Source organism: Dipodomys merriami, unplaced genomic scaffold (genome assembly GCF_024711535.1).
Source record: "Dipodomys merriami isolate MVZ:Mamm:240054 unplaced genomic scaffold, mDipMer1.0.p SCAF_25, whole genome shotgun sequence".
Taxonomy (NCBI): Eukaryota; Metazoa; Chordata; class Mammalia; order Rodentia; family Heteromyidae; genus Dipodomys; species Dipodomys merriami.
The window spans coordinates 19,653,381-19,723,869 of NW_027203937.1; the positions used below are offsets into that span (position 1 = coordinate 19,653,381).

At 35.7% G+C, this 70,489-nt stretch overlaps 8 protein-coding genes across 8 annotated transcripts in view; all 8 read right to left on the reverse strand.

Annotated features, from left to right (window-relative positions):
• Positions 1-1,148: 1,148 nt before the first annotated feature.
• LOC138836218 (olfactory receptor 51V1-like) lies at positions 1,149-2,090 on the reverse strand. The gene has a single exon (XM_070034713.1). It carries the CDS (start codon positions 2,088-2,090, stop codon positions 1,149-1,151), a length of 942 nt encoding a protein of 313 aa, XP_069890814.1.
• A 3,900-nt stretch (positions 2,091-5,990) lies between these two features.
• Positions 5,991-6,974, reverse strand: LOC138836587 (olfactory receptor 52P1-like). Its single transcript, XM_070035363.1, has one exon. The coding sequence runs from the start codon at positions 6,972-6,974 to the stop codon at positions 5,991-5,993; it is 984 nt and encodes a 327-aa protein (XP_069891464.1).
• A 13,326-nt stretch (positions 6,975-20,300) lies between these two features.
• On the reverse strand, positions 20,301-21,248 carry LOC138836588 (olfactory receptor 52P1-like). Its single transcript, XM_070035364.1, has one exon. It carries the CDS (start codon positions 21,246-21,248, stop codon positions 20,301-20,303), a length of 948 nt encoding a protein of 315 aa, XP_069891465.1.
• Positions 21,249-33,216: 11,968 nt separating this feature from the next.
• Positions 33,217-34,170, reverse strand: LOC138836220 (olfactory receptor 51G2-like). Its single transcript, XM_070034714.1, has one exon. The coding sequence runs from the start codon at positions 34,168-34,170 to the stop codon at positions 33,217-33,219; it is 954 nt and encodes a 317-aa protein (XP_069890815.1).
• A 7,971-nt stretch (positions 34,171-42,141) lies between these two features.
• Positions 42,142-43,092, reverse strand: LOC138836589 (olfactory receptor 52A5-like). Its single transcript, XM_070035365.1, has one exon. The coding sequence runs from the start codon at positions 43,090-43,092 to the stop codon at positions 42,142-42,144; it is 951 nt and encodes a 316-aa protein (XP_069891466.1).
• Positions 43,093-50,685: 7,593 nt separating this feature from the next.
• Positions 50,686-51,630, reverse strand: LOC138836221 (olfactory receptor 52Z1P-like). The gene has a single exon (XM_070034715.1). It carries the CDS (start codon positions 51,532-51,534, stop codon positions 50,686-50,688), a length of 849 nt encoding a protein of 282 aa, XP_069890816.1. The 5' UTR covers positions 51,535-51,630.
• An 11,532-nt stretch (positions 51,631-63,162) lies between these two features.
• On the reverse strand, positions 63,163-64,113 carry LOC138836222 (olfactory receptor 52A5-like). Its single transcript, XM_070034716.1, has one exon. It carries the CDS (start codon positions 64,111-64,113, stop codon positions 63,163-63,165), a length of 951 nt encoding a protein of 316 aa, XP_069890817.1.
• Positions 64,114-70,101: 5,988 nt separating this feature from the next.
• LOC138836460 (hemoglobin subunit delta-like) overlaps positions 70,102-70,489 on the reverse strand; it is a 1,401-nt gene continuing 1,013 nt past the window's right edge. Inside the window, exon 3 of the mRNA XM_070035164.1 lies at positions 70,102-70,372. Within this exon, the coding sequence (XP_069891265.1) occupies positions 70,244-70,372 (129 nt within the window). The 3' untranslated portion in view covers positions 70,102-70,243. The remainder of the gene's footprint in view (positions 70,373-70,489) is intronic.

The window sequence follows — 70,489 nt, forward strand, 5'->3', positions numbered from 1 at the left end:
ATCAGACTGTGTATACTTCTAATGAGGTTAGGGTTCAAAGATAACTCAAAAAGCCTACCTTAAAATATTAAGTTTATAAATGTGATTGAGGAAATAGCATTTGAAATAATTGGAATATACGTTCAATATTATCAACCATGATTTACTTTGGTTGCAATTCTGCTTTTACTTATTATATTAATATTTGACAATGGCCAACTAAATATTTCAAGGCATTCTATTGGTAGCAGGAAGAAGGAAAGTAGGAATGAGCTGACAAGTAACCCAAAATTACAAAGTAGATAGCATGTCCAAACTCCATCATGGAATTCCTAGCAACAGTGCGGCATACATATCATTTCACCTATAATCATGTAAAAATCCGTTTTTACAATAGAAAATATTTTAGATTCTTGATACAGAGATTAAATTATTAATGCATTTGCATTATTTATCCATAGCAACAATGTAAGTACTTTCCACGGATTTAAATGAGATAGGACAAAAAAGCAAATAATGATAAATGATATTCTAATGGTAAATATACAGGTATTATTTGAATAAAGAAATAAATCAGAAAAACTTATTTCTTTATTCCTTAGCAGTTGTTAGCGCTTTGTATTTCCAACTCACTCATTATTGGTAGAATTGTGAAACACTGTTCAATAGGCAATAGCATCAAGATTTCTTTTGTCATTTGTTTCCTTCCATTTCAAATAGTCTAGTCTCTCCATGATACTCACCGAGTTAAACAGAAGAGAAAGAGTATTGGGGAAAATAAATACTGTGTTTACAGTAATAAAATTGCTTGATAAAATCATTTATATTGCGGTCCTAATTGAAAGGATGTATGCTAACAATATTAACATTTTCAGAATGAATGGATATGGAAATAAATGCTTCCAATGGCCCATAATAAAATACGTCTTTGGCTAATAAACACACCTGACACAATAACATGATGCTCCATCAATAGAACACATATAATCTGATTTATTAAACAAAATTGTGCACATCGATGTTATTGACTTATCCATGGGTGAATGAAAGCATTCGTCACATGTAAGAAATTATTAAAATGGAAGCTAGTAACCTCATTGTTAGCTACTTACTCTTCACTTTTTCTCAGTTTCATTTTAAATACAATGCTATTGAACCAACATTAGGATTTAGGAACCTTTCAAGTAGAGCAATTTCTGGACTCTCACTCTTATCTGCTTGGTCTTGATGCTGTAAATGATGGGGTTCATCAAGGGTGGGAACAGGATGTACACATTACCCATGAGGACATGAACCAGGGGTGAGAGGTGCTTCCCAAAGCGATGCACCATCGTCAGACCGATGATGGGGATGTAGAAAACTGAAACAGCACTGATGTGAGATACACACGTCTGCAAGGACTTGATCCTCTCCTCCCGAGATGCAATCGCCAAAACCGTGTGCAAGATCATCATGTAGGACAAAAGGATGAGCACAGCATCCAGCAGCAGGCAGAAAATCACCAGAGCCAGAGCATAGATGCTGTTGAAGCGAATGTCTGAGCAGGACGTGCGAATTAAGTCTTGGTGCAGGCAGAAGGAGTGAGAAAGGAAATGAGGTCGACAATAATTTAAGAACTTCAGCCTGATGATGACGGGGGGAATGAGCATAGAACTCCTGCATAAGATTGCCACTCCAATTCTCAGGATTTTGTCGGTTGTTAGGATGGAGGAATAACGGAGAGGGTTGCAGATGGCAACGTAGCGGTCAAAAGCCATGGACAGGAGCACGGACGACTCCATGAAGGATAGCCCGTGAATGAAATATGACTGGGCAATGCAGCCATCCAGGCTGATCTCCTTCACAAAGCCCCACAGCACTCCGAGCACAGTGGGCACAGTGGACAGGCCCATGCACAGGTCGGTGACCGCCAGCATGGCCAGGAAGTAGAACATGGGCTGGTGCAGGCTTGGTTCAGTGCGGACCACGTGCAGCACCATGCAGTTTCCCAGGAACATCAGGGCATAGATGAAGAAGAAAGGGATGGAGAGCCAAGAGTAGTAAGCTTCCAGGCCAGGAAAACCTGTGAGAACAAATCCAGAACTTGAGTTTGAAATAGAAAGAACAGACATTAATAAAAAGGTCTAAAATAGTTCTAGATAGCTATTGGAAAACATATTTTTCTGAGGCCTTAGTTTCCAATAACGTGCATCTGCTTTGGGAAAGAAATAAAAGATCATATTAATTAATAAAGATTGTGAATTGGTTCTTGATTCTTGGGGACACAAATGTCTCTCTAACCGTGAGCCTACTAGTGCTATTGATGAAGAGTAACATGGAGTTTTATAAAGAAGCAGAAGTGCTGGAGTCACATGAGATTTAGATTGCCAGGTAGACTTTAGATTGTTGCTTAATCCTACAGAGGAATAATGAACGATTACAGGCAATCCCTGTTGCCAGAGCTGGGAACACTTTTAGAAGAATGTGAAACACAGGATTCCTTTTTCTCTTTGGTTGCGCAGCTGTGCTTTTCCCTTCATCTCCATTGCATATTCCTAAGGGAATGGACTGGCTGAAGACCACCATGCACAACATAAATGTTAACCCGGGGCAACTAAATAATCCCAGTGAAATCTGAAAATCAGAAAGGCTGAAAATTCCACATTTGGTTAGCCCTAAATTATTTGCATGTAAATGTTTTCTCCTCCATTGTTCATGGACTTCTTCATTTTGTATGAGGTTTATTCCTTTTCTAAATTTTACCATGGTATTCATTCTTATATACTTCCTATATAAACTTCATATGGTTTAAATACTAAACCAATCATGTTTTAGCTATTTTATCTATGATTTTTTGGCTATTGAACAACACTACCACCACTACATATACTGTCAGTATATGAAAAACATGAAATTGGCTATTTGAACATATCATATCCTTGTAATAATGTGAATTGTGAAGACAGTCTACATAGCCTGGTATCCTGTATATCTCCATCCACTATAGAGTAATTTTTTTCTTTTATTTTATTTTTTATTGTGAATATACTGTACAGAGGGGTTACAATTACATGGGCAAGATAATGAGTACATTTCTTATCAAGCATTGTAGCCTCCTCCTTTGTTTCCCCTTCCCATCCCTTCTCATATCTCCCCTCCCACAAACTCCCCCCGCCAATTCTTGGATGTTCAAAATCTAAATGGAGCTTCACAGAAGACTAGGAAATGATAGGTGAATAGTTAAAAACTTTAAGAAGGAATGATTTTGATTGACTGTACTCATTACAAATATAAAGAATATATTGTATAATTTTATGAGCACCTAGAAATCACCTTAATAATAAAACTATGTGAATTACAGTGCTGGGTAAAGAACATCAATAATTGCAGTAAAGTGGAAAATGATTTTGAAATAGAATTGTGTTATCACAGATGATGGCATTTTAACAAAAGGAATGCAGTCAAAATATCAGTGACTAATACAATGAATTTTTTGAAACAAGGTTTAGAGAAAACCAGGAGTAAATATGACTAAAAGATTAGATAGACTAAGGGAGAGAGAAAATAAATCTTACTTTTCTTGTGAAAACTGTCCTAGCCTTCAGGGTTGAAGTGATCATTTCCTTCTGTATTTATTTATATACCTAAGAGAGCTAGTTTCATAAGGTACAGATATTTTCCAATATGTGTCTTTTCACTAAATTGTAAACATCTTGTATGATGTATTTTATGTTTGTACTCCAAAAATATAGCATTCCCAAAATATAGATGATCAATATATGTTTGCTCTTTATGTTAAAATATAGTTGTTCCAGTAAATCCTATAACATCTCTAGTGATATTTGAAAGCCTTATATACATTATGGCTTGGAAATAGTTTTTAAATATATGAGTCATTCCATATCTGATCTATTTTTAAATATCCCCAAGGAAGTCTAAAGTAAAATATGGAGAACTCACAGAATTAAAAATAAAATCATCAGTTGATCCTGTGATACTGCTACTGAGTTTACATCTAACAGAAAACAAAGTGTAAATCTTGAAAAGATATGCAAACTTCCATGTTTTTGTAATATTATTCACAATAGTAAAGGCATAAAAGCAATATCAGTTCCCAGTCACATAATAATAACTAAAAGAAAACTTAGTCATTAAAAAACTAATATAACCTTGCTCATGTAACTGTAACTCCTCTGTACAGTATTTTCACAATAAAAAACTTATTTAAAAAAAGAAACTAATATAAGTAATTGTATGTATACAACATAATTTTATTCAGTCATAAAAGAGTAGAAAGTTAAGTCTGGAGCTGGTGACTCATGCCAGTAACCCTAGCTACTCAGGGGGCTGAGATCTGAGGACCATGGTTCAAAGCCAGCCCAGGAAAGAAAAGTCTGTGAGGCTCTTATCTCCAATTAACCACCAGAAAACAGGAAGTGGAACTGTGGCTCAAGTAGTAGACTGCTAGCCTTGAACTGAAGAGCTAAGGGACAGTGCCCAGGCCCAGAGTTCAAGTCATTAAGAAATGTACTCACCTTGCTCATGTAACTGTAACCCTTCTGTACAGTATTTTTCCCAATAAAAAATTATTTTAAAAACGTAGAAAATCTTGGTATTACTTAAAGTATGAAAAAAATTCTATTGGAAATCTCTTGGATTCATTTTGAGTGTATAATTTCTAAAGTACAGTGGAGAAAGAGGAAGGCATTTGCCACCTGGAGACAAGACTGGCCTCAGACTGTATGCAGCCTGCTTCAAGGTTGGGGTAGAGCTCATTCCCTGCTGAGCTCAGTCAGGGATCACCCTTATTGACCTTCTTCTCTACATGATCAATGCATATATAGATCTACATGATCTATGTAAATATTAAACATATACAATATATAAATATAATATATTATAAATAATATAATGTATAAAATAATATAAACAATATATAGTTATATAACATATACAACACATCCAATTAAATAACATTATATTATATCAAATATAGCATATAATTATGTTATATATAACATATATGATATATAATTATAAAATATAATATATAATTACATCTTAGTTATATATTATTCTTCCTGATGGATTAACAAGATCACTTTAAATAAATCAACCAATAAAGGAATAGATATCACATGTTTGGACCCTTTCGTTAGTTGTATGACATCTGGAATGTTCCTATAATTTGGTTGTAGAATTGTGCTACAATGAACACAAACGTGCAGGTGTCTATACAGTGTCTTGACTTGCCATTTTTTTGGATGAATGCCAAAAGTGGTATCGCTGGTTTAGGTTTTTGAAGAATCTCCATATTGAGCACCAAACAGTTGCAGTAATTTGCTTTTTCACCAACAGTGGTTCCTTTTCCCTCACATCTTCCCCAGCATTTGTTGTTCATATTCTTGACGATTGCCATTTTGAGTGGAGTGAGATGAAATCACCAAGTTGTTGTGAATTGCATTTCTTTTTTGGCCAAGGATGTTAATATTTCTTTGTGTACTTATTAGTCATCTCTATCTCTTCCTCTGACAAATATCTGATTAGCTCTTCTGTCCACTTATTAAGTGACCAATTTCTTATGGGTTTAATCTGTATCTTTTTTCAGACACATTAATGATTTTTATGTCTTCGTGGAAAGTCACTTTTTGTCAACATAATGATTATAACTTTTACTTTTTCATAATTTTCTATGATTTAAGAGTTCATCTAAAATGATTATAGTTTTCTAATACCCTCTGAAATTAATATAGGGTACAATAATTTTGTATCTCACTTTAACCTTATGTGTTTTCATGATTAAAGTGTGTATCTCCCATTTTTTTAATTAATTGGAATGAGTTATTAGTTTGAAATGTGAAAGAACAGAAAATGAAATATCAAACAAATTCCTCTCAGTGGTTTACATAAAAATAAGAGGGCAGAAAACGTCACATAAAAAAATCCTTTTTTAATAAAGTTTATATTCAGTGACAAAGTTTGGAGAACAAGGTGTAACTCCTGTCAGTGTCCTATAACTTCCCATGAAAGATTCAGCAGAGAGGCTGCATTTCAATGTTACTGTTTTCAGAATTTTTTTTTTGGTTTGGAAAGAAGAGACCCACCAGTCGGACTCGAATCTGCTTGGTTTTGATGCCATACACAATGGGGTTGAATGTGGGGGGCACAAGGAGGTACACACTTGCAAAGATTATGTGGACACTTGGGGAGACATTCTTGCCAATGCGGTGAGTTAGGAAACTGAAGAGTGCAGGTGTGTAGGAGACTAACATAGTACAAACATGGGCAGCACAGGTGCCCAGGGCTTTGGAGCGGGCATTCTGAGAAGACAGCCGGAAGACAGCTTGCAGGATTTTTACATAGGATGTAGCTATCAGTCCTAGGTCCAATGTCATGACTGAAAGGGCCACAAATATCCCATACACTCTGTTAACATGGGTGGTGGCACTGGCTAGCTTTACCACAGCCATGTGCTCACAATAGGAATGATCAATGACATATTTCAGACAGTAAGGCAGTCTCTTAATGAGAAGAGGACATGGTAAAACCATCACTATAGCTCGGGCTACCACAACAAGACCTATTTTAATCACCACCGATGTTGTCAGGATGACTGTGTACTGCAGTGGGATGCAAATGGCTACATAGCGATCAAAAGCCATGGCAACCAAGAGACCCGACTCGATTATGCAAAGCGTGTGGATAAAATACATTTGCACTAGGCAGACATCAAAATCAATCCAGTGTGCATCAAACCAGAAGATTGCAAGCATCTTGAGAGCTGGGGAAGTGGCAAGGACCATGTCATTCATGGCCAGCATGCAAAGGAAGAAATACATGGGCTGGTGGAGGCTTGGTTCTAGCTTAACAGTAGTAATGATCATGGTGTTCCCCAGTAAGGTCAAGGCCAAGAGCAGGCAGACAGGAATGCCAGTCCAGCTGTGAAACTCTTGCAACCCAGGAATACCAACCAGGAAGAAAGAGGAAATGGGGTGATGTGTGGCATTTTCTGCCATGTTTAAGAAATATTTATTATGATGTAGCCATGGTAGTTACCTAAGGATGTAAGACAGGATTACAAAGTAATTTCTCCATGGTTCTGCATGGAAGAATCCAGACTGTGTATAAGTCTTGTTACAGGACTGAATGTTCTTCAAACCTCTGTAGACGTTCAGATAAGTATGATCACTCTTTAGATATTCCAATTCATCATCTTCAAATATGATTTAATGTACTGATTGTAGATATTTGTAAGTATAAAAGTTTAATTATTTTCTACTCCAAATTGTTCATTTCCTGGTGGTGGAGCAGTTAGTAAAATAGTTTAATGTGTCTGTCAATGTCATTGTTTTTCTTCTCAACAAGTTGAATTAAAACATGGAGATATAAGCAGAAACATATACACAAACACAGCAACAATGAACTCTTATTCTAATATGCAATCTCTTTTTAATGTTTACAGCTGTCCTCAGGCAACATCAATAAATAATTGGGACTCAAAGAAAAGTCTGTTAGAGCTACAAGATAAAAGCAAAAAAAAACCCATCATTATAGAAAATCAATACTTGATCATCAATTATAGTTAAACATAATTTATTTTGTCAAAGCATAATTAAAAAGCTATACAAATTGAAAGAAATTATTTTATGTTAGTGTGTCTTGTAGAATTAGGCAAGTCTTTATTGTATACCGAAGAAAAAGCATTCCATGAGCAAAAGATGTTGATTTTGTAGGCAGAGAAAGCTAAAGAAACAGAAAGAAGCCAACAAACAGCACACTGGTCAATTCAAATTTGAAAGACAAAAGGCAGGAAGGCCCATGAGCCACAGATGACTTAGGCTACTGTGTTGTGTAAGGACAGAGTCAGAGGGTGCCCCATGATTGAGTAAATTAAAACTGACCTGTCTGAGAAACTTAGTGATTATGTCTCTGTACTTACTTTTTAAGATCAGAAAACAATATGGTTTTGGCTTCAGTTTAGAGGCATGGAACTGTTTTGTTGAATGACATATTATTGGTATTTGATTTTATTTCTAGGATTCACAGAGGACTTGACAGGAGGAAAAGAGTTAAAAAATAACAATGGCATCAGTAATTTTTATTTAGCAAGATTCACTCCCTCTTGTCAAAGCTGATTAGATGCAACTATAAAAATGGAACAAGGAAACTTGTTGAAATTATTGAGGGAAGGAGGAAGAGAGGCAGGGAAAGTTATGAGGGGGTGAAAGTATTAGAGAACATCAAAATATGTATGTAAATATAATAATGAAATTCCTTTCTATATAATAAGATAAGGTCATTTAAAAGGAGGATATCTCTTTAATTAGATCGAAAATGGACAGTGTCACTCCTGTATTAGTGATATTTTAGTTATATATGCTGTAAAATTGTTCAAGATTATAGAGATAGTCATATCTCTATGAACCCTGAACCCTGAACCCTGCCCTGGCTTTGTCACTGATCCTTTCAAATGGTACTGAGGATCAAGGCATCTACAATTTAGCTTATTTATTTCAGCAGCAAGAGTAGTTTGGTCGGTCTCTTCTTCTTCTTCCTTTGTCCACATTTGGCAACTTTTATAGTTGTCCTTTACCATTCTTTCAGAATTTCCTTTATACCCAGAGTCAAACTGTAGAACATTCACACTTGAAAATATGCCCCCCCACTCCCCACCCCCAGCAAATTATCCCGGCCCCCCCACCTCAGTTCCCAGCACTGGTGCTGGTGGCTCATGCCTGTAATCCTGGCTAGTTGAGACTGAGATCTGAGGGTCACAGTTTGAAGCTAGCCTGAGCAGAAAAGTTTGTGAAACTCCTTTTATTTTTTCTGTCAGTCCTGGGGTTTGTACCCTGGGCCTGGGAGCTTTTCCTGAACTCTTCAGTTCAAGGCGAGTGCTCTACCACTTGAATCACAGCACCACTTTCGATTTTCTGGTGATTAATTAGAGATAATAGTGTCATGGACTTTCCTACCCCAGCTGGTTTTGAACTGAGGTCCTCATATTTAGCCTCCTGAGAGGTTAGGATTACAGGCCTGAGCCACCGACACCCAGCTGTGAAACTCTTATCACCAAATAACCAGCAGTGGTAAAATAGCAGACTTGAGTGAAAAAATTAACTGGGAAATAAGGCCTGAGTTCAAGCCTCAGCACTAACATAATAAATAAATAAATGAATAAATAAATAAATGTTTTTAGCATTTAGAATTCTAGTTATATTTTCCCATAACTTGCATATAAGCTGCATAATTTTTATGATAGCTTAGTTAGTACTGAAAATATTTAAAATATCAAAGCTTATTTTTCGTGTGATCCAAATAATAATCATATGAGAAAAAATTCATCATAATTATGGTATTAACATTGTGTTCTTAAATTATAGTACTTTGGCCTAGGATTAGTGAGGTTCTGAGAGATTTCTAATAATTAATTGAAAAATTTTCAGAGACTGACATATTTTAAAGCACTTTCAAAATTTAAACTTTTATAAGTCTGTAAAAACTTATGAATTTTAGAAATGAAAGCATATCATATGAAGAATATAACCCTTGATACAGGTGAGAATGTAAGATATTATCTATAAACATTGAACTTACAAAATATGAAAGATTCTCAATTACTTACAGATTTGTGCCCTTTTTGAATCCTTCAGTGATTCTCTTCTGTTTGGAGATTCATTGTGTCAGGCTTCATGCATGAGAGGCTGTTTGTAAAAAATAGGGCAACATGTTAGCATAATGGTGTGGCTGGCTATAAGAAGCAAATTAATCAAACTAGAAACATATACATAAAGTTTAGCCAGGAAACACTAATAGAGATTATAAATAAGCTTGCTTTTTCTTGACAAATACATTTAAACTCTTAAAATTTTTATCTTTTACTTTCCAGTAACTAATCAACTTTATAGAAATACTTACCATCTATATGAAGAGAGGATACATTACAGGACTTTCTCTTCAGAAGAAAAACTTTTATTCCTGGGCCCTAAAAGCAGAGATTTTCTGAGATCACACCCAAGTACGTATTGGTCACCATCACTTCCCCTCTTGTGCTAACTTTGAAAGGAAATAAAAACAGCCAGTTGCTTCTATGAATTCATAATTAACATGACTTACAGTAGAGAGAGACAGGAGGGGTGCAAAGTTGCTATGTCCTCTGATTTTCTGCTGGCTCTATTATTATTCCATCTGTTCCTAAATGAAATAAATCCATGATTCCATCTCATAGCCTGTCCATGTTTCTGATGCAGGGACCACAACCCCTTGGCTATATTTTGCCAGTTGAGTAGTTGACTTCAGAACAGATGACTAATCTGAAGTGACTAAGTATTGCATACAAATAGGTAATAATCTCTCTCTCTCTCTCTCTCTCTCTCTCTCTCTCTCACACACACACACACACACACACACACACACACACACACACACACACAGATCCTCCAACTAGAATTTAGAACATTGTTCCCTTCTATTCCACTGATAGTATTTCTCACTTGGACGAAAAAGCAGTCAAGTAGTTATTTAAGTAAGAAATGTAAGAATTGACTTTACCACCTGTTGTATTTCACTTTTATATTTTATCAAGTAGTTACTAAATTTGTCAGAATCCTTACCTTATTCTTAGTGTATATTTTGTCAATTTCATCCATCAGACTTAGAGCACCAAAAGGCGAATATAAAATATTGTGAGACAGATGTGCTATTTCTGTACTTCTTTTCTCATTCCTTAAGAATTTTTCAGATTTTTAATTTTTCAGAAGCTGTGACCCTCCAGAGGTTGTGATTAGATGGATGGATGAATAGATAGATAGATAGATAGATAGATAGATAGATAGATAGATAGATAGATAGATAGATAGATAGATATTTGGCTAACTTTTATTCACTTCTATTGCTTTTCAGGAATATCTTCTCCAAATTAATTCCTTTACGAATCACGGAAATAGAAATTATACTGTAACAATAATTAGCAATGATATTCCACAAATAATAATATATTTTTAAAAAGAGATAGTAAAAGAGAGATTATTGATAGATAAATAGATCAGCTAAGATGATCAATTCTTTTTCAAGACCAAATCTAATTATGCGAATACAAACTATGTCTCTTTAAAAAATTTAGTATAATTTATAAATTTATAAAACGTTTCTTACAATTTATTTTATCTGCTTTATTTTGAATACTTTCTTTAAATGCCCATTTCTAAGTGATAATAAAATAAGCTTGCAAAGAATCAAATAGACTCCACATACTGCAGCTATGTTTGTTTTGTACTGGGCTATAGTAATGCTTAGGAGAGCCCTCACATTTAGAAGGCTAAAGAGTCCCCTGAGAGAAATAAGATTAAAAGTACAAGTAGATGAAGCCAGGATGAACCTAAAAGCAAAATGTCCCTTTGCAGAAGCCATGTTAATACTTAAACTCCCATGAGCTTGCATGTGGTTAGTGTTTGTGTATTTTTTATTGAGAGACCAAAATTTTAAAAGACTATCCCCTGGTGTCCAGTCAAGTGAGATGTCTAAGATGTCAAACAGCTAGATAGTTTTCTAGGGAAATTTCTGGAAGACTAAGAAGAGCAAACCCACTTCATGTTGGTAAGTTCTTGGATAATTGAGAAAACATTGAAAATTCTGATTTCACAATGATGATCATTGAATTGTATTCATTCACAAACTGTCAAGATCAGGGCTGGGAATGTGGCTTAGTGGTAGAATGCTTTGCCTAGCATGCATGAAGCCCTGGGTTCAACTCCTCACTACCACATACACAAAATACCAAAACCCTCTTCAAGTGAGTATGTGCTGAGAATATCTCAGGATATCAGTTTTGTTATCCTGACTGACTTGTAACATCTTCTGAGACACAAGTTTCCCCATCCGTCCTCTTTTGTGAGTGGTTATTAACATATTTGTGTTCTTATACACACTATGGGTTTGTGCAGGTTCCTTCTTTTGAGTAATAAATGAGTATTATGGTTAGACATGCCCATTGACTCCCCAGAGATGCATAAATAAACATATTTATTTTCTTTTTTCTGATATAAATGATATTTCACAGTTGTCATTATTTGTACCACTTGCAGGTTTGTTATGAACCTTTCAGAAAACATCACGGAATGTTTTTTATTATTCTTTTTATTTAAATTTTAATTTTATTGTCAAGGTGATGTACAGAGGGGTTACAGTTACATAAGTAAGGTAGTGAGTACATTTCTTGTCAACCTTGTTACCCCTTTCCTCATTTTTCTCCCACTTTTGCTCTCTCCCCACTCCCCAAGTTGTACAGATCATTTCCAACATATTATCTTGTAAGTATCACTGTTACTACATTGGTTCCCCCTTTGTTCTTTGTCTCACCATTCTCTTGTTCTTTCTGATAAATTGTTTGCTTTTCTTGTTTTCTATGTGAGATCAACATTTTTCTTGTTGATTTTCAAATATTTCTTGGATAGTTTTACTAAACCCAAACAAAGACATTGAACATATCACAGCTACGTGATGTGCTCTCTGTGGTGCAGATGTTCTCAGGCCTTCAGAAGTTGATTACAAGCCATAAAACTTTGCATTTATTTTCATGCTATAGAGTTTATGTAAACTTTTCCTCATATTTCTGTTATGATTATCATTTTTAAACCATCCACTAAGTTAATATATTAAAAGTTACAAATAAATATATGAAGTTAGATTAATAATCAATGTATAGATAAATAGGAAGAAGCATAGATAGATATAAATAGATACAATGATAGACAGATCTCTAGATAAGTGTATATGTAATACAAGTAGGAATTACCAAATCAGGTAAAATTATATCTATCATTTCTCATACTTATTTTTGTGGCAAGATCTAAAAACCTGTTCTTAGCAATGTTTAATACACTATATATTTTATTAATTGTAGCATATTATTAGATAATATATCTCTGGATCTTATTCTCCCTTACTGAAACTATATTCTTTTTTCAGTGTCTCCACATGTTCCCTTTTCCCTGACTCCAGTAGTTACAATCTGACTTGCTACTATTATGAGTTCAAGTTCAAGATCCCAAGTAACAATGAAACCATATGATGCTCTTTCCTTCCTGTAATTTTTTTTTATTTAGGTGAATGTCCTCTAGATTTACCTATATCATTGCAAATCACAGGGTTTTACACACACACACACACACACACACACTAGTTGTGAATTGATAGTTAATATTGATACTATATACTTTTTCAAGTTTAGTAAGATTGTAAAAATCACATTCAGTTTATCTTTTTTGTTTCTTTTGTTCTTTTCTACATTTGATATTTAATTATTAAAATTGATCCATATTTTTAATAATTATCCATGAACCAGTCTTATTACATGTTTTTTTTCTGGTTTTATTATGATTAGTTTCATTCTTTCTATCTCTCTTATTGCTGTCTTTTGTAATTTTCGTAGTGCTATGGTTTTTATTGGGAGTTTTCATAGATTAAGATTTGTAGTTCCAATGGGACTTACAAAAATAAGTTTTCATTATAAGATGGTATTTTGAAATGGTAACAACTTAACATGATCATAAAGAACAAATTCTAAAAAGAATGAGAGAAATTATACTAACAAGCCATTTGTATACCAAACTCCATTCCACTACGTTCTGAATGTCACTGCATTCTGAATTCTTCTATACTGCCAATCACTTACCATATCAATATAGTTACAATTTTAATTGTTTTACTTTTAGTCTTTATACAAAACATACACATGATTTATGTATGCTTCCAATATTAGAGCTTCATGGATTTATATGCATGATTTATCTTATCAGCAAACGTTATATCTTCTCATGGTGGCTTTACTTTGAACATATGTTTTACACTGTTCTACCTCTAGACTCCATTATCTTTACAAAAATTGTTGTGCATCTGTGTTTTACTAATATTTAATATTGACAGCCAACTCATCTGTGTTTGTGAGGATCTTTTAAATTTATTAAACTTCATGGAAGTATTAAAGTAGAATAAAGGATAAGAAACACAAAGATGGCAGGAAAATATAAGGCAAAAGTAAAGATGAAAGGCAGAGAACTAAGACATGTAGAGGAAATTTTTGTTCTCCCTTTTAGTTTTCTGAGACTCAAAAGTGGCAAAATTGGGATACACTTTGACAAGTTTATTTAAGTGCCCAATGCTTCTGGGAGCATAATTACCCCTTTCATCATTCTCCACCAGCCCCTCTGTTTCTTCCCCCTGATTTTTCATATTTTCCATTTCATTTATCTCATCCTCACATTGAGTGTTCTGGCTCTATTTGGCTCCTGTCCCCTTTTTATTTATCCATTGGCCTCTCGTTAAACCCTTGCTACATATAGCCAAAGGCTATCTACAAACTCAATGCAATACGTATCAATATTCCCACATTCTTTCTTTGTTTCTTTGTTTCTTTCTTTCATTCTTTCTCTCTCTCTTCTTCCTTCCTTCCTTCCTTTTTCTTTCTTTTTTTGTTGGTTATGGGGCTTGAACTCTGGGCATGGGTGCTGTGCCTCAGCTCTTCAGCTCAAGACGAGCGCTCAACTGCTTGAACCACAGAACCACTTCTGGTTTTCTGGTGGTTTATTGGAGATAAGAGTTTCACAGACTTTCTGCCTGGGCTGGCTTTGAACCGCAATCCTCAGATCTCAGCCTCCTGAGTAGCTAGGATTGCAGGCGTGAAATGCCAGCACCCAGCCCCAACATCATTCTTTAGTGAAATAGAGGGAACAATCCAAAAATTCATATGGAACAATAAAAGACCCCAAATAGCAAAAACAATCCTTAGCAGAAAGAATAGTGCTGGAGGAATATCAATACCAAACTTCAAACTCTACTACAAAGCTACAGCAAAAAAACAAACAAACAAACAAACAAACAAAAAAACAGCTTGGTACTGGCACAAGAACAGACCTTAGGACCAATGGAATAGAAGTGAAAACCCAGACATGAACCTACAGACCTATAGCCATCTAATCTTCGATAAGGGAGCTAAAAAAAAAATAGAATGGAAGAAAGACAGCCTCTTCAGTAAATAGTGCTGGCAAAATTGGTTAAACAACTGTAGAAAACTAAAGTTAGATCTTTATATATCACCCTGCACCAGAATCAATTCCAAATGGATCAAAGACCTTGAGATAAAAGCTGATACCCTGAAAACATTAGAGGAAGGAATAGGAGAAACACCAAGATTCCTTAGTACAGATAGAAATTTTCTCTAAAAAACTCAAAAACACAACAAATCAAAGAAAGGTTGGACAAATGGCATTGCATGAAACTGCAGAGATTCTGCATGGCAAAGGACATAACAAGCAAGATCAATAGAAAGCCCACGGATTGGCAGAATCTTCATTAGCCATACAACAGACAAGGGCCTTATATCTAAAATATACTTAGAACTCAAAAATTTCCCCAAAAACAAATCCTCAAAGAAACACCTGCCTCATTAAGGCTTAAAGAGAGACTTCCCTTGTGTATATATACCACATTTTCTTGATCCATTCATCTACTGAGGGACATCTGGGTTGGTTCCATATCTTAGCTATAGTGAATAGTGCTGCAATAAACATAGTCGTGCTGGTAGCTTTAGTGTGGTCTTGTTTGTGAACATTTGGGTAAATGCCCAAAAGTGGGATTGCTGGTTCATAGGGGAGCTCTATGTGGAGTCTTTTGAGGAACCTCCATACTGCTTTCCAAAGCAGTTGAACAAGTTTACACTCCCACCAACAATGCAGTAAGGTTCCTTTCTGTCCACATCCCCTCCAGCATCTGTTGGAATTCTATGCCTCCATCAGAAAGAATGACATTGCCCCATTTGTGAGGAAATGGAAAGGCTTGGAAAAAATTATATTTACTGAAGTAAGCCAGGCCCAAAGAAACATAGGTCCCATGGTTTCCCTTATTTGTAATATCTAGTATATGTCTGAGTCAAGTAGAAAAGGTCAGATAAGTTGATGTTAAGGAAATGAACCCTAAGATATGTATTTAAATGTTTTTTTTCTTTCATGCGATTGTTTCTAACACATTTATAAGATTATTTCTTTGTTGCTTTGTATGTCCCTCCCCCACAGTATAACCCCTGTTTTCACTGTATTTGATGTTGGTATAATTTGTGGAGGGGAAGGGGAAAACAAATCATTTAAATGGGGATACAGGTGGACCCATTGCAACAATGAGATGTACAAGTCATTATGTCGAAAATGAACTTTATAACTTTGGAAAGGGGGGACAGGCAGGGAGGATTGGAGGGGTGGGGGGGAGGATGGGAAGGTACAGGAAGGGGAAACAAAGGATGAGGCTACAATGCTTGATAAGAACTATACTCATTATCTTGCCCATGTAGTTGTAACCCCTCTGTACAGTATTTTCACAATAAATAAAAAAAAGAAATGTACTCATTATCTTGCCCATGTAATTGTAACCCCTCTGTACAGCATTTTCACAATAAAAAAGTTAAAAAAGAGACTTCCCTAAAGAAGAAATAGACACATGAAAAAATGCAGAAATGCTCAACATCACTGGCCATAAAAGAAATGCAAAATACCTCACCTGAGTTAGAATGGCCATTATCAAGAAATTTTTACAATAACACACACACACACACACACACACACACACACACACACACACACACACACACACACAGGTCCATATCTTAGCTATGGTGAATAATGCTGCAATAAATATAGTTAACATAACCATTTTTATTGCAGTATTATTTTCCATAGCTAAGATATGGAACCAACCCTGATACCCCTCAGTAGATGAATGGATCAAGAAAATGTGTTATACATATACAATAGAATTCTATGCCTCCATCAGGAAGAATGACTCTGCCCCATTTGTTGGGAAATGGAAAGACTTGGAAAAAAAATATATTAAGTGAAGTAAGCCAAGCCCAAAGAAACAGATCCCATGGTTTCCCTCATTTGTAATATTTAGTATAGGTCTAGGATTGTCCTAGAAGATGAGCAGAATAGCTGAATAGCTACATACATATGATCATATAAGATGATGTTAAGTGAAGTGAACTCCAAGACATGGAAACGAGGTTTTCTTTGTTGTGATTGTTTTAATGAACTATGTGATTTCTTTTTTTCTTTTGCATTTTTATGGTTTATCCCCTGTGTTCACTGTTTTTTATTTTCGTACCCTAGGTATTACATATATGTTTATCTGAATTAGGAAAGGGAAGGGGAACAACAAAATAGTGAGACAAAGGATGAACCAGTGCAACAGTGATACAAGACAGCATGTTAGAAATGAACTGTACAACTTGGAGGAAGGGAAAGTGGGAGAAAAACAAGGGAGGGGGTAACAAGTTCAACAAGAAATGTACTCACTACCATACATACATAACTGTAACCCCTCTGTACATCATCTTGGCAATAAAATTAAAATAAAATAAAAATAAAAATAAACCCTTGCTATAATCTCATTTCAGCTTCCTGACATTAATTTTGTTAAGCTGTCTGATGCTTGTTTCTTTCATGGAGTTTCACTCTTGAATATATGATCCATTAGTCTTTTAAATCATGTAAGAAGTATATGTTTCCGTGTGTGTTTATCTGAGATGTTGTACTTTTGACCTACAATCCACTTACTTATAAGAGAAAATATACACCTTTTGTCTTTTGGGACCTGGCTTACTTGGCTCACTATATGCTATTTTCCAGAATCATGATTTCATTTTTGTGGATGGCTTTTTAAAATTCATTTTACATATTATATAGTGTGTAATGTATATCTTTAAATGTGTATATGGACATGTAGGTGTCTAGATAAGTATTTAACAATATATTAGATACATATAACTTTGCCCATTTGTTAATTGGTTATTTATTCTTTTGAGCTTTACTTTTTTAGCTCCTTGAACATTCTGATTATTAGGATCTTGGCAAATGTGTCAAGATCTACTTTGTAAACTTTATCTTGTAGTGTAGGAGCTCTATCCTTTGTAATGCCAAAGCTTTTCAGCTTCATATAGTATAGTTTCATTGTCATTTCTGTCCTATTTGCTGAGACTGTGGAATTCATTTAGGATGAATGTCTGTTTTAATGAATTCTAGTGTTTCTCCTACTACTTTTGGTAGTATTTTTCAGGGTTTCTTTTAAGCCTTTGATCCAGTTCGAATTGATATTAATATAAGATGAAAGGTAGATACCTAGTTTATGGTTTTATCTAAAGCTATATGTTGAAGAGGTTTTCTTTTTTCCAGAACATATTTTTTTGAAAATTAGACTTTTGTTATTCCATATGATTATTTGGATTGTTTCCTCTATCAATTCTAAGTTTTACAGAGAGTATGAATTGGTTAATTGCTGGTGGAGGAATTACTCTTCTATGTTCTTTTATTATTTATTTCTTTTATTATATATTTCTTATAAGCTATTTGTTATTGGGGATGACTACATTGGAGTGGATGTCCTGGTTAATGGGTTGAAGCCTGGGTGCCAAAACTCAACTCTCACTATAATTAAAGTTTCAAAGTCTTTGGGTAGTACTCTCCAACTTGAGGAAAAAAGCTTGGTTTGTGCGTGAGAGGTAATCCTTGATGAATTTTATGCATCCCTATGGCACTGACAACTTGTATCAAAAGCATTGATTTTACTGGGCATCACAAACTTACTTAATAACAATGTGTGTTCCTGGCTTTTCATATTTTGGAGTAACATTTTTTTACTAAACACATTTCTTTTTTAAAATTTTTTATTGTAAATGTGATGTACAGAGAGGGTACAGTGACATAAGTCAGGAAATGAGTTGAGTACGTTTCCTTTTGAAGTGTCACCCACTCCCTCATTTTCTACCAGTGTTTCCTCTCCCGTCTCCTCACCCCCTCACCAAATTGTATAGTTCATTTGCAACATAGTGTCTACTGAATATCACTGCTGAATTGGTTCACCCTTTGCCCCACTGTTTCTGTGCTTTCCCCTTCCCTTTCCCCAATTTGATATATATATATATATATATATATATATATATATATATATATATATATATATGAGAAAGGATACTGAAATCAAATACCATGACAAAGGGAATAAACCAAAGAAAAAAAGAAAGAAAGAACATAATTGTAAACAGTATTTAAAAAAAATCTTGTTTCCATTTCTTGGAGTTCATTTTGATAAGCATTATTTTATATAGTTACTGATCTCTTGTGATCTTCTTCTAAAAATATCCTCCTTTGGTCTCACTGTGTACTGTTTAGTCATGTTTAAGAGTAATTTTTTGTGTTTTACTCTCCTTTGGATTTACCTATATATTTATAGACATATTCTAATTGTCACAATGAGGGGAAACATTCAGCCTATGTTTGTTTGGATCTGACTGACTTTGCTTAGTAAAATTTTTTTCCAAATCTTTCCATTTCCTTACAAATGGGGCAATAGCATTCTTTCTGATAGAAGCATAGAATTCCATTGTATATATGTACACCACGTTTTCTTGATCCATTTGTCCACTAGGGGCATTTGGGTTGGTTCCATATCTAAGCTGGTAAATAATGCTGCAATGAACATAGTTGTGTTGGTAGCTATTGTGTGGCCTTCTTTGTGATGATTTGGGTAAATGCCCAGGAGTAGGATTGCTGGGTCATATGGGAGCTCTATGCTGAGTCTTTTGAGGTACTTCCATATTGCTTTTCAGAATGGTTAACCAGTTTATATTCCCACCAGCTGTTTAGTAGAATTTCCTTTTGGCCATATCCCCATCATCATCTATGAATTGTCTTCTTGATAATGACCATTCTAACTGGAGTGAGGTGGAATTTCAATGTAGCTTTGATTTGCATTTTTTATGGCCAGAAATATTGAACATTTCCTCATGTGTCTATTGGCTATTCTTGTTTTCCTCTCCAGAGAAGTCTCTTCAATTCTTTAGCCCATTTATTAATGGGGTGGTTGTTTCTTTGAGGATTTTTTTTATTGAGGGTTTAATTTTTTGAGTTCTAAGGATATTTTTTATATGAGGCCTTTATCTATTGTATAACTAGAAGATCTTCTCCCCATCTGTGCTTTATTGTACACATTTCTAATTTCAACATGTTTTCTTGCTTAAAGATGGGAGTGGTCATTAACAAGCAGTTACATATTAGAACCCAAACCATAGTATTGCTGTATTTTACCACAAATGTTCATTCTAAATAACAAACCAGCTTACTGAAAGTATCTGTAGGTAGAAAAAGATATTCACATATGCACTAATAAGTAATAGATATAAGATATAAACATAAACAACTAAGCAATCAATACAGTTTCAAGGACAAGGTGGAAACTATCTCAGTACACCATAGTTTCCAATAACAGATTCCCAAGACATACATTGTATTTAAACAGTTCAGGTTTCAGAGGGTATTTTTACTTAGGAAGAAGAAACTCACAACTCGGTCCCGAATCTGCTTCGTTTTGACACCGTACACAATGGGATTGACTGTAGGGGGCACAAGGAGGTACACACTTGCAAAGATTATGTGGACACTAGGGGAAACGTTCTTACCAATACGATGAGTTAAGAAGCTGAACAGTGGAGGTGTGTAGAAGACAAGAATGGTACAGACGTGGGCAACACAGGTGCCCAGAGCTTTTGAGCGGGAGTTCTGAGAAGACAGACGGAAGACAGCTTGCAGGATTTTTACATAGGATGTGGCTATCAGTCCTAGGTCCAATGTCATGACTGAAAGGGCCACAAACATCCCATACACTCTGTTAACATGGGTATTGGCACTGGCTAGCTTTACCACAGCCATGTGTTCGCAGTAGGCATGATCAATGACATATTTCAGACAGTAAGGCAGCCTTTTAATGAGAAGAGGACATGGTAAAACCATCACCGTAGCTCGGGCCACACCAACAAGACCAATTTTAATCACCATTGATGTTGTCAGAATAGTTGTATACTGCAGCGGGATGCAAATGGCTACATAGCGATCAAAAGCCATGGCAACCAAGATGCTTGACTCAATAATGCAAAGCGTGTGGATAAAATACATTTGCATTAGGCAGACATCAAAATCAATCCAGTGTGCATCAAACCAGAAGATTGCAAGCATCTTGAGAGCTGGGGAAATGACAAGGACCATGTCATTCATGGCCAGCATGCAAAGGAAGAAATACATGGGCTGGTGGAGGCTTGGTTCTAGCTTAACAGTAGTAATGATCATGGTGTTCCCCAACAAGGTCAGGGCCAAGAGCAGGCAGACAGGAATGCCAATCCAGCTGTGAAACTCTTGCAATCCAGGAATACCAATCAGGAAGAAAGAGGAAATGGGGTGATGTGTGGCATTTTCTGCCATGTTTAAGAAATACATATTATGACGTAGCCATAATAGTCACCTATGGATGTAAGACAACATTACAATACTACAAACAAATGAGAGACTCCACCAAGAGACTGATTACAGAATAGACACAGGGTAGACACAAGATCCCCCAAATAAATCAGTTCTTTTTTTCTACTTAATTTTAAAAAAGTTTTCCTTATTCATTATTCTTATTTTAGTCTTTTATTATTCTTTCTTTTCTCTTTTCCTTTTGGTGCCTTTCCTTTTTTTGCTTTACTTAATTGCTCTTGTTCATCCCCAGATACATACCTGTCTTTGATTATTAGGCCTTATACTTCATTGTGTGTATACTTAATTCAGACATCATTTACTTAATTTGCAATTTCACAACATTAGTTCCTTTAATTGTAGTATTATTTCTTTATACTTATATAATTTTAATATATATTTTTTATTGTAAAGGTACTGTACAAAAGTGTTACAGTTACGTGAATAAGGTAATGAGTACATTTCCTATGGAGCACTGTTACCCACTCCTTTGTTTTCCCCTACCATCCCTTCCCTCCCACCTCCTCAACTTTCTCCCCCCCCCATCCGAAGCTGTAAAGTTCATTTGCAATATAGTGTCTTGTACATCTCATTGTTAACAGTGGATCAACCTGTACCCTTATTTCAGTATTTTGGTATTTCCCTTCCCCTCCCCAAATTAGAAAAATGTATATACAAGATGCAGGGCACCAGAATCAAATACAGGGAAAACAGGGGTTATACCATGGGGGAAGAACATACAAAAGAAACAAAAAAAATTGCACAGTATATTATATACTTATATAATTTTTTAATTTTTTATTTCTTTTACTATTTTCCTTTCTCTAACTTATTTCTCCTTTCTTTCTCTCCTTTTCCTCTCACTTAATTTAGGTCTTAATTATCTTCCCTTTCTCCCTTTCCCTCCCTACATTCTTCTAATCTTATTTTCTCCTCAAAATTCTCCCTATACCTATTAATTTCTGGTTCTCCCAACTCCTTCTTTGATTTTCTTAGTTCATGGATCTCTAGTGGTTTGTTGTTGAACTAGATTGTATCTGTACTACTTTTGACTACATCAAAAGTCTGTGCAACTACAGGGCTCTGTTGTTGATGCTTGACTTAAAATAGTGTTCTAGCACAGAATTGGGTTTGCTTTAATACCCAAATGGGCAGAACAAGCCAGAAAAACACAAGAAAAATGGCAAGTCTAGGAACCTCAACTTCCTTCATGATGATCAGGCAATAGAACAGGTAATGCATAATCCAGAGGAGAGTTCACAAAATGCTCTACAGACACTACTGGTAAACATGAAAGGATTGAAAGCCCACAAAAGCCTCTGTGTGAGTGTGACAGGGCAATGCATGAGTATGATGAGGCTAATCAAAGATTAATAGAGGAACTGTATAAACATGATGAGAATAACCAAAGATTAATAGAGGGATTCATTGAATCCGCAAACAGAAAGCCGTAGGAATCTATGGAGGTCACAAATGGAAAGTTGAATGATTTCCAACAGAAGGAAAGGGAGTCCAATGAAAATATAACAACCCAACTAAGGGATTTGAGTGTGAACACTGAAAGCCAAATCAAGGAGGTAATGAAGTCCATACAAGACCTAAAACAAAAGATCTGACAAAGAAATTAAGCCATCAAATCTGACCAATTGGAAGGAAAGGAAATGAAAAACAAAGTAGAGAGTCTTGACATTAGGTTAGACCATGCAGAAGATTGAATCTCTGGGATTGAAGTTAGCCTAGACATGATAGAGAGAGAATAGACAAGTATTCAAGAGAAATCCAAGAAATATGATAAATCCATCCAACAGAGAGAAGGCTAATGGGCATACAGGAGGGAGCTAAAGGTCTAGGAAACTTATTTAACAGAATCCTAGCAGGGAACTTGCAAACATACAAAAAGATAGGTCCATTCAGATATAAGAAGCCTTTAGGGCTCTCTGCTCTTTTCTAGCTCTTTTATCTCTCTTTCCTCTCTCTTTCCCAGCTCTCTCTCTTTCCCAGGCCTTTCCCAGCCATGTGGAGTGCCAACCTTGCCTGGTCCCAGCAGCTCTACTGAATAAACCTACTCCTTACCTGAATACCACGTGCGCGGTGTGGTTCTTAGCTACCTCTTTTAAAAAAAAAAAAAACAATAAAAAAAGAAGCCTTTAGAACCCCAAATAGACCAGACTGGAACATGACATCCTACCATCAGATTATAATCCACACAGGATCAATAGAGACCAAGGAAAGGATCCTTAAAATTGTCAGGAAGAAAAGATGAATCATCTATGAAGAAAAATCAATCCGAATAATGAAGGAAAACCAGTCAGAATAACTACCAATTTTTCAGCAGGGACTATGAAAACAAGAAGAGCCTGGAATGATGTATGCCATGCACAAAAGACAAACAACTATCAACCAAGAATACTGTACCCAGATAAACTCTCCTTCATAACAGGGGGACATATAAAAACCTTCCACAACAAAGAAACATTGAAACATATCTCTACCAAACCAGCCCTACAAGATACTTAAAAATGTCCAACACATAGAAAACTAACAAGAGCAAGTTAAGTGCCAAGAAATGGCACCCAGAGAATCAGATAATCATACTAAGAACCAGTTGGCACAGTCCCTAAGAAGGTAGATAACATGGCAGGAACTAACAAACACCTCTCAATCCTAACTCTCAGTATTAATATACCTAATTCTCCAATTAAGTGATACAGATTGTCTAGTTGGATCAAAAAGCAAGATCCTTCTATAAGCTGCCTTCAAGAGACGCACCTTGCCCACAAAAACAAACATGTTCTGAAATTGAAAGGCTGAAACAAAAGCTACCAAGCAAATGATCCCAATAAACAGGCAGATAAAATCAGATAAAATAGACTTCAAATTAAAATTAGCAAGCAGAGATAAAGGACATTACATACCAACAAATGGATCTCTTCTACAGAAGGATATAACAATTCTAAATATTTATCCATCAAATACTAGAGCACCCAAATTTATCCAAGAAACACTACTCTCCCTCAAATCTCACATAGATCCAAAGACAGTAATTGTTGGGGACTTTAACACAGCACTCTCCCTGATGGATAGATCAACCCAGCAAAAACTCAACAGAGAAACCTTGGATCTAAACAAAAACATAGGTCAACTAAACTTAATAGACATCTACAGAATATTTCACCCAGCAGTATCAGAATAACCATTCTTCTCAGCAGCAAACATAACATTCCCCAAAATAGACTATATTTTAGGTCACAAAGCAAATTTGTCCAAATTCAGAAACCTTGAAATTATGCCTTGCGTTCTCTCAGACCACAAGGGAATAAAATTAGAATTCAATACCAAAGCCACCAAAGAAAATCCTGTAACACATGGAGGATGAATAACATACTGTTGAACCACCAATGGGTCATGGCAGAGAATAGAGGCAAGCATATAGCTCTGAGTTCCTCATCAACAAATTGGAGAAATCTGAAACCAACAATTTAATGAGGCACCTGAGGCTTCTTGAAAAAGAGTGACAGGGTAAACCCTAATCCGGTAGACAGAAACAAATAATTAAAATTAAATCAGAATTAAATGAATTAGAGTCCAAAAAATCCATAGAAAGAATCAACAAAACAAAGAGCTGCTTCTTCGAAAAAAATAAAAAAATTGACACCCCTTTATGATGAAAGCTCAGGAAAATCTCGGATTCCATGGAGTATTCCTCAATATAATAAAGGCTGTGTCTGAAAAACGTACAGCCAGAATTATACTTAATGGTGAAAAGCTAAAGTCATTTCCTCTAAATTCAGGAATGAGACAAGAATGTTTGCTCTCTCCATTCTTCTTCAATTTAGTATTAGAATGCCTAGCTAGAGCAATAAGACAGGATTCAATCTTAAAGGAGATCCAAATAGGGAAAGATGAAGTAAAACTCTCCCTCTTTGCAAGTGACATGATTTGGTATTTAAAGAACCCCATGGGCTCTACTCCCAAGTTAGTTAAGCTGATCCAGTACTTTGGCAAAGTAGCAGGGTATCAATTTAACTCTCAAAAATTAATGGCTTTTCCCATATGCCAATAACAAGAAGAGTGAGGCTGAAATCAGGAAAGCAACACCTTTTGTAATAGCCCCACAAAAATCAAATACCTAGGAGTTAACTTAAGGATACAGGTGGACCTGTTGCAACAATGAGAAGTACAAGTTGTCATGTCCAAAACGAGTTTTACAACGTCAGTGCGGTGGGGGGGGGGGGGGGAAGGAGAAGGATTGGGAGGGGGGGGAGGGGGGAGGCTGGGAAGGGATGTGAAGGGTAAACAAAGGAGGAGGCTGCAATGCTTGGTAAGAAATGTACACATTATCCTGCCCATGTAATTGTAACTCCTCTGTACAGTATGTTCACAAATAAAATAAAATTAAATTAAAAAAAAAGAAGTGAAGAATCTCTACGATAAAAACTTTAAAATCCTGAAAAAGGAAATTAAATCAAAACTAAGGAAGTGGAAAAAGAAAACCTCCTATGCTCCTAGATTGGGAGGATTAACATTGTGAAAATGTCAATACTGCCAAAGGCTATTTATAAATTCAATGCACTACCCATCAATAGCCTAACCTCATTCTTCAATGAAATATACTCAGGAGTTCTTGTTTATTTCATTATGTTCTGTCCTGTTCTAATTTTGCTAAATAAAAAATTAAAATAGTGTTTCCCCCTCCCCCACAAAAAAAGAATGGCCAATGGACACATGAAGAAATTCTCTGGCCATAAAAAGAAATGCAAATCAAAACAACATTGAGATTCTACCTCACCCCAGTTAGAATGGCTATAATCAAGAGATCTAATAGAGGGGATGTGGCCAAAAGGGAACCTTATTGCACTGTTGGTGGAAGTGTAAACTTGTTCAATCACTTTGGAAAGCATCATGGAGGTACCTCAAAAGACTACACATAGAGTTCCCCTATGATCCAGCAATCTCACTTCTGGGCATTTACGCAAATGATCACAAACAAGGCCATACTAAGGATCCTAGCACAACTATATTTATTGTAGCATTATTCACCATAGCTAAGATATGGAACCAATCCAGATGCCCCTCAGTAGATGGATAGATCCAGAAAATGTGGTATATATATGCAATGGAATTCTATGCTTCCATCAGAAAGAATGACACAGCCCCATTTGTTAGGAAATGAAAAGACTTGGAAAAATTCATATTAAGTGAAGTAAGCCAGACCCAAAGAAATATCATTCCCTTGGTTTTCCTTATAATAAAATAATTAGCATATGTCTAGGATAATCTTATCAGATGAGCAGAAAGGCTCAAAAGCTATGCACATATGACCATATAAGATGATGCTAAATGAAATGAACCCCAAGATATATACACAAGAGATTTTCTTTGTTGCTGCTGTAATTAATGTACTATGTGATTTTTTTGTTTCTTTTGTATGTTCTTCCCCCTATGGTATATCCCCTGTTGTCACTGTATTTGATTTTGGTACTCTGCATCTTATATATACATTTATCTTATTTGGGGAGGGGAAGGGGAATGACAAAATGCTGAAATAAGTACACAGGATGACCCATTGCAACAATGAGACTCACAAGATACTATGTTGGAAATGAACTTTACAACTTGGGGTGGGGAAGGTGGGAGGGTGGAGGAGGGAAGAGATAATAGGAGAAAAACAAAGGAGGGGGTAACAATGCTCCATAGGAAATGTACTCATTACTTTACTCATGCAACTGTAACCCCTCTGTATATCATCTTTTATAAAAAAGACTTTTTCTGAGGATGACAGTATAATTCATTTCTCTTGCAATTTTTTACTATCTATTAGAGGAACATTTAACAAAATAATCTCTCTGAAAGCCAAGTTTTCTTTCTCAGTTAGCTAGAAAAAATATGAAGACATAGGTGTAAAAACACAAATGAGCACAGCCCAAATACACTGTTATTTTTGTATATAATTACATTTTGAACTTGCCTTTTTTTACTTGGAATGGTAATTTATTTATTTTTTGGTGGTACTGTGGTTTGTTTGTTGTTGTTTTAATTTAAGTTTATTGTCTAGGTGATGTACAGTTAAAGTTGCATTTGTCTTCTGGTTAAGCAACTACACTAAATATTGGGTCTCAAAGTAAAATATCCTAAAAGATATATCCTCTTTTGTAACTGTAACCTCCCTGTACATCAAGTTTACAATTAAAAAAAGGAAAAAAGCATATATTTGGAAGGAAACATGCAAGGATGAAAGTCTAGAAAAGATTTAAAAATGCCATAAATCTAGATCATTAATGCTTTTTTTGTAATTAGTACTATTTTCATGAATTTCATATTGTTAAATAAAATGTAAAATTATAAAAATCTTGGTTTAGTTATTTGGGTTTAGTTTCCCTCCCACAGTGGAACAGTGCTTTAATGTATGATATGAAACATGCAATTCATATGCAGAAATGTTTTATTTTACTGACAGGAAAGAGCTGAAGAATTAAAAGTCAATAAAGAAAAATCACACTACTCTATTCCCAGTTACTTGGTTTCAAAGGTTAAAATGGGGAGATATACTCCTTGGATTCCATCAACAGAAACTGACCTGTCTGTGAAATTCTGCTGTTATTTCTGTCATCTTCTATGTGGAAGGTCAGAAAACAAACTAGCGTTACCTTCAGTATAGAAACAGGAAGCCAATTAACAGCAAAATACTAAAAACTGATATTTTTAGATGTTATCAACATTCTTTATTTTTATAGGTAGACTTTGTCATTCTTTTAGAATTTCATGGATACCTAGTACCAAATATCTTTTTATAATTTTTACTAATTGGTCCAAATGTTTCAATTTCTGGTCACTGATATGAAAGCTTCATTAGTTTTGATATATATTTGAAGTATTGATGTTTTCTAAATTTGTTATCCATATAATGAGGAAAAAGAATCATAAGTAAACATATATGGAAAAAGAATCATATTTTATATCTTCCTTCTAGTTTTAAAATATTATACTATGAGTCTATATTTACTGAATGTCTGAGGTCTTTTTAATAAAGAATTAAAAATTGTCCAAAAATGCATCAAGCATTTCAAAAATAATTCAGGTTAAATTTCACCAGAATGTAAAAATTACCACAAAATAGATGGATGGCATTACTGTTGACAAATATAACTACTTAAGACAGTATCTATAAATATTGATCTTTCAAATTAGGAATGGTTTTCTATTTTTTACTAACCTGTGCACTTTTCAAATGCTTCAGTGTCTGCTTATTCTTCAGAAACTTATTCTGTCAGATGCCTTGCTGATGTCTGCTTCTGAGAAAAACTAACATAGGAGAGTTTGAAGGGAAATACCAGGATAAAATGCTAGCACAACAGTATGGTTGTAAGAAGTGAATTAACCAAATTAGAAATATACATATATATATATATGTATATATATATATATATATATATATATATATATATATATATACAGTGTAACCAGAAAGCATTGCCAAAGATTACCAAATATCTTTTTATTCTTAGTAAATGCATTTAGATATTTTTAAATCATAACTTTTATTTATAATATCTTAATTCCACTATGGTAATATGTCTAATCCATACCAAGAAAATATAAATAACATGATGTTCTCTTTGACAAGAGAAACATTTTTCTAAGGCCCCCAAATCAGAGACTCATCAATACCACCACCACAAAGAACAATCAGCTTGACCATGACTACTGTCACATAGAGGGTTTTCTTATTCTATTCTCAAGATAAAATCCAATGACAGTCTAGAAATATCTATGTGCTTAAATGACTTCGTTCTTAACATTATTCTCAGCAGCAGACACCAGGGCAGGGACAAGGCTGCCTTGGCCACTGATTTTCTATTGGTGCTTTGATTACATCTGTTCCTAAAACAATTAATGTAGCATTCTATCGAACTCCCTGGGCTTTACCATTTTCTTTGTTCCTGAGTCTGTGAACCCAGGTCATCACCTTTAATTCTCTACTTGCATTGTAAAATTATGATAATTTGTCTGTAAAATTTTCAGTCAACTACATGTTTCATTGCAATGTAGCATAATGAAACACACACGTGTGCACGCACACACACACACACACACACACACACACACACACACACACACACACACACACACACACACACACACACAGGATTCCCCAATGCAAAATGTAAATCCTTCTAATCCTACTTTTGTTCCTCTTCTGACTTTATGGGTTATGGAAACTGCAGACAACTAACCATTTAATTAAGAAATTCTTCCAGAATTATCTTTGTTATCTTTATTTTTCTACTTTAATATTCTATCTATTGAATCTCTGTATCTGTCCATATTCTCACCTTACTCTTTGTACACGTTTGGAAGTCTCACTCATCAGACATTGATCTCAGAAACAAAACATAAATAAAATCCTACCACTTAAAATTGTCAAAACTTCATTGATTTCTATTGACCTTCTTAGAATATACTCTTTCAAATTTTTTTTGAGAATGAGTTACAAAAGGAAAAATTCCACTGAAATATTTACAATGATTTTCCATACCTTTAGGAAAGTGAATACACAGAGAAATCTGCCAGAATTATTTGCTTCCTCTTCAATACCAACTCTCAAAATTCAAACACACAGTATGTCTCTTTTAAAAATCAAATGTAACTAATATGAGATTTGTTTGCTTAATTCACAGTTTACTTTTATCTGCTTTATACTGAATAGTATCTTTACAACCATGATCTGTTCTAAGTGATAATAAAAACATGCTGTTAGCTGAGCAGGATGGACTCTAAGACATGCTGTATTATAGTTGCTCTGTAATGGACTACTCCAGTGTCCTGAGATTTGGAAAGCTAAGGAGTCCCCTAAGAGACATAAGATTGAAGGTAAATGTGGACTGGGGCAGGAGAAATTGCAAACCAAAATGCCAATGTCCCTCTGCAGCTGCAGATAGTATTTATATGTTTGGATAGTTATTTATTTGGATAGGATTTATTTGTTTATTTTGAATTTTATTTTCTTGTAAAGATGCTATACAGAGGGGTTACAGTTACATGAGTAAGGCAATGAGTATGAGTACATTTCTTGTCAAGCATCGTTACCCCATCCTTTTTATTTTACGTAATATTTTTATTGTAAAGATACTGTACAGAGTAGTTACAGTTACATGAGTAACGTAATGATACACTTCCTATTAAGCATTGTTACCCCCTCCTTTGTTTTTCTCCTACTATCCCTTCCATTCCCCATCCTTCACTCATTCCCCCCCCCCCGAAGTTGTAAAGTTCATTTCCAACATAGTGTCTTGTGAGTATCATTGCTACAATGGGTCATCCTGTGACCTTGTTTCAGCATTTTTCTATTCCCCTTCCCCTCCCCAAATTAGATAAATACAAGATACAGGGTATCTTTTTTGGCTGTAAGGCTATATATTGAGAATGAAAGCAAGGCAACTTATTGAACGTTTATTGGGGAAAATGAATGAATTTTTTTCTCTTTTTTATTGCAAGATGATGTACAGAGTGGTTACAGTTACATAAGTAAGGTAATAAGTACGTTTCTTGTCAAATTTGTTACCCTTTCCTTCATTTTTCTCCTATTTTCTTCCTTTCTAACCTGCCTCCAAGTTTTAGATAACTTCCAATTTTTTTTCATTTAGAAATCAAAGTTTGAAGACACTATCCCTTGGTGTCCAGGAGATACCAAGGATGTTCATCAAATATGTAGTTTTCTAGAAATTTTGTGGTATAACTCAGAATAGCTGCTCAACTGAGTTAACATGTATTCTGGATGAGTGAGGTTGGGACAGATCAGGGGAAATGATGGAAAATCTGACATTAATCCAGGTTCATTGTACTTGTAAACTGACCTGATGAGTTCAAACTCCTTTGTACAAGAGCTGTATGATAAGAGAGAGGGAATAAAGAAAATATTCTGTTTTTGAAAGTATTATTAGAAAGATGGCTATAAATAAGTGTTAATTAGATAATATGAACTTGATATTTAAATTATTAATATCAACCAATTATTAAGATCAATAATGAAATGCAAGGTATAGCTGATATTCATATGGTCCTACAAATATTCTCTTCTTGTGCCAATTTTGGGGCTTGATCTCAGGGCCTATGGACTGTCCATTAGCTTTTTGTTCAAAGCTAGTGCTCTAACACTTGGACCACAGCTACACTTTTAGCTTTTATTAGTAGTTAATTGGAGATAAGAGGTGAATAGATTTCCCTGCTCCGGCTGGCTTCCTTAGATCTCAACCTCCTGAGTAGCTAGGGCTAAAGGCTTTAGCTGGGTGTGCCTGGCTTCAAATGTTCTTTGTAAAATCATTTCTATTTTATTAATTTAAAATATAAAGAATACACTCTCATTCCAATGTTCACTTTCTATATCATTTTAGCTGATACCAGTGATGTAAAAAGTACAGCCAAGAAAAGGAGAGCATGGTGATAACAGACAGTCAAATCAAATTGAGTAGCCACAGAGTTTCACGCATTTCCCAGTAATATTTCATGCATCCGACATTTGAAATTTTAAGGTTTAAGAATATTTAAAATTATGAAGATTTTTATTTCTATGTAAATTATAAACCTCTGACAGCTTCAAGACTTAGTGCGTGTGTATGTGTGTGTGTGTGTGTATACACACATATATATATATGTATATATCCAAAGTTGACTTTCTCTTTTATTACTTATCTTTAATTAGTTATACAGAGGTTTCCATTCAAGAAAGCAGTTTAATACACTGCATCTTGCTCAATGTCACCTCTTTTAATAATAATTTTATTACCATTTATATATTCTTTTTATTATCTTTAGGTAGTTGTACAAAGGAGTGGCCATCCAAAGAAATGTATTAATACCATGCATCTTGATCAATTTCAGTAAGTTTTAAATCATTCTTTTTAAATGATCCCAGTACTGGTTTTTGTTGTATTTCCTTAATACATGGTAAAATATTGTTTTAAGTATATTACTTAGTAGTAAGACTTACATAAAGTTCAGGAGATGTAAAACATTGCAAAATTTCTTTGCCTATATTTTTTGTTCCTTTAAACTGTTGTAGAAAGTAAATTTGAAATACAACTCTATGTATAAATGATGTAAACAAGGTAAACTGTATGTGCTAAACAATTTCAAAGATATAAGAAATGATCATTTTTATTATCATTTTATGATCACTTTAGAACCAAAAACAGTTCCAAATGGGAGTTAAAATACTAAACTTTTAAGTACTTACATGATAGTGAGCGTCATTATTTATATTTAAATTAATTTTTACTCATAATGTACTCATTTCCTGACTTATATGCAACTGTAACTCCTCTGTACATCACCTTTAGAATAAAATTTTAAAACTCTAAAAGATAAATAAAAATAAAAATTTTTTAAAAGATAAATTCAAACCAATGGACTAAAATAGCAAGTTTCAAAGGAAAAATATCTGGGAACATTCAAAAACTATTGTCAGTTTTCTATACGATTACTGCTAGTGCATTGGGGATTTAGCTAATGCTCAGAGTTAGATTGTTTGCCTAGGAGTAGAAGGGCCTGATTTGACTGCTATGTCAAAAGAAACAGAACAAGATTTAGTCACTTCCACATATGAAGTGTTTTCTATTACTAAACAAACTAAACCTCCTAAGGTAGGGAAGAGCATGCATGAGACAGAAGCAACATGAGATTTGTATCGAGATAAGATTTTATCACCTCTAAGCAATGTACAAACAAAATAATCAAATGAAAGCATAATATAGTGACTCCATGGCATAACAGTGAAGTGTAGGTTGAGTCCAAATCTCAAGTACCAGTGGGCACCAACACCCTTCTTCACAGCCTCTTTCTGAGGAGTCATTAGTCATTTTGATGGTTGACTATAATCTTTCACTGACAATTGTGCATTAGCTCTAATCACTATTAAGTGGATGATGTTCCTACATTACAGTGTACCAATTTTCTGGGCAGAAATCAGGTGGAGGATTCCTTGACGGATCTGCTTGGTCTTTACACTGTAGATGATTGGATTGAGCACTGGAGGAACCAGTAAGTAGATGTGGGCCATGAAGATGTGGATGAGAGGAGATGAATGTTTGGCAAAGCGATGGACAATAGATAACCCAATCATGGGCACATACAGAATGAGCACAGCACAGATGTGGGATGCACATGTGTTAAGTGCCTTAAGCCTCCCCTCCTGGGATGTGATTCTTAACACAGAGTGGAGGATGAAAATGTAAGATACTAAAATGCCCAGAGCGTCCATACCCCACAGCATAGTAATCAGAACCAAGCCATATATGACATTAAATCTGATGTCAGCACAGGCAAGGTGGATCATGTCCTGGTGCAGACAGTAGGAATGAGAAAGGACATGGGAGTGACAGAAGGGAAAGAAAGCCAGACGGGCTAGAAGTGGAATTATTAGAACAGCACTCCTGAGCAGAGCTGCAATTCCAATCTTGGCAATCAGTTTTGGGGTGAGAATGGTAGCATATCGCAGGGGGTGGCAGATAGCCACATACCTGTCAAGGGCCATGGCCAAGAGCACAGATGATTCAGTGAAGGAGAAAGTGTGAATCACAAACATTTGGACCACACAGACACTGAAGGGGATCTCCCTAGAAATGGACCACAGCACCCTAAAAAGGGATATCATTGGAGTCAGAGACATGCCCATATCTGTGAGAGAGAGCATAGCAAGGAAGTAGTACATGGGTTCGTGGAGCCTGGAGTCTGTCCGAACAATGTGCAGAATCACGCAATTGCCTGTTATCCCAACCAGGTAGAGGAAGCAGAATGGGATGGAAATCCAGGGATGATATTCTTCATAGCCAGGGATCCTGGTGAGATAGAAGGTAGAGGACAGTGCACTGCTGGAGTTTGAAGCTGCCATAGAGTGGATGGTTTGACCACAGTCCCACTCCGAAGTCCACTGGGGATGGAATCGACAATGCAGGATTTGCTTCAGGAGAAAAACAAAAATGAAATGAAATAAAACTTCTCCACTTACTTTAAATCACTCACATTTTTATATTTCTCTTCCATCTTCCATTTCACAAATGGTTGTTGCCAGTTAAGGTAAATACCTCTTTCTAGGCACCAAGTCCTTTTCTTCTTCAGCCTCCCAGTTGAAAACTTGTCCCACATTCCTTCTAAATGCAGGTGGTTTTCTTACAAAGACTGTATATAGCAGTATAAATTCTAGTGTGAATTCTAGTCCATAGTTGTGATTTTTATGCCTTTCTTCTTGAGGTGTTATAATAGCTCTTCTTTATTTGTTAGGCTTTTTTTATTTTCAAGGTGATGCATAGAGGGGTTACAGTTACATAAGTAAGGTAATAAGTACATTTCTTGCCAAACTTGTTACCCCTTCCCTCGTTTTTTCTCCTACTTTCCTTCTCCCCCGCCCTCCTGGGTATACCCCTAAGTTGTACAGATCATTTCCAACATATTGTCTCATGTATATCACTGTTGCATTGGTTCTTTGTCTCACCATGCTGTAGTTCCCCTTCCTTTCCCTAATTCAAATAAACATATATACAATATCAGGGTACCAAAATCAAATACAGTGACAACAGGGCATATACCATAGGGGGAAGAACATACAAAAGAAACAAAAAAAATCACATAGTACATTAAAACAACAACAACGAGGAAAAACCTCTTGTACCCATATCTTGGAGTTAATTTTGCTTAGCATAATCTTACATGGTCATTACAATAGCTCTTTATAAAATTCCTGCAGTGATTTGCACTGAAATACTTTATCTGCCTAAACTTTTTAGTTTCTTTCACAGTGCTACAGTGTCATGCAAGGTGCCTTTACAGAATTAAAACTAGTACTAACCAACATGTTTATCATTCTTAAACCTACAACTCCAACTACATATTTGATGTCAGTCAATCTACTATAATATCAATTGGCATGTCCATTGCCTCAGACATTGGTCATTTGTCATAAAGATGTTACTTGCAATAAGATAAAACATAAAAAGAATGCCTTGTAGGTAAAAAAAAATAGATCCTCAGATGTAAGAGACCACAAAATAATGATGGTGGTGGTGATGAAGATAATAATGATGATGATAAGGAAGACCACAAAAATAATCCTTTAACATATAAGCCTTTGACAAGGCTTGGGGAGAAATGGGAGACAATGGTACGGTACCCTCTTAGTGGAAAACAAAAGAAAAAGCATGTGTTAGCTCTTCATAGAAGTGATCCTGTTTTCCAAAGAGAATGATCTATTTTGTCTCAGTTTTACTCAGGAATGATCCAACATAGCCTAGGATATGAGTTGCTTTTAATCATTTTCTCTATGACAAAACTCCTCTTTCCATGGAATTCCTTTTTCCACAGACTAGACATCTAAAAGTAACACTTGTCTATCTGAAAAGCTGCTTCCTACTTGGATTCTGAAAATATAAAACAAGAGCTATGGAGATAAGTTCGTGAAATCATGTCCTTAACTAGACTGAGAATCTCTTCTCTCCTGAAGCAGTCTCTGCTGTATCTTTCTCACACTTTTGATTATCTAACTTTATCTCCTTTGCTTCAATTCCCCTCTGTGCTTTTCTATTTCCTCCCACTTTGATTACTCCCAAGTTTCACATACACGTTAGAAGAGTTCCTCTTGCCATGCGTGACTGCTGTAATTCTAAGAGCAAGCAGAGTGAATAAATAAGACTTCCCTGGTCCTTAGAGACACGAGGCCTCAGGATAAATGTAAAAAAGTGTACTACCGTTCAATTGATGGCCTTTCTATTCTGTTTATGGCTTCCATATCTCCAATTCCAGAGTGTGGTGGATGTTTCAATTTAACAGTATGTGTTAAAGAATGCTCTGGAGATTCTCAGATATTTAAAGTCCAACTTCTCTGAAAAAAAAATGATATAATGTAGCATAAGATGATATCGTAGATTCACTTCAGAATATGAGAGGATAGTGAACATTTCTAGTCTACAGTACATTATGGGAAGAATGTAACTCACTAAAATTGTAGAGGAGTCTATGACCAACAGCTGGAAGATGAGTTGGTCTTGATGTAACAACAATATTGCACAAAACAACATTCATTTTTTTATTTTATTGTGAAAATACCATATAGAGGGGTTACAATTAGATAATGAGTACATTTCTTATTAAGCATTGTTGCTTCCTCCTTTGTTTCCCCTTTCCATCCCTTCCCATCTCCCCCTACCCCCACGTCTGATTTTATGTAGTTATTTATTTATTTGCTAGTTATCAAAGATAAGAACTTCACAATTTTGTCTTCTCAGGCTAACTTTGAATGTAATCTTCAGATCTCAGCTTTTTCAAAGCTAGGATTAAAGGTATGAGTCACCAGTGCCCCACTGTTTTATAATTTTAAAAAGTGATTTTTCTTTAACATTATCTCTTTTCTATTTTATTTTTGTATGTGTGTCAGTCTTGAGGCTTAAACTCAGGGCCTGGGTACTCTCTAGAGCTTTTTTGCTCAAGGCTAGTGCTCTACCACTTAAGTCACAGCTATACTTCTGGCTGGTTAATTGGAGATAAGAGTCTTGCAGTCTTTCCTGCTTGGACTGGAATCACCTCAAAATCCTCAGATCTCAGCCTCTTGAGTAGCAAGGATTCTAGGCATGCGCCACCAGTGCCTGGTCCAACATTAGTTCTTAATTATTTAATTTGATAACCTTTGTATCAAATCATGTAATCCTGTGTGTTTATGGATATGCTATGCAATTGATTATTTTTATTTGCAGGAACTAGAAGCAACAAAGTTTTGTGAACATTGAATCAATGAATACTGAGCCATTTCCCTAGAGGGAGATAGCATAGCTTCCTATGAGCATCTCATCCCAATTGTCAACTTACAAATGCATAGCTTTGATATATGTATGTTCCTAGTTAAAGGACTTTAAATTTTACTCTTCATTCATTTGCATTTACTTAAAACCCAAAGCACCATAACTCTAAGTTTCTGTGACACATGCATTTTCTCTAAAGAAGATTATTAGTGTTAGTCTTGCACTTCAGAACACTAGACAGCACCTCAACCCTATTCTCAGATGCCAGTTTAAATAGCAAAATAAGCAACTAAAAATCACATAATTCATTAAAAACAACAGTGACAAAGATAAAACCTTGTGTCCCTATCTTGAGGATCATTTCGCTTAGCATCATCTTACAAAGTCATATTGTCTGGTAAGATTATCCTAGTTGTATACTAGTTATTGCCCCATAAGGGAAACCATGGGACCTATGTTTCTTTGGGTCTGGCTTACTTCACTTAATATAACTTTTTCCAAGTCTTTCTATGACATAGGGTCATGTCATTCTTTCTGATGGAGACATAGGCTTTCATTTTATGTGTGTGTGTGTGTGTGTGTGTGTGTGTGTGTGTGTGTATACATATATATACACATACATACATACATACATATACCACATTTTCTTGATCCATTCATCTACTGAGGGGGCATCTGGGTTAGTTCCATATCTTAGCTATGGTGAATAATACAATGATACACATAGCTGTGCTGGTAGCTTTAGTAAGGCCTTGTTGATGATCATTTGGGTAAATGCCCAAAAGTGGGATTGCTGGGTGATAGGGGAGCTCTATGTGGAGTCATTTGAGGAATGTCCATACTGTTTTCCAAAGTGATTGAACAAGTTTACACTCCCACCAATAGTGCAGTAAGGTTCCCTTTTGGCCACAGCCCCTCCCTCTGTTGTTATTAGAGTTCTTGATTATAGCCATTCTAACTGGGGTGAGGTGGTATCTCACTGTTTTGGTTTGCATTTCTTTTATGGCTAGAGAGGTTGAACATTTCTTTATGTGTCTTTTGGCCATTCTTATTTCTTCTTCAGAGAAGTCTCTAGGTCTTTAGCCCACTTATTAATGGAGCAGTTGTTTCTTTGAGGATTTTTTTGTTGGGGATTTAATTTTTTTGAGTTGTAAGTATATTTTAGATATGAGACCCTTGTCTGTTGTATGGCTAGTGAAGATCTTCTCCCAATCTGTGGGCTTTCTATTGATCTTGCTAGCTATGTCCTTTGCCATGCAGAAGCTCTGCAGTTTCATGCAATCTCATTTATCCAACCTTTCTTTGATTTGTTGTTGCTCCTGGATTGGGAAGATTAACATCGTGAAAATGGCAATACTACCAAAGACTATCTATAACTTCAGTGAGATACCTATCAATACTCCAACCTCATTCTTCTATGAAATAAAAGAAGCAATCCAAAAATTCATATGGAACAATAAAAGACCTTAATAACAACAAGAATCCTTAACAGAAAGAACAGTGCTGGACGAATATCAATACCAATTTTCAAGCTCTACTACAAAGCCATAGTAATCAAAACAGCTTGGTACTGGCACAAGAACAGACCTCAGGACCAATGGAATAGAACTGAAGACCCAGAAATGAACCCACAGACCTATATCCACCTAATCTTCAATAAGGGAGCTAAAAAGTAGAATGAAAGAAAGATCCTCTTCAGTAAATGGTGCTGGCAAAATTTGTTAAACACCTATAGAAAACTAAAGCTAGATCCTTATATCACCCTGCATCAGAATCAACTCCAAATGGATCAAAGACCTCAAGGTAAAAGCAGACACCCTGAAAACATTACAGAAAGGAATAGGAGAAACTTTAGGGCTCCTTGGAACAGGCAGAATTATCTTTATATTATGTTAATTTAAATTAAATTATCATTAAGATGAATTTAAATTACATCTTAACCAATGAATGTATTATTAATATAAATGGTAATGATATCATTTGAATTTCACACAATCAAGAATCCAAAATTAAGAGGAGGAATACCAGTAATCATTTTGAAAATATATTTGACCTCAGAGCGGTTTATAAATTTTATATAGTGGAATAAAATAATTATATCTCCTTCTATTGTCAAATTTTCTTAAGTCAAATAACAACACATTATATATTTCATTCTACATTTCTCAGTAAGTAGGGGCAGCATTCTGAAGTGTCCACTTACTAGACCACCACCTGTAACATTAGAACAAATATAAAAGCCAGAGTGGTATCTGGGAAAGAACCTGTCTGCTTGGTGTATTTTCTAGATTTACTGCTCTGGGCATGAATATATTATTTCTTAATGGATTAAAAATAATTGTGTAACCTGGGTGCTGGTGTCTCTTGCTTGTAATTCTAGCTACTCAGGAGGCTGGGATCTAAGGATCACAGTTTGAAGCCAACCTGGACAGGAAAGTCCGTGTGATGCTTACCTGTAATAAACTACTCTGAAAAACCTGGAACTTAGCTCAAGTGGTAGAGTCCTACTCTTGTGCAAAAGTTGCTTAGGGACAACCCTTAGGCCCAGAGTTCAAAACCAAGGACCTAATACAGACATATGTAAGCTTCCAATGAACAATTAGAATTAGTTATCTTTGTGCTTCCTGCTTATTAGCTCAGTCCATTTTTCCATATTGCCTCTCCATCAATTTATTTTTTTATTCCTTTTGTATATGTGTGTGTGTATTTTCTTTTTTCAAAAAACTTTTTATTGTAAAGGTGATGTCTAGAAGGGTTACAGTTCCCTAAGTTGGATATTGAGTACATTTCTTTTTGAACAGTGTTACATCCTCCCTCATTTTCTGTTTTTCCCCTCTGAACCTTCCTGCCCTTCCAAAGTTGTATAGTTCATTTCCAACATAGTTTCGAGTATCACTGATGAATTAGTTGTCTGTGTATGTGTGTATGTGTGTGTGAGAGAGAGAAAGATAGACACAAGACAGATAAAGGTGTTTTCTCATGTTTTTATTTGACAATTAAATTTGCTCAGAATTAAGAACCAGTTATCTTCCCAAATGTTCTACAATTTTTTTGTTAATAATCATTTTATTAGTTCTTGGACCTGAGGTTTGACCAAAAATACATAAAATAATAAAGGGATATTCAGAATAACATATGCATATGTGAAATGCTATAGTGAAATTCTTTTGAAAAGTTAGTATATATAATGGAAAAACCTGTTGGCTGCATAGTTTATTTCAATATTGCAGAATTATTCTTTCAATTCTAAAGACATTCTTTACCCTAACAGTACTGGTATCAATTGTCTAGGTTAGATTTCCTTTACAGCTAGTTCGCATGCTACATCATAAATTTCACATATGTTGCATTTGAACTCCATTAACAGCAGGAAAATTCCTCATGTGTTCATTATTTAATACTCATTTAAATGAAATTCTAAGGAAGTCCCTGGCATGGCCACATACACTATTAACACAAAATTGAGCAGTGACAATTCTTTGTTCAAGATGCCTGCAAATATATATTCAATTAAGCATATTTTATGGGTTCCCATCCAATTAGACATGTAGACCTCCAAAATTTAGTAAATCAAAAGTTATGAAAATTATCTGTGGCTCCATAATATGTCTGTATCTCTATTCTTTGTTTCCCTAAATATGTGAATTGTGAATATGCTTATTGTGTCAATCTGTTTCTCTGTATTCTTTTGTATGAAAATAGCTCAGTTTCTCCTGGAGTTTCATTATATTATATTTGTAGTTGCATTATTGTATTGATTATACTCACATAATTATGCTTACAAAATTATGCTTGCATAAATATTTTAGAAAGAAGACAAGTGATTTCAAATTGTCAAAATAGAGGTGCAAAAGAAAATATTAGGTGGTCTTTCCTCCTTCCTTCCTTTCCTTTTCTTTTCTTTCTCTCAGCCTTTCTTTTTATCATCAGACACCATGACTGAACACGCTATCTGACGCCTTATGCTCACTGACAGGTACCCTACCAAGTAAGCATAGCTCAGAGACATGGTTTCCCTTATATGTGAAGCTAGATTTAGCTCAAAAGTTTATAAATAAATACATTGGATGATATGCAAGTGTATACAAATTTTGAACTGAGATATGGAAGATTCAAGGGAGAAGTCTAATAGTATAATTCCTTAGAGAAGCTAAGTCCAGGTCAGCAAAACAAAACACTGGCAAGTAGGTATTCCAAAAGGGTGGGGTGGAGTCAAGGAGAAAGGAGTGGACAAATGAAGAGAAGCAGAGAAGTAAATGCAAAAATATCAATGTATATCTTACAAAATTAAGAAGCATGAGGGAGGGGGGTGTAGAAGAGGAACAGGTGAGATTGTTGAAAGGACTAACATTGATCAAGACATATTGTATTCATAACTGCTTTGTTAAATGGCAACTCCTTTGTATAACTACTTAAAGATAATAAAAAGTTAAAATACAGACAATATTAGGTAGTGGAAACAGCTAAAATTATAGTAACAGGTGGCACTAGCAGTTTAAGTATCACTGAATAGCATGATATATTAAAATTACCTGAAATTAAATACTATTTTGTGAAATTTTGTTTTATATGTATGACTGAGAAGGATTTGAGGAACATTTCCACGTATCAACAGATAGGGAAAAGAGTAGAATACATTATATAATTCAATCATTTAATTTTTATTACTATATTTAAATAGTTGAACAAAAAGTTTTCAATTTAATGAGTCAGCTGGTGAATACAATGAATCTTTATCAATATGCCCCCTTCATTATTCTCTCTTTTCTCCCAAACCCACTTACCACTTAATTTACCAAGGTCTATTTTAATATACTTACTTTGAACATTGTCACTGTAATCCTCCATTCTTAAATTAATATAAGAGAAATTTTTCTATTATTGATCAATCAAGGTTATTATTCTTAAAGTAATTAAAGTTATTATTCTTAAGGACTTATGAAATACATCTTTCTAAGTACCTGAGATAAAAAGACATTTCAAATATGCATAAATTTTTAGAGGTCTTAAATTTTTACCTCATTAAACTTTCTGCTTAGAAATAAACCAAACATTTCTGTAGGAGTTATTACCAATCAACAATCCTTCTTTGGGAAAAATAATTTCAAGACCTGGTCACGGATTTGTTTAGTCTTAACCCCATAAACAATAGGATTGAGGAAGGGTGGCACTAGCAGATAAAGACTGGACAGGAGGATATGAACATATGGTGGTATGTGAGAGCCAAACCTGTGTGTGAAGAAAGAGAAGAAGGCCAGGAGGTAGAACTGCAGGAAGACACAGATGTGAGCAATGCATGTGTTGAAGGCCTTGAGTCGGGCTTCCTTCTGGGGCAACTGGAAGACTGTGACGAAGATTTGGACATATGACAAGGTAATAAAGATGATGTCAAAGCCTAGGATGGTGAAGGCCACAAATAGACCGTAGATCTTGTTGATTCTCACATCTTCGGCTGCCAGTTTCACAATGGCCATGTGCTCACAGTAAGAATGGGAGATCACGGTTGTTCGGTAGTGCTTAAAACGACATTTGATGAGCAATGGAACTGGTATTATAAGAATGACAGCCCTGAGTGTCACCCCAACCCCCAAATTAATCAAGAGCTGCTGAGAGAAGATAGTAGCATGTCTCAGTGGGTTACAAATGGCCACATAGCGGTCCAGGGCCATGGCCAGCAGGATGCCTGATTCTGTTGCCTGGAATGAATGAATAAGCCACATTTGCAACAGACAAGCATCAAGAAAAACATCTGGGGAATGAAACCAGAAGATTCCCAGCATTTTGGGAAGAATGCAGGTGCTAAGCCCAATGTCTGTGGCTGCCAGCATGGCCAAAAAAATGTACATGGGAATATGGAGGCTCTCCTCCGTTTTGATTACAAATAAAATGAGAGAATTCCCAATCACGGCAATGATGTACATGACACAGAATGGAATCCCAATCCAGCACTGCACAGACTCCAGGCCAGGAATCCCAATGAGTGTCAGCACAGAAGGCATGAAGACTGAGCCATTCACTGTCAGCATGGTGAGTTGGTCAGGAGAAGAAAGTGCTGCTGTTGCTGCTTCCACTTCTATTCCGGGTTAAGACTTGAGGGATTAAAAATAAGACAAACATAACAAGTTATATTAGCAAAATATATCTTAGATTTAAAAGTTATCATCCATTTCAGCTTGAGGACTCCTTTCTAAAGATCAGGTTCTATGTTTCTCCATCGTTTTAGCCATTTTCTTTCTTTTTAATTTAATTTCATGGTCAAGGTGATATACAGAGAGGTTGCAGTTACATATGTAAGGTAGTGAGTATATTTCTTGTCAAACATTGGTAATGCCTCCCTTGCTTTTCTCCCACTTTCCCTCCCCCCATGCCTCCTGCCCAAGTTGTAAAGTTCATTGCCAACATGTTGTCTTGTGAATACCATCATTGAGCTTGTTCAACCTTTGTGCTTTGTCTCACCATTTTGTTGCTTCAACCATTTTCAATGAGCAAAATTAAATTCATTCGATGGCGTCCTTCTGCTCTATGACCTTTGGACCCTCTATCTTATGCAGCTACTCATTAGATATGTTTTCTATGACCTACTAATTGGGATAAAAATTAACATAAAGGTATTTCAAAACCTACAGAACACATACTATACATACTATATTATACTGTATTTACTACTATATGTATTATACTTATATTTTTCTTAAGAAAAACCCACAGTGGTGACAGATCATTGAGTTTTCTTAGTCAGAGGAATGCTTGCCATGAATATTTTTCATTTGTATAGTTCACAGGCTGTTTTACTCCTCCTCAAATCCTTTTTTAAAATACATTTTATTATAAAAATACTGTACAGAGGGGTTACAGTTACATGAGTAAGGTAATGAGTACATTCCCTATCAAGCATTGTTACCTCCTCCTTTGTTTTTCCCCTAAATACTGTACAGAGGGGTTACAGTTACATGAGTAAGGTAATGAGTACATAACCTATCAAGCATTGTTACCTCCTCCTTTGTTTTTCCCCTACCATCCCTTCCCTTCCTACCTCCCAAATGCCTCCCTCCCCCACCCCACAAGTTGTAAAGTTTGTTTTCAACATAGTGTCTTGTACATCTCATTGTTATAATGGGTCAACCTGTATCCCTATTTAAGCATTTTGTTTTTTTCCCTTCCCCTCCCAAGATTAGAAAAGGGTATATACAAGATGCAAGTGAAAACAGGGGTTATACTGAGGGGGAGGATCATACCAAAGAAACAAAAAAAAATCACCTAATGCATTATAAGTACATTAGAAACATAAAAAAACCACTTGTGTCTGTGTCTTTGGGTTCAATTCACTTAACATCATCTTATATGGTCATATGTACATAGCTTTTGACCTTTTCTGCTTGTCCTAGACATATACTAGTTATTGCAGATAAGACAAACTATGGGACCCATGTTTCTTTGGGCCTGGCTTACTTCACTTAATATAATTTTTTCCAAGTCTTTCCATCAAATCCTTCTTTCATAGACTTTCTCATTAAGCATTCTAATTAACTGTTAAAGGATCCATTTTCCCCCCAAATTCAACCATTTATTTTACTTCTTACTTTTCCACAAGGAAAATAAAACGATTGCTTTTTAACTCTTGGGCCTTTTCCTAAGCATTTTCTTTCCAAGTTTGTTCTTATTCTCCATTTCCTATCGTGCCACTTTGCCTGTATTTAATCGGAATTTCCATCCTACATGCTCTGCTTTCCTCTCTCCCTCAGAAGTTACTAATTTCTTTCAGATGATGGTGGTTATTTGTTATCCTGACATCAGAGGGAATGACATGGGCTATGTTTTTCTCTTTGAAACAAATCCCCAATTCCCCACTCAGAGTACAAAATCTCAAAAGCACAGACTTACCAGATGCTCTGTGTTGACATGTACTCCAAGTTGAGCCAAATCTTCTTCATATTTCAGGCAATCAAGGATGAGTGTTTTATACCATTTTGTACCCCTATGGGATTGGGATCTGTAATCTCTGTGAGTCTTAAAGTCCTCCTATGCTTTAAAAAAAAAATAATGATACCAGAAGATTCCTTTCTGTTTAATCATTTGAAATAACATACATGGAATGCTCTATGAAAGCTACACCCATATACTTGTTTTATCCTTTAAAAATACAACAGTTTGTCTAGAGATGAGCACTACCTTCTACTACTACATCATTTTCCATAGGTTTGTCTCCATTGACTGTTCTGGTGTCTGGACACTGATGGTTTCCAGTATCTCCAATCTGTTTCAAATTGATTACAGAAGTGTCGACGGACTTCAGAAACCCTCCTTACAGAGCTCAAAGATTTGTGTTTTCTGTCTCATGGATAATTAAAACTTGCATTTCTCTCCCCTTCCAGACACATTAACACCAAGCATATATAAAACATATTTATTTTGTCTTGCTAATTCCAATTCATTTCCCAAATCCATTTAAATAGAATATAAAATACATAAACATAGTAAATGTAGTCAAAACAACATGATTAATAATAGAAAAATCTTATAATCTTGCCCTCACTATCATTCAGCAAGTTTTTTGTTTGTTTGTTTGTTTGTTTTGTGTTTTTTGACCCGTTTTTTTCTTTTCAGTTGACTTTGGTACAAGGTAAGATCTAAGGATCCAATTTCAGTCTTTCACAAGTGGATATTTAGTGTTTCCAATGGTCTTTCTTTTTCTAATGCATATATTTGGCACCTTTGTGTAGGATTATTTCTGCATCTTCTCATGTATTCTTTGGGATTAGTGTTGGCTTTGTGCTAGTGTATATTCTTTTCATCACTATGTTCTGTAGTATAGTTTGAATTCAGATATTGTCATACATCCAGCGCTGTTCTTTTTATTCAGGATTGCTTTAGACATTCCATGGGTTTTTTGCTTCCATAACAATTTTAGGAGTTTTATTGAAGCGTGTCAAGTCATTTGGGCAGACATGAATGAATCTGTAGATGATTTTTCGTTATGTGGTCTTTGAATAATATGGTGATATGTAAACACAAGATTTCATTCGGTCTTCTCATACCTTTAATTTCTTCTCTCAGTGATTCATAGCGGGTTTTGTTTGTTTTTTGTACCTTTCCTTACAACTTTAAGTCTGTATTTATTGGGCTTATTTGGTGGTTTGTTTTGGTTTGTCTTGTTTTGGGAAGTGGAAATGGGATGGTTTTCTTGAATTTGTTTTTTTTAATTTTAATTTTTTTGTCAAGGTGATGTACAGAGGGGTTACAGTTCATAAGTAAGATAGTGAATACATTTCATTTTTATTTTTTATTATCAAAGAGATGTACAGAGGGGTTACAGTTCATAAGTAAAGTACTAAGTACATTTCTTGTCAAATTTGTTACTCCTTCGCTCATTTTTCTCCCACTTTCCTTTCCCCCTCATCTCCCCTCCTAGTTGTACAAATTATTTCCCACATACTGTCTTGCTGTTGCATTGGTTCCCCCTTTATCATTTGTCTCACCATTCTGTTGTTCCCCTTCCCTTCTTAATTCAGATAAATGTATAAACAATATTCACGGTACCAAAAGCAAATACAGTGACAACGGGATAAACCATAGGGGGAAGAACACACAAAAGAAACAAGAAATCACATAGTACATTAAAAATAGCAACAACAAAGAAAAACCTCTTGTGTCCATGTCTTGGAGTTCATTTCGCTTAGCATCATCTTATATGGTCATATGTATGTAGCTATTGAGCCATTCTGCTCATCTACTAAGATTATTCTAGATGTATGCTAATTATTGCAAATAAGGGAAACCATTGGACCTATGTTTTTTAGGGTCTGGCTTACTTCAGTTAATGTGATTTTTTTTTCCTAAGTCTTTCCATTTCCTTACAAATGGGGCGGTGTCATTCCTTCTGATGGAAGCATAGAATTCCATTGTGTATATGTGTGTGTGTGTGTGTTTGTGTGTCACATTTTCTTGATCCATTCATCTACTGAGGGATATCTGGATTGGTTCGAAATCTTAGCTATGGTAAATAATTTTGCAATAAATACAGTTGTGCCAGTAGCTTCAGTATGGCCTTGTTTGTGATCATTTGGGTAAATGCCCAAAAGTATGATTGCTGGGTCACAGGGGAGCTCTATGTTCAGTCTTTTGAGGAATCTCCAGAGTGCTTTCTAGAGTGGTTGAACAAGTTTACTCCCCCACAAACGGTGGCCACATGCCCTTCAGCATCTGCCATTATTAAATTTCTTGATTATAGCCATTCTAACTGGGATGAGATGGAATCTCAGAGTTTTGATTTGTATTTCTTTTATGGCCAGAGAAGTTGAGCATTTCTTCATCTGTCTACTGGCCATTGTTATATCCTCTTCAGAGAAGTCTCTCTTTAGCCCATTTATTAATGGGGCAGTGTTTCTTTCAGGATTTGTTTTTGGGGATTTAATTTTTTTTTTTTTTTTTGGTCCGGTTATGGAGCCTGAACTCTGGGCCTGGGCGCTGTCCCTCAGCTCTTCAGCTCAAGGCTAGCGCTCTACCACTTGAGCCCCAGCACCACTTCCGTTTTTTTTTTCTTTTTTGCTTATGTGGTGCTGAGGAATTGAACCCAGGGCCTCAGGCGTGCAAGGCAAGCACTCTACCACTGAGCTACCTTCCCAGCCCGGGGATTTAATTTTTTGAGTTCCAAGTATATTTTAGCTATGAGACCCCCAAGTATATTTTAGATATCTGTTGTATGGCTAGTGAATATCTTCTCCCAATCTGTGGGCTTTTTATTGATCTTGCTAGCTGTGTCCTTTGCTATGCAGAAGCTCTGCAGTTTCATGCAATCCCATTTGTCCAACCTTTCTTTGATTTGTTGTGTTTCTGGGTCTCTATTAAGAAAATTTCAGGCTGTGCCAAGGAGCCCTAGAGTTTCTCCTATTCCTTCCTGTAATGTTTTCAGAGTGTCTGCTTTTACCTTTATGTCTTTGATCCATTTAGAGATGATTCTGGTGTAGGGTGATACATAAGGATCTAGCTTTAGTTTTCTACATGTGTTTAACCAATTTTGCCAGCACTATTTACTGAAGAGGCTTCCTTTCTTCCATCCTAATTTTTTTTGCTACCTTATTGAAGACATGGTGGCCATAGGTTTGCAGGTTCATTTCTGGGTCTTCAGTTCTATTGATCCTCAGGCGTGTTCTTGTACCATTACCAAGCTGTTTTTATAACTATAGCTTTGTAATAGAATTTGAAGTTTGGTATTGATATTCCTCCAGCACTGTTCTTTCTGCTAAGAATTGTTTTTGCTATTCGGGTCTTCTATTGTTCCATCTGTATTTTTGGATTGCTTCCTCTTTTATTAAAGAATGAGGTTGGGATGTTGATGGGTATTGCATTGAATTTGTAGATAGCCTTTGGCAGTTTTGCCATTTACATGATGTTAATCCTCTCAATGTAGGAATATGAGAGGTTTTTCTACTTCTTTAGCTTTGCTTTAAGTTCTTCTTTCAGGTTTTTTAAGTTTTCATCATAGAGGTCCTTCAGTTTTTTGGTTAAGTTAATTCCTATATATTTTATTTTGGGGGTGGTTATTTAAAAAAGGACTTGCTTTCCTGATTTTAGCCTTGCTCTTCTCATTATTATTTTTTTTTGGGGGGTCCGGTTGTGGGGCCTGAACTCTTGGCCTGGATGCTGTCCCTCAGCTCTTCAGCTCAAGGCTAGTGCTCTTGAGCCACAGCACCACTTCTGGCTTTTTTTCTTTTTGCTTATGTGGTGCTGAGGAATCGAACCCAGGGCCTCATGCATGCAAGGCAAGTGCTCTACCACTGAGCCACTTTCCCAGCCCCTCTTCTCATTATTGGCATACAAAAAAGCCATTGATTTTGAGGGTTAGTTTTATACCCTGCTACTTTACCAAGGTTTCGGATCAGCTCGAGTAACTTGGGAGTGGAGTCTATAAGGTTCTTTTAAATATAGGATCATGTCATCTGCAAAGAGGGAGAGTTGAACATGTTTTTAATGTCTTAATTCTTGATGTATAGAAAAGAGTGTGGTTTTGTCTATTGAGTTTGTAGCCTGCAATTTTGCTAAAAATGATTATCAGATCTAATAGTGTTTTACATAGTTTTGGGGTTTTTCAAGCATAGATTCGTATCACCTACAAATAAATAATGTGCTTCTTTCTTTCCTCTTTGTATCCATTTTTTGCTTGCCTTAAAGTTCTGACTCACTCACATTTTAAGCACTCTACTAAGAGTGGTGAGAGTGGACATTTGTCTACATCCTGAGTTTTAGAGGAAGCACTTTTAGTTTCTCCTCCTTTAATACAACTTTGATAATATGGCTGCCATAGTTAGTTCATATTTTGGTATGGTATGATCCTTCTGTCCTAGTTTTATCATGAGAATTTTGGGGAGAGGACAGGGTATGTATGCAGCATCTAGATTAGGCCTCCTTGATCCTGGAATTGTAGGTATGTATTACTATGCCAAGATTTCTTTTTTATAGTGATATATTTAATAACACATGGTATTGTTATGTAGAATATACATCTAGTGAATGTCTGGTCTTTTCTCATGATTAAGCTGCAGATTATGTGGGCTTTTTGTTTTTTTCTTCTAATTGTTGAAAACACAGAATAACATAGTCTTTCACTGTTTATTGTGTCATTAATCATTAATCATAGATGTTTATCAGTTCCAAAGTTAGTGATATTAGCAATAGATGTCATTCCAGTCTTCATTATGACAAGATACTTCAAATTTATTGAAATAGTGACTCTTTCTGAAACTTTCTTATTGTATCTATTGTATTTCTGAAACTTTATTATTGTATCTATGAATCCTAAATCCTTCATACTTTATATTTTTAATAGATTAATACTCTAAGAGGCACTCTTTTTAACAGGTTATGTATTGCTTTACTACTGTTGGTAATGTTCTATAAAATCTATTCAGTATTTTCAAAACATATTTTACAGAGACAATCTCAAAGCTGCATGGTACTGATATAGAAACAGGAAAATGTATTAAAGGAAGAGAATGTAAAACCCAGAATAAAACTCACAGGTTGTGTTATGTTGATTTTTGACAAAGATTCCAAGAATATATAATGAGGAAAAAATAATTTCTTCAAAATATTTTGTTGAGACAATTCGTTTAGTTTCCGTGCTCACACATGGCACCTACAAATTTGGCTACTTCTCTGGCTCAGCTCTTTTTTATTCTAATTATTTTGGAGGTAGAATATCATGGATTTTCATACAGAGGCTATTTTCAAATCATGGTCCTCAGATCTCAGGTACATGAGTAGCTAGGAATATAAATGTGAACCACTGGCACCATCTTAAAGTATTATTTTTAGCCAACATTAATGGCAGAAAGAGTTTCAGCATTATCCTTCCATAGATGAGTAAAATGTTCTTTGATGATAGTTTCCTCTCTTATATTCTTTTTTTATTTTTTCAATACTTTTTTTAAAAAAAAGTTCAGTCTTTCACTTTAATACAATGAAAACTTTCACAGATAGTCTCTTTTCAAGTGTATTTGAAATTTGTTTCTGCATTTCATTTCTTTCTCTTCTTCATTTAACTAGTGTTTTAAAGAGAAAGAGAGAGACATATATGTAGAGTTTTATTCAGAAACACTCAATGGTTTGCATTATCTGTCAGTTTAACAACATGTACTCATAGAGGAGAAAACATAAATCGCCCGATCTTGAATTTGTTTGGTCTTCACTCCATAAATGATGGGGTTGAGCATAGGGGGCACCACCACATAGAGGTTCGCCACTAGGATGTGGATGTGGCGAGGAATGGTTTTGCCTCCAAAGCGATGGGCAAAAAAGGAGAAGAATGCTGGTGTATAGAACAAAAGGATGACACAGATGTGGGAACCACATGTGTTAAGGGCTTTATATCTGGCAGTCCAGGAAGGTATCTGAAAAACAGTATAAAGGATCGCTGTGTAGGACATAATGATGAATATTATATCCAGCCCCGTGGAGAGTAGAGCCACAGTGAGTCCATAAATAACGTTGACATTGATGTTGTCACAAGCCAACCTGGCAATGCCCATGTGCTCACAGTAGGAATGGGGGATGATGTTTTTCCCACAATATAAGAGTCGATACACCAGGAAGATGAATGGACAACAGATGAAAAAGCTCCTGAGAACAGCTGCAATGCCAATCTTACCAATGACTGGTGAGGTAAGGATCATGGTGTATTTCAGAGGGTGACAGATGGCCACATAGCGGTCAAAGGCCATGGCCAGGAGAATAGCAGATTCTGCCACGAAGATGAAATGGATGAAGAACATCTGGGACACACAGCTACGGAAAGATATATCTGTAGAATGGAACCAGAAGATGGCCAGCATCTTGGGAGCTGTGGCTGTGGAGAGTAGGATGTCTGCTAGGGCCAGCATGGAGAGGAAGAGATACATGGGCTCGTGGAGACTGCGCTCAGTGACGATCAGAAAGATCAAGAAGATGTTGCCCATGACTGCTACAATGTACATGGAGCAGATAGGGATGGAGATCCAGGTATGCAAGTCTTCCAGTCCTGGGATTCCAATGAGGAAATACCATACGTCCTGGGGGTTGGTGTGATTGTGAAAGGAAGGGTTCATCTGTGCTCTTCAGTCTCAGCTTAGAACCTTAAATGAAGATCAGGAATTTGAAAATTCATGGGCACCAGCCAGGCTGCATAAGATTTGATCAGATGTTCTTTCTAGGATTGTCATCTGAGTAATACTCAGATTGTCATCTGAGTAATAGGATGAATTATTGATCCCCAAACTGCACAGTTTCTGTTAGGAAAAAAAAGTGTTTTTTATACTTGTCACCAATATTAGACACGGCTGAATTCAAAACCAGGCACAGTAAATCTCAAAGCTATGGTTTTGATTACTATGTCCTTCTGCCTATCACAGTGAAAGTAGATATAAAAGCACAGTATCAAATATTTCATTGACAGTATTCCTGAAGAAATTGAGAAGACATTGAATTAGATGCTTTTAAAAGAGGGAATGAATTATGTTGGGCAAATTCCATTTCAAGCAGTATCACACATATGCCCTCTTCTACATTGATTAATCACTGAATTGATGTTAAGCCTGGTGCTAACCGTTGAGACACAAAAAGGAAGTGAATTGATCCTTATCTGTCATTCAATCTGCTCTTCAAACTTTAGAGACATTAAAAAGTAAACAATTTGCTATGCCAAATTGAGCCAGGCTATTAAATATATATATATACATATATATATATATATGTACATATATGTCTTTTATGGGGTCTATCCTACTTGGGTCACAGATAAACTAGACAATGTGCCTCATATTAACAAGTCCATTATAGCAAAACATAATTTAGTTTTTCACACCAAAAAGACATTATGGTCCTTTAATCAAAAGTTAAAGGATGATTTACCAATTACTTGTTCAAAATGAATCTGCATAAAAGTAAGGGCAGTATTAGATGAAAAGGCAGTCTAGGGGCTACAACCAAAGGGTAGGATGTGTGTGTGTGTGTGTATGTGTGTGTGTGTGTGTGTGTGTGTGTGTGTGTGTGTGTGTGTATGTGTGTTGTATAAGTATAAGCATGGAATGGAAATAAATATGAAATAGTCCTAATTTTCCAGAGGAAATGTGGATATCATTTTCTCAGGTGGTGTAGACTTTAAGAACTTACTGTATGTTCATATCTTCATTACGCAGCAGTTCTATATTCTAACCATGATAGTTTTGCTACCATTAATTTTTAATTAAGTGATATTTTGTTTCTTTTTACAAATGAACTTTCTATGCCCTGGCATTTTTACTCTGAGTGAAATATGTAACAACCACATGGTCAAGCAAGTTTATATTGCCTTAAATGAGAATTTTCAAAACTATTTGAATGAAAAGATACTTGTCTATGGTTCTGCTTTGTTTACAGAAAGCCAATTGATGAAACATTTACTGTTCAGCTGCCAATCCTCAAGTTCCAATGGGATTTTGATACTTCAGCTTGATAAAGAGAAGATTAATTTTGAAGCTCAGCAAATGCAGTCCTATGCTAAAGCCATACATGTGAGTGACAGGTTCTCATGAGAAGCTGAGTTACAGGAAATGAAGACATCATAAGGACATTTGTGATAGGGAGAGATTTATCTATATGATAAAAATAAAAGCAGAAATGAAGATGTAAAGAAAGATCATAAACAATTCTATAGTCTTTCTTTGAACTTTGCTGGTGATATTTTAGGATACCAGTAACCATTTGTGTTGTTTTATTTCCATTGTAACATACATAGCAGCCTGTGGTTACTCAAATTACAGATCTGAGCATCTTGTAATATCATTCTGTGACAGTATTAATGACTCACTCTGATTGAATTGTGAATGAATAATGAGAAAGATATTAAAATCAATGTGATTCTGGGACCACATACAATCAGGTGAAAATATGCTAACCAATCATATTCTGCTTCTATGACCACAGGAAGTCAGTTTACCTGGAAATTTATTTCTCTTATATACAAAATATTGTAACAATGAGATGTACAAGACACTATGTTGAAAACTAACTTTACAACTTGGGGGGGGGCGGGTGGTAGTTGTGGAAGTGGGAGGAAAGGAATAGTAGGGAAAAAACAAAGGAGTTATCAATGCTTGATAGGAAATGTACTCATTACCTTGCTCATGTAACTGTAACCCCTCTGTACAATATTTTCACAATAAAAAATACAAAAATATCTTTTTTAACTGTATTTTTTGTCTTTTCTTTTTTGGTACTGGGGATCGAACCCAGGACGTTGGACTTGCTAGGCAAAGCACTTTGCCACTGAGCTACATCCCAGCCCACAAAAATATCTTAAAATTTTTCAAGTATTAAAAGTATTAAAGTATATAAATTATAAAGTATCTATATAACTTTTAGATAAAAATTAGCAGCAAATTCAAGTGTTAGTAAATTGTGAAATTAGTACCTCAGGAGGTAACTATATAAATCTCTGTCCCAACAACAGATGATGCTAGGCCCTGTATAAAATAATGTAAAAAGAATGAAATTATTGTTACTTTGAAACAAATTTAACAATCTTTGATTTCAAGCTTATGATCCATTACTATGAGACTGAATTGGTTTAACATACCCACAAAGTATTTCTTGAATTTTTAAAAAAATACCTTTAAGGAGTTGCACAAAAGAATTTCCATTCAACAAAGCAGTTTTGATCATTGTCACCCCTTTCAACATTCTCACCCATTCTGCCTCTACCTACCCCTTTTTAACTTTTCTTAATTTTGTAAGGTGCACATTAAATAAGTATTGGGTCTATTACATCAGTTACTACTCATGACTCCAAAGCCAGCACTTATTTTAAAGGTTCAGGAAGCAGAATAATGGACACAGGCATGTTTTGGGTGTTTGTTTGTTGTTTGTTTGTTTCCTCACTGATTTAAACCATTATTTCTTATGGGGGAGAGATAAAAGAAAAGCTCTGAGTTTCAGCCTTTTAATCTGTGTCTATTCCAGCATCTGATACATAATAAATACTAATAATTTTTATGGAAAATATTTGCATGTACATGTATATATAAATATTGACATTCGCTAATGAACTTGTTTAACCACTAAGCCTATATTTGAATCATAAGACCTATATTACATCTTTGTCTAACCTACAACTGTATGGAAGAAAAATAATCATCATATAAACATTTTCTATAGGGAAAAATAGCTACACACCACCCATTTAATTTTTAATACCCATAAAAATGTAGCACAATGGTCACTCTTGCTAAGGCTAAGTGCAGTTTCCATTGGTCAGACAGAGAAAACTGTGAGATGATTAAGTTCTTCAAAGAATAAGCAATTTCTGCAACTTCCTGACTCCTTCTCATCTTATTTTCTCATGTTTTCATCAATCATAATCTAGAGTCCTTACCTGGTATTTATTAAAATCTTGAAAATAGTTACCAGTTTGAGAGGAGAAAAATCAAAAGGAGAGGACCATAACACAGATAACAAATCTGGACTGGTCTATTTATACCTCTCTTTGGATATCTCTTGGGTTCTACATTTAAACCCGAGAGGACTGTGTTTGGGCCTATCATGAAAGATTTCAGGGATCTGGTTCTGGTACAGAATCTGCAGAGAGAATCATCATTGCCATCTCTTCTATCATCTGTACACTATTTCACTCCCTCTGGCAATCATTATAAGCCAACTAAGTTAACATAGCGAGGCGTGTTCAGATCTAATTTGTACTGGGAATTCATATCCTGTATCCTCAGAGGGTTGTAAATGCCACATACAGAAGAAGGACTTTGTACATGTTTAAAGGCAGCTAAATTGAATCCTCATTGTTTCATTCCCCTTGAAATCTTAAGGCTCTGTGACCCTGCTTCTCTTTTCTTCCACTGGTTATGTGTTAGAATTGATCCGCTTAGAACAGTTCAGAAACCCCACTAGTCCTCTCCGAGCCTTTGAAATGACCTTTAATGAAAGATAAAGATTGGGGGTGAGGGGAATGGCAAGCACAAATGCCACAAATCATGGGATTCAAAACTGACTCTGTGCAGACAAAACAATTATGTGTACATTCTCTCAGCTAGAACTTTCTAAATATTCATAAGTTTCTATTATTTGTCAATGATTCCCTTGAAAATGTGGTTGGTTTTAAAATTTCTCTGTTGCCTATGTTTCTAGAACATCCCCCATAAATAGGGTATCTAACAATCAGCTGATTAAGATTGGATGCTCAATGCTAGGCCAGGCTCCAAAATCCTCCAAATAAGTCATGTTGACCTTTGTTTGTTTGTTTGTTTGTTTACTAGTACAAAGGAACTTGGAGACACTAAATGTTTCCTACATTTCAAATACTTTCCATACCATGGTCTTCAGATCATATGGTTGGTTAATTGAATAGCTTTTCTTTACTCTATTGTGTATAAACAAACAAATTAAAATCAGTACTGATAATGTCATCTATCCTGGGAAAACAAAAGAAATATGTTAAAGAAGAGATATAGGAGGGATGGGGAGGCTTACATGATTACAGAAATGGACCTCCTCATCTGATAGTCTGTTGGTGACCCCAACCACAAAGATAGGATGCACAAACTTACTTGGGCAATTTCAAGTTTTGTTATTCTATAGCTTTAAGTGCCATATTCCCTTGAAGATTCATAAATCCTTTTTATGATCAAATATTGTTTTAGAAGCCAGGAGCTGGTACCACACGCCTGTAATTCTACCTGCTCAGGAGACTGAGCTCTGAGGATCACAGTACAAAGCCAGGCCAAGCAGGAAAGTCTATGAGACTCTTACCTTCAATGAAGCACCACAAAGTCAGAAGTGGGGCTGTGGCTCAAGTAGTAGAGCACTAACTTGAGCAAAAAAGCTCATGGACTGTGCCCAGTCCTAAGTTCAAATCGAGGACAAGCATTTAGTACATTTTACGATTTCTTCTGTTAACCTTTTTTCCTCTACAATCTTTTTGAAACACAGTTGCATTCATCTCACATTTGTATTTTTTCCATACTGACATGCTTATATGGCTGCGAGCTCATTCATATTTATTCCTTCAAAGTAAAGTAAGTAAATAGATTTTTATCCATTGTGGTTGGACCTATCTATTATCACTCTAGAGGTACATACTCAAAAGTACTTACTTATTTATTTCATTAGACCTCTGTCAGTTTTAACTGTTTTTTTTTTCTTCTGATTCATATGGACTTAAGTGGTATTTCAGTGTTGTCTCAATTTGTTCTGCTTTCATTACTAAGTACTTTGAATTCTTTGAACAAGTTGGGGGGAATCCTTTGGTCTTCTTTCTTCTTTCTGGTAAACTTATTTGTTTCTACTTTCTTTTCCACTGTGGTCTTTGAGATATGTTTAAATTTGCATTTTTCTTCCCCATTGCTTATTATTGCATGATGCCTAAGCAGTTTTCCTGATTTCTCTGAGCCTGTAAATACTTCTACTATCTCACCACTAGATGACATACTAAGTCCAGCTTTGCAATGAGTCTATTAAAACATTCTTGTTTCAACACTTGAGGTCACCACAGCAGGGTGGTATCTAATCTTCAGCTGGTATGTTTTCTTACAATGGCCTGAAGGAGTATATAAAAGATGCTTCTCCACTCAAACAAGGCCCTACTGGATTGCAAGATGCACATAAACACTGATCGATCCACTATACCTTGGCCCTAGCCTTACTGTGAAAGTACCAGCCTCAGTCTTACTAACAATGAATTGGCAGCCACCTTCTTTTACTTCTGCTAAGAGACAGTTACTGTCTGTGTGTTGTTGCTCTGCCTGGGTTTGGAGGAGAAATAGAGTTGAGATACCCTGAGCAAGGACACTTGCAATGATGAATAACATCTGTAGAACACAGTGGACCAAGAGCAGTGCAGACCTGGGAAAAGATCAAGGCTTACATTGGTATGACATGCCTTCTGCAACCAAGCACAAGGGTTGCTGACCAGCATATCTCTGTCTGCCTGCCTGTGTCCATGTGCACCATGTGGATCTAAAGACTCTACCAAGAGGAGCTAGCTGATGATTGGAACCGCTTGGACACACCAGGATTCATTCATATTGACTGCAGAGCTGATCTTAGCTGTGTATTCAAGGTCATATGAGGTGTAATAGAGCTAACATGTCTGAGTAAAGCATGTCTAAAACCCAGGACCCATGATTCATATTGCTAATCCTACCTACTCAGGTACTCAGGAGGCTAGGATCTAAAGATCCTGGTTTGAAGCCAGCTGAGGCAGGAATACCTGTGACAGTAAAAATAAATAAATAAATAAAGTCTAGAAGTAGAACAATGGTTCAAGTTGAGGAATGCTGGCCTTGAGTGAAATAGCCAAGGGAAAACACAAGGCTCTGAGTTCAAGTCCCAATACCAACACAAAAATAAATAAATCAGTAAAAAAAAAAAAAAATAGACTGATCAGAGGCTGTTTATGTGTGTACTGGCCCAGATGGAGAAGCCATGGGTGTTGCCAACACCAAGTTTCGCCACAGCAGGACTTGTACTGGGTTTTAATTCTGAGGTTTGGAATTCATTCCTTCTCCCTGCCCCAAGCAGGATACAAATCAACTTATGTTATATTACTACAACTTCACTGTGTGAAGCTTCACATCACCAGCTATATCCTTCTTGTCTTCTTTTGTTTTATTTTTATTTTTTGTGAACATACTGTACAGAGGGGTTACAATTACATGGACAAGATAATGAGTCCATTTCTTATCAAGCATTGCAGCCTCCTCCTTTGTTTACCCTTCACATCTCTTCCCAGTCTCCCCACGCCCCCCCACGCAATTCTCCCCACCCCACCCGCCCCCCCCCAAAGTTGTAAAGCTCATTTTTGACATGACAACTTGTACTTCTCATTGTTGCAATGGGTCCACCTATATCCTTAAACGACTTGTTTTTCCCCATCTCCTCCACACATTATACCGACATGAAATATAGTGAAAGCAGGGGTTATACTGTGGGGGAAGGACATACAAAGCAACAAAGAAATAATCTTATAAATGCGTTAGAAACAAATGCATGAAAGAAAAAAACATTTATATACATATCTAAGGGTTCATTACTAACATCACATTATCTGACCTTTTACTTCTTGTCTTCTTCAGTGTATTTATTCTTATCTTTTTTTACCAAAACCAGGCACCGTGGTCTTTCACTTTGCTTCCTGTGGACTTTGAAGGTGGTTTGGTGCATGCACAACAGTACAAACATTGTCTCTATGAGGAAACCATTACTAAAGCATCTTGCTCTGCCACCATCTTTCTCTACCTCCTAAACTGCAAGCATAAATCCAACCTATGATGCAATAACTTCACACTAGGTTTCTAGCCACCAATGAAAACATAGGTGCAAAACAATTTGTATAAATGTGAATAGCTGGTTTATTTAGAAGAGCTCCACCTGGAAAGAACACAAATGTACATGGAAAAATGAATGGATAAATATTATATCCATAATTCATGTATAATATTATATATAATTATATGTAATTATATATAGTGGATATATTTTGTATGAAAGTTGAATTATTATAAAATGTAAGCCTAAAATATAAAAGAAATTAGATCAAATGTAATTGAACATCCCACATTCACATTTGCATGGAAAAATTTAAATATGCAAACTTGTTTTTATTAACTACATTCAGGTAAGTATTTCCCATAAATAACAACTGATGTAGGGTTACATCACAAATGCACCTGAGACCATTTTTCCAGTTAGTACTTTCATTGTAGTAATGATTTCATAGACATAGGTATAGGTTCATTTCATCAGTTTATAGACCTAATGTGTAGACACTTAATTCTATATCACATGTTTATAATAAGGTCATATAACTTACCTCCTTCTATAATTGTAAACCAAATTGTATTCATCTTATGCTTACTATGATATAATATGGTGAAAAATCTTTCTAAAGGAATGTATGCATTTTTGCATTTTAATTTCTTTCAAAGAATGATTTCCCATTCTTTATCATCCCTGAACAGTTGATTTCATAAACACCAGAATAACTAATTCTCTAATGCAGAACAAACATGAAAAGTAACTTTTTCAGTTACTTTTCTCTCCATCAACCAACATTTTGGGATTCCCCTCCCCCTTTTTTGTGATTGTACCATTTCTTCCAAATTTACTTAATTTTATTAAAAAATATCAGACTTGAATTTATTTCTATATCACTTAAAAATCCTATTCTTCAATTTTAGAATTTCAATTAGCCTTCCTTATTAATAATATGGTATATGTATGTTTGTGAAAGACAGACAGACAAACAGAAACACAGAGATGTCTTGTCATATTAAATCTTTCTTTGACCTCTGCCAATTTAGGTACTTAGGCATCTTTGCTTATTTCCTTGTTTTTCTAATTTATTTATTAATTTAGGCCATACTAGGGTTTGAACTTGGGCTTTGCTATTATTAGGCAAACTCTGCCTTTTGAACCACACACCCAGTCCTTTGGGGTCTAGCTTCTTTTTTCAGATAATGTCTCTTCCTTTTGTCCAGGCTATCTTCCTACTTCCATTTCCTAAATAGCTGAGAGTACTGATAAGTGTCACCATAACCGCTCTTCTGTTTTGCTTTGAATTGTCTAGTTCTCAAACTTGGAGGCTAATTGAAGAAAACTTACACATAATTACTATAGAAACTAAATGAAGATGTAAAGGAAGTACAGCAAGAAATATACGTACAAAGGTCCAAAGGCCCTACTCCTATGCCAATTTTGTGTTTGCCTCATAATTTATTTCAGGATTAAGAATTATTCTTTCAATCCTGAATGCATCACTTACCTTAATACTATAGGAATTAATTTCCTACGTATAGATTTTATGGTAAAACTTAGCCCCAAATATACCGCCTTTGACTCCATTAGCAACAAGAAAACGCTTTATAAGCTCATCATTTAACCAACATTGATGAGATTCTAAGAAGTCTCAGACATTGTTCTATACATTGATGACATGAGGAGAAGCAGCACACAGCTCTCCTAATCAAAATCCTAAAACATTTAATGTTCACTGTCACATAACTGTAACTATATTCCATTAGAGATTTAAACCTCCAAATATTAGTACAATTGGAGCTATGTAAAAATCATTGTGACACCATAAACATGTTTCTTAAATAAGTCTATACCTGTGTTGATTGTGTTTGCCAGAAAGAAAGTATTTGTTGCAAATCAAAACAACATTGAGATACCACCTCACCCCAGTTAGAATGGCAAAAATCAAGAACTCTAACAACAATAGATGCTGGAGGGGATGTGGACAGAAGGGAACCTTATTGCATTGTTGGTGGGAGTGTAAACTTGTTCAACTACTTTGGAAAGCAGTATGGAGGTTCCTCAAAAGACTTCACATAGAGCTCACCTATAACCCAGCAATCCCACTTTTGGGCATTTACCCAAATGTTTACAAACAAGACCACACTAAAGCTACCAGCACAACTATGTTTATTGCAGCATTATTTACCATAGCTAAGATATAGAACCAACCCAGATACCCCTCAGTAGATGAATGGATCAATAAAATGTGGTATATATACACAATGGAATTCTATGCCTCCATCAGAAAGAATGACATTGCCCCATTTGTTAGGAAATGGAAAGGCTTGGAAAAAATTATATTAAGTGAAGTAAGCCAAGCCCAAAGAAACATAGGTCCCATGGTTTCCCTTATTTGCAATATCTAGTATATGTATGAGTCAAGCAAAAAAGGTCAGATAATGTGATGTTAGGAAAATGAACACTTAGATATGTATTTAAATGTTTTTTTCTTGCATGCATTTGTTTCTAACACATTTATAAGATTATTTCTTTGTTGCTTTGTATGTCCCTCCCCCACAGTATAACCCCTGCTTTCACTATATTTGATGTCGGTATAATTTGTGGAGGAGAAGGGGAAAAACAAGTCGTTTAAGGATACAGGTGGACCCGTTGCAACAATGAGAAGTACAAGTTGTCATGTCACAAATGAACTTTACAACTTTGGGGGGGGGGAGGACTGGGTGGGGGAGCGGGGGGAAGGCTGGGAAGGGATGTGAAGGGTAAACAAAGGAGGAGGCTGCAATGCTTGATAAGAAATGTACTCATTATCTTGCCCATGTAATTGTAACCCCTCTGTACAGTATGTTCACAATAAAAATTAAAAAAAAGTATTTGTGAGTAGTCCAATTGTTTTTTAATCTTTTTATCTGCATTCTTTTTGTTGTTGGTGGTGGTGGTTGTGGGGCCTGAACTCTGGGCCTGGGCGCTGTCCCTCAGCTCTTCAGCTCCAAGCTAGCACTCTACTACTTTAGCCACAGCACCACTTCCAGCTTTTTCTGCTTATGTGGTGCTGAGGAATCAAACCCAGGTGCTGAGGAATCAAAGTGCATGCAAGGCAAGCACTTTACCACTGAGCCATCTTCCCAGCCCTGCATTCTTTCTTTTACAAAGTTTCCAGTGTGTATAATCTTGGAATTATATTATAAAATTTATTTTGCATTATTGGTCTTATATTATGGTTACATAAGTATTTTATAAAAATATGTGAAATAACCAGGCACTTGCTACTCATATCTGTAATCCTAGCTACTCACGAGGCTGAGATAGGAGGAGAACAGTTCAAAGCCAGCCCTGGCAGAAGAATCAGTGAAACCCTTATCTCCAATTAACCATGAAAAAGCTGGAAGTAGAGCTGTGGCTCAAGAGATAGAATATAGCCTTGACCAAAAGAGCTCCGGAACAGTAACCAGGCCCTGAGTTCAAGCCCCAGGACTGGCAAAATAATGTATATCTATCTATATCTATATACGTATATATATATATATATATATATGCATATACAGATACATAAGTGTATGTATATATACAGATATGTAGAAAGACATACATATATAGAGAAAAGTGATTTCAAATTTGTTAAACTAGAGATGCACAAGTAAATGCTAGGAAATGAAACACAGATAAGCTTATAGAAATGGGTTGACCTGTCAGCTTAACTATATTGTTATAAAGCATGCTCTATTGAAATTAACTGAAATCAAATTCTGTTTTCCAAAATTTTGGTTTTTATATTTGGCTAAGTAGGAAAAGGGAGATATTTGTAGGTTTCCATAAACAGGATCAAAACAAAAGGATACATTAAATAATTTTTACATTTCAACTTAATATCCTTTATAAATTAGTCAATCAAGGTTATTCTTAAAAATTATATATCTCATAATTATGAGCATATTAAACAGAGAAATTTTCCATATCACATAATTGTAGATAACATGAGTTTGGTTTTTATGTTTTATTGTGAAATGTAATAACACAATATTTTAGACAGTCCTTTGCAAATGGATTTATCAATATGATATGCCTGAAAAAACTATTCATACATCAGTAAGATTTCAGCATGATAGAACTAAAACACTTAGTGCTTCTTTCATAATCTTAATGCCTCTAAATGATTCTATCTTTCATCAGAATATGTGGGAAAAAAGAACTAAAAATCTTTCTCCACTGATTTGATTATTTTAAAGTAAATAATACCATTGCCTTCTAATAATCTTCTGGTGAACATGAGTTTATGTCATTCAAGTTGTTTGAACCAAACAATTCTGTAGGAGGAATCATTAATTCTAAGAAGTTTTTTTGAAAATTAGAACGTACAGGACATGGTCACGGATTTGTTTAGTCTTAACCCCATAAACAATAGGATTGAGGAAGGGTGGCACTAGCAGATAAAGACTGGACAGGAGGATATGAACATATGGTGGTATGTGAGAGCCAAACCTGTGTGTGAAGAAAGAGAAGAAGGCCAGGAGGTAGAACTGCAGGAAGACACAGATGTGAGCAATGCATGTGTTGAAGGCCTTGAGTCGGGCTTCCTTCTGGGGCAACTGGAAGACTGTGGCGAAGATTTGGACATAGGACAAGGTAATAAAGATGATGTCAAAGCCTAGGATGGTGAAGGCCACAAATAGACCGTAGATCTTGTTGATTCTCACATCTTCGGCTGCCAGTTTCACAATGGCCATGTGCTCACAGTAAGAATGGGAGATCACGGTTGTTCGGTAGTGCTTAAAACGACATTTGATGAGCAACAGGGATGGGAGTATGAGAATGACAGCCCTGAGTGTCACCCCAACCCCCAGATTAATCAAGAGCTGCTGAGAGAAGATAGTAGCATGTCTCAGTGGGTTACAGATGGCCACATAGCGGTCCAGGGCCATGGCCAGCAGGATGCCTGATTCAGTTGCCTGAAGGATGTGAATAAGCCCCATTTGCAACAGGCAGGCATCATAAAAAATGCTTGGGGAATGAAACCAGAAGATTCCTAGCATTTTGGGGAGAATGCAGGTGCTAAGCCCAATGTCTGTGGCTGCCAGCATGGCCAAAAAAATGTACATGGGAATATGGAGGCTCTCCTCCGTTTTGATTACAAATAAAATGAGAGAATTCCCAATTATGGCAATGATGTACATGACACAGAATGGAATTCCAATCCAGCACTGCACAGACTCCAGGCCGGGAATCCCAATGAGTGTCAGCACAGAAGGCATGAAGACTGAGCCATTCACTGTCAGCATGGTGAGTTGGTCAGGAGAAGAAAGTACTGCTATTGCTGCTTCCACTTCTATTCCAGGTTGACTTGAGGGATTAAAAATAGGACAAATGCATTTATACTAGCAAAATATGTTTTAGTGAGATTCAAAATTTATCCTCTTACCCATTTTATCCCCACAACTTCTCTCTAATTGTCTATCTGCTTTTGAACAATTATCATTGAAAGATCAACCATCAGGCACCCTATTACTCCTTTCCTTCATCATTTGCAATGAGCAAAAATCAAATTCACTAACTTCCTTCTGGTCCATGCCTATTGGATCTAACAAAGTCCCTTTATGTTGGGCTGAGGATGTGGTACAGTAGTAGAACACTCGCCTAGTATGTCCAATGGTAAAGAAAATCTGCAAACAGTTTTCCTTAGCTTTATGCTTCCTATTCATCATGTATGCACCTTTGTGATCTGACAGTTGGCACTAGAATAAAATCATTTAACATTAAGACATTCTGAGAATTATACTTCACCTTCAGTCGGTGTGAACTGCCTACAGTGGTGGCAGATCGTTGAGCTTTTCCAGTGCTAGAGGAATAGTCTTCCAGAATATTTTTCCAGTCTCTCAGCTCCATCATCTCCTTAGGGTCTGCTGCTTCTTTCACAGAGTCAGATGCATTCGAGCTGTTATCTAAAGGTTCTTGTTTATTCCTGAACTCAACCACTTTTTTTCATGCTATTTAATCTTCACAAGCAGTTTGTCTCTGAGTTTGTGTTCACCTTCCATTTCCTTCCATGTTACAGCACTTAATACTGAGTCCATCTTTCACACTCTACTACTTTTTTCTATTCCTCAGCACTAACATTTTACCTTTCCAAGCCTAAGCGGTAATTTCTACCTAGCCACTCGAAATAATGTGGAATCCTCTATGAAAAATGCTTTTTTTTCAGTCATACATGCCTTATATCTATTCAAAATACAATGATTTCTATACAGGCACACATTCTTCAAATTTTTAACTTGATTATTTTAAGTGCACCCTACACAGTGTTTATGCTCTTCATTGGTGCCTGCTTCAAACTTCCACCTCTGTTACCCAGAGACATAATTTAGTGAAGATGCACTTCACCTTACCTTCACACAAAATGTTTTCTGACTTATGGTTGCTTGTTACCTGAATTTGTCTCTCCTACAAGAAATATCAGACCTCAGAATATATAAAATCTCAAGGTACCTGCTAGATATATTTATTTTCTTTTAATAATTAGAGTTCATTTTCTGAAACCATTTGGGCCAGTACACACATAAACTAAGCCTCTGATCAGTCTATTTTTTACTTATTTATTTATTTTTGTGCTGGTATTGGCACTTGAACTCAGGGCCCTGTATTTTCACTTGGCTATTTCACTCAAGTTGAGCCACTGTTATACTTCTATATCTGAGTCAACGTAAACCATATGGGAAACATGGGTCTTCTCCACATGAACTTATACAGAACTATAGTAATATCTACAATTACAGTTCTTACTCTGATTCTGGCACCTAAAATTTCAAAGGCACTTGTACATCTCATTCCAAACTCACTATGAGGACTAATCAACAATGCCATAATAAAACTCTCTTCCCTTTACACCATCCCTGATGTTCATGATTTCATCTCTTCAATTCCGTGACAGAAAACTTTTTGTTTTCCAGAGTTGTCTGCCACATTAGAGAATATCTGCAACAGTCAAGTAGAACTTCTTCATACTCCAAACCTTCCTCCTCTTAATTTCTCATCACAATTCTAACTTTATGTTTCCATAACAGATATTTGCCATGGCTTACAATTATACAGAATCTAAAGCTATAACATAGTTCAAATCCTCTACCTGTTACTCATTAGCTTTCATACACGTGAGCCAGTTATAAAAGTCATTTCCTCAGTTTTTTATAAGGCTAATGGGTAGAAATACATTAAGATGGTGAAAAATCACAAGATAGTCTATTTTAAATATGAAACATATTCAATAAAGGCCAGTTGTTCACCTACAGGATTTCATCTTCCTCTCATGAAACATCTTCAGCTATCTGATAGCAAATCAAGACTCTGTTCTGAAGCTTCTCCAGTCTAAGCATATATAACCTTTTGGCAAACAAACTTCCCAGTTATTATCACCTTAGATGTTATGCATTGGAGGTCTTAGTGTTTATTAAACTCACCTTAAAACAGTCATCCTTCATTAAGTCTCTGTAAGAAATACAATCAAAACCTTCTAGTCTTCTACTTTCAGATACTGTGGATTATTCTCTCATCCTGCCTTAATATGGAATCACATAAGATGTTTTTTTCTCATCAAAACATTTTCCCCATTTCCCACTCACCTTGCAGCACTTCAAACCCCACAGACATACCAGAAAGTTATCTGTGAAAATATATACAGATCTTACAAGGTAGAAACTTTCGATGCCTGAAGGAATGAAGGATGTTTTATAATGTAGAGTACATCTGTGGGACTGGGTTTCTCTCATCACAGGTAAATCTTATAGTGCTCCTTTGGGGAGAATTTTTTTTAATGAGCTGGAGATGTGGCTGAGGAATACAGTGATTGCTTGTTTATCATTTATGAGACCCTTGGTTAGATTTTCACTCCTGGGGAAAAGAAAACAACAATAAAAACTGAATATAACTTAAAATTTAGAATACTCATTGTTGAATATGGCTTCTGCATCTTTTTTTCTTTCTCCAACTCTAGTGGCACTTTGGAACTTGAAACTAATAAACCTCAGTCTCTTAAATTTCATAAGAGAAGACAACATTCTAAAATATTAAAAGAAACTAAACCAAGGACACATATTTACAAAAGTAGCAAGTTATAAATGTGTAGTAAGTGAGGACACATGCAGAAAGAAACAGAAGAGATTTTAGCAGAATTTCAGCATAGTAACAATACTTACTTAATTATTCCTATGTAAGGCCTTGACTTTAGAACGTGCCCTTAGAGCTCCAATTGGCTTTCAGCCTCTGAACTTCTTCAGCTTGGATTTTGTTAAATTAAAACCAACTTTTTCCAAATCATTCCCACATGCTCAGAATTTTGACTAGATACTTCTTTCAATAACTTTAGTGTCAATTATAGTATCTATGAACTCAAAATGAATTGAAGCTTCTATTTAGTTAGATGAAGAAAGGTCTTGTGCCATCTTACAAAAGGTGTGTTAAAGTTGAACTCACAGAAAAAAGAATTAAATGTTAGCTAACCAAAAACAGGGTAAGGAAGGTGTTTGGGAAGATACAGGTTAAAAGACACAAAGTTTCAGTTAGACAGACACAATAAATTTAAGAAGACTATGGGACATGATTGTGCGAAAACTAATAACATAGTTAATTTGAAAATTGCTAAGAAATTACATTTTAAATGTTACCACAAATAGTATAAGCTCAAATTTCTGTGTCATCCCATCCTCTATACTTCCAGCAATTTTCCATCTATTACATTATTCCTCTATCATAATTCAGTCCATGACTATCATTTAACATTATCTTTGAAGGATGAAATCAGCTATTTCTAGACTCCCTATACCAGGAAAATGAGCAAATAATGTAAATAAGGGTATCTATCAAAATTAAATAAATTATTTTAATTAAAACCAAGATGATTATTTTTCAGATAGAACCTGAAGTATGCACAAGTCAGTCACTGTCTCATGAAATTGGCACAAGTTTCTTATGTAATGTAACTAACAGGTGAAGATGTATTGGATAATAACACCCAAATGCTTGAACTTCAAGAAATCATAATGCTACAGAATGCCAGAGACAAAAGTATTCTGATATTCATGAATTGAAACTCATTAGAACAACTGGGAAACTATTTTTTAGAAATGATATGACTCACTATTTTAGATGGGTATGTGTCTTCAAACATTCTAATTTAAAAATTACTTCTGTAAGCCAGAATCAAATACAGTGACAAGGGATATACATACCATGGGGGGCGGGGGGAAGAAGATAGAAAAGAAACAAAAAAAACACGTATACATTAAAAACTCTTTCTACCACATCCCTCTCCACTTTACCCATATCTCCAGTGACCCATCTTTTAGCTAATTCCAATCTTCCATGAATCTAGCCTTCCTTATAACTTGTGCTTTCCATATGTTTTCCCTGGATTCAATACTGCTAAGATTCACATTAATGCTAGAGGACAGAGTTTGTTCAGAGGATGAACAAAATTGTTACTATCTAAACATATAAAGTCCTTTCTGAAGTTTCAAAGACACACATTTAAGTATTCAGAAGGACAGCTAGCATTCATCTACACTGTATATTAAGATGAAAATTGCAGCCGGGCGCTGTTGGCTCACGCCTGTAATCCTAGCTACTCAGGAGGCTAAGATCTGAAGATCATGGTTCAAAGCTAGCCCAAGCAGGAAAGTCTGTGAGACTCTTATCTCCAATAAACCACCAGAAAACTGGAAGTGGTGCTGTGGCTCAAGTGGTAGAGCACTAGCCTTGAGCTGAAGAGCTGAGGGACAGAGCCCAGGCCCAGAGTTCAAGCCCCAAGACTGACAAAAAAAAGATGAAAATTGTATGTTAATTGTATATACTATATATAATAGGTTATATAACACAAATATGATGTAGCTTGTGAATTAACAAGTTCTTCTGTACCAAAATAAACAGTAGTGGATAATATTTTCACATCACCACAATACCACATTGAGATCTGCTACTGCTGATAGGAAGGCTAGCTAGTAGGTGTGAATTTACTACACACTTTGTAAAAATCCATTTAATTCAGGGACATCTTATACTCTGACTCATGGTATGTGCATATGTGTATGTGTGTGTATGAGAGTTTGTGTGTGTTTGTGTGTGTGTATTCTGAAACTTGCCATTCTTATTACCTTAACTATCTCTCTCAAGATGATAATCAGTAAGAACCAATGTTAATTGATCCTTCCCTATATTTTTCCTAGAAGTTTTATAGTTTCTGATCTTCATGTATGCATTTAATTAATACTTAGCTAATTTTTCTTTAGAATGTACACAAGGATCTAATTTCATTTCATTTGTAAGTTTTCATTCTGTAATCTCATATAACTTTATTCAAATCCTTCTATAATTACTGATCACTTAATTTTACACATCAATTTCAGACTCTTACAAACTAGTTTGAGAATTGGGTAAGAGTATAGAGGGAGCAATTGAAAGTTATATTTTGTTTCTGAAGCCCAGCATCTACCTAAATGGAAACTAAGTGAGGAATTGAAGGTAGGAAGTATAGTTAATATTAATGCTAATACTTACAGAGACAGAGTTGGGAGAAACCCCAACTCTAGTCACTTCTTAGATACTATGTAGACATTCTGAGTAAGTGACTTTAGGTTGCCAGACCAATGTAAAGATTAAGACATTATTGATCAACAAACCACAAACCTCCCACCTTTCCATTTCACTTTTATCCTCCATCTATACACCATTAACAGTTTATCCTTCATGTGTGGACTCTGAAAGCCTTCACAGTAGAAACCAGCATTGCAGAGTCTAACTCAGCTCCTCTCAACTGCCCTCCTCCAAGTAGAACTCTCTAAGGCATTAGGGTAGGGAAACTAAGGCCAAGAGAAGACAAGGGATGAGGAGCAATCAGGGACGAAAAGAAACTTTTAGGAAGTAGTGTTGCCTTTAAGCAGAAAATCTTAGCAGGCTAGGGGTTCTGAACTATTGGGAAAGCCTCCGGGGTGAAAATAATCATGAAGAGGGCTTCAAAAAAGAAGCAGCAGAAGGAATTTTAAATAGAGCACAGTAAAAATCTGACCCTTAAGTCAAATCTTCACTTGAATACCTCCCTGAGCTCTGAGTAAGAACTAGAACTAGACAGCAGGGTTGGTGTCTCAACTCATCAGCTGCTCATTAACTCACCATTTTTACAATTTATTTTCTCAAGATCTGAATGAAATGCTCACTTCTTAAATGCTTTCAAACCTCCCACACACCTTTCTCAGTGACCAGTGCAGAAATAAATAAAAAAACACTTATTGCAATGAAAGAAAATGTCTTTTATTAGGCAAAAGCCAGATGCTCAAGGTCCATCATGATTTTCCCCATATTTGGTAGATGTTCTCTGGGGATAAAGGAACCTTTTATAGAAAGCAGAGAGCAGGAAAAGGAGGGAGCTCAGTGGTACTTGTGACCCAGGGCAGTAGCGACACCAGATACCACTTTCTGAAAGGCAGCCTGTGCCACTGGGGTGAAGTCCTTGCCAAGATTACGAGACAGCACAACCACAATCACGTTGCCCAGGAGCTGTGAAGAAAGAAGAAATATACTCGTGGTTACGGGAACATGGAGCATGTCAGTCCCATCGAAAGCTATGCTTGTGGTTGTCACCTTGAATGACAGCTGGAACTTAGCACCTGCTAC

What these genes read in the sequence shown, in the direction of transcription:
- LOC138836589 (XM_070035365.1), bottom strand. Translation starts at nt 43,092, where the DNA reads ATGCTGACAGTGAATGGCTCAGTCTTCATGCCTTCTGTGCTGACACTC.
- LOC138836218 (XM_070034713.1), bottom strand. Translation starts at nt 2,090, where the DNA reads ATGTCTGTTCTTTCTATTTCAAACTCAAGTTCTGGATTTGTTCTCACA.
- LOC138836220 (XM_070034714.1), bottom strand. Translation starts at nt 34,170, where the DNA reads ATGGCAGCTTCAAACTCCAGCAGTGCACTGTCCTCTACCTTCTATCTC.
- LOC138836587 (XM_070035363.1), bottom strand. Translation starts at nt 6,974, where the DNA reads ATGGCAGAAAATGCCACACATCACCCCATTTCCTCTTTCTTCCTGGTT.
- LOC138836222 (XM_070034716.1), bottom strand. Translation starts at nt 64,113, where the DNA reads ATGCTGACAGTGAATGGCTCAGTCTTCATGCCTTCTGTGCTGACACTC.
- LOC138836221 (XM_070034715.1), bottom strand. Translation starts at nt 51,534, where the DNA reads ATGTACATTGTAGCAGTCATGGGCAACATCTTCTTGATCTTTCTGATC.
- LOC138836588 (XM_070035364.1), bottom strand. Translation starts at nt 21,248, where the DNA reads ATGGCAGAAAATGCCACACATCACCCCATTTCCTCTTTCTTCCTGATT.